This window comes from Arachis ipaensis, chromosome B1 (genome assembly GCF_059453495.1).
Source record: "Arachis ipaensis isolate K30076 ecotype BB chromosome B1, ASM5945349v1, whole genome shotgun sequence".
Lineage (NCBI taxonomy): Eukaryota > Viridiplantae > Streptophyta > Magnoliopsida > Fabales > Fabaceae > Arachis > Arachis ipaensis.
Window position 1 is genome coordinate 13,357,072 of NC_142436.1, and position 72,089 is coordinate 13,429,160.

Consider the following 72,089-nt stretch of genomic DNA (forward strand, 5'->3'; position numbering starts at 1 on the left):
AAAATTTTTTTGTGACTAAACAGAAAAGAAAGAGAAAATAGAGACAAAACTAAATTAATTTGCTAGATTCATATCTAAATCTATTAGATGTTGAAACTTACTCCATAGTTGACTCCAATTCGAATAAATGTCCGTGCCAGACACTACTAGAAAACTTTTTCTTTTCGCTGATCGTAACTCCTTAGCAAGTGATAGCTGTTTCTGTCACAGTGGTATTGAAATTTTTATCAAAACTGTATGTTTCTAGGGGACACATTCCATTGTAAAATATTTTGGTGGGCAAGTTTCATCTAGCTCATCATTTAATCAACCACTAGGCAATGCATTTGATGAAGTTGTACCATCATCTCCGTCAGGTTTTTCATCATCCAGTTGTATTAATTATGAATTATTTGTTCTCCTATATTGATTCTACTCTATTTGATGGGTGTTATATGCTTAGCAGGTAGTGAAAATTGTTCAGGATTAATTTCCTATGAATTACAGCAAAATTATCCTGAAGGAGATACGAATATTAAGAATTTAGAGGCTTGTTTGTATGAACAGGTTTGTCAAAACAAGCATACATCATAATCTTGTTTAGTTCTCATTTTAGTCAGTTTCCTTAATGGAGTAACCTAGTAATGCTATGTTTATGTATTAAGTTGGCACCATCCTGTCCAAAAAAAAAAAGATAGTATTGTGTAACACCACCTATAATGGATTTCATAGACAAACATGGTAGAAAGGATTTCCCTCGAATGAGTTCATGACCTAATTTAGCACATGTTTTTCCACTCGAATAATATAATATACATAACTGACTAAGTTAATCGGTAATCTCTAACTCACTATTTTGTACTGTTATTCTGAAATTTATAGCTTTTGAACATAGGACATTAGGAATTGACTCAAGGTTTAAATCTTGCTTTTTGAGCAGCAAGAGGGTTGGTTTCTAGGGATCAATTATTGTCTAGTATAAACAAATCTGATCATGCTCTATATAAACATATTAAGTTAGCGAAAAGCTTTAACTTGCTCTGTTGGCATTTGATGAATTGATCGCAAATTTGATTATGGGTTTAAAGGCTATTGAAGTGAGCATGGAAGTTAATTCTTGGGCTGAAAAGGAGACAAATGGCCTCATTAAGGAGGTCCTTCCAGCCGAGTCAGTTGACGGCTCAACCAGGCTCATCTTTGCAAATGCAATATACTTCAAAGGTGCATGGAATGAGAAGTTTGATGCACAAATGTCAAAGGACCACGACTTTCACCTTCTGGATGGAAGCTCGGTTAAAGCCCTCTTCATGGTCAGCTATAAGAGACAGTTAATTAGTGCTTTTGATGGTTTCAAAGTGCTTGGCCTTCCTTACAAGTAGGGAGAAGATAAGCGCCATTTCTCCATGTACATGGTCCTTCCTGATGCAATGGATGGGGTGTCAGCTTTGCTTGAGAAGGTGAGTTTTGAAAGCGGTTTCTTGGAACGCAAGCTTCCTCATCAAAAAGTGTTAGTAGGTGACTTCAGGATCCCAAAAGTCCATATTTCTTTTGAGTTAGAAGCTTCGAATGTATTGAAGGAGCTAGGAGTGGTGTTGCCTTTCAAAGGTGGAGATTTGACAGAAATGGTGAATTCTTTTGTGAGTCAAAATCTGTATGTTTTCAGCATATATCACAAGTCATTTGTTGAAGTAAATGAGGACGGAACTGAAGCTGCTGCAGCTAGTGTCGTGACCATGAAATTGACTGGTAGTGTCCGATTTCCAACCAGGATAGACTTTGTAGCTGATCACCCATTCTTGTTCCTCATCAGAGAAGATCTGACTGGAACTGTCCTCTTTATTGGGTAGGTGCTCAATCCTCTTACGAACTGATGTTAGTAGTCTCACGTGAGACAAAGATATTACTACATACTAGTGATTAGAGGGTGTTTCGCCCTTGTTCTGCTCTCATGTTTCTATTATGATCCAAGATTTGTGACTCTTTGACATGTATTAGTAATTAGATATACAAACGGGTGGTATAATTGTTTCAGATTTCATTTTTATGTTTGACCTCTAATACTTGAGTGCCGTTAAAGTGTGTTTAAAAGAAACTTGTTTATATTTTCTATCAGAGGCCTTTTCCTTAGTATCTTTATCTTTTGTAACTTAATGATTTCTTGGATCATGGTCTAAATCAGTTACTTTGAATTGCAGATCCTTAAATTCCAACAGCTTCATTGGGAGGATTCCACATTCTATTGGTAATCTATCGAACCTATATTGGTTAGATTTAGCTGACAATGAGCTTCAACGACCTATACCAATTTCTAATGGCAGTGTACCTAGTCTTGATAATTTGCACCATGCCAAACATTTGTGAGTCAACTCTTTTATTTTCTGCAATAAATGGCTTACTACTTTTATGTAGAAAAATCCATCTAATACATGTTACATGCAGTCATCTTGGGAAGAATAATCTCTCAGGCAATATTCCTCCTCAACTTTTTAGCTCGGAAATGGCTCTGATTCATCTGTAAGAATTCTTCTAATTTTTTTTCATATAGTGTCTGCCTTTGGGATCCAATTCTTCAGTGATTAATTTTAGGTGTTGCCAAAATTATTTAGCCACCATAGCCGCTGTAGGCATAGGCACCATAGGCTCTCATATAAATTCAAAATTTTCAGGTATCATGATGTGTAACAACATAATTGTGCCTTCTTTCCTTTTTCCCCCCTTTTTTTGGGGTGTGCGATTTGTAAATTATTGGATTTAAAGTTTTTCTTGGTGACAGTTGCTATTTTTTGGCAGTCTCAATACATCAAAGAGAGAATATGATTATTATCCCACTATTGGAAAGAATTGAATGATGATGTTGACTCCATTTCTGTCACATGCAACAACAATTCTTGGTCGTAAAATTCAGCAGCCTACCATTCCACACTTCCTAACAGATCTTATTATATACCTTGAACTACTTCTTTCTCTCATTGTCTTCTGTGTTTGTTTCTCTAAACAGCAAAACAATGTTACTAAGAAGCTCCTCCGCACCAATACCAACCTCGTTCATACCCCCATTCTAGGGAACCATCCTCCCCTGAAGCAGAAAGGGTTCTTCAATTTTCTAGAACAAGATCGTTTGCCAGTCCAAGACAAAACTTGCCTGACTCATCAAATCATCGAAGCCCAACAAAGCACGACAACAAGAGTCGCTGATAGGGTGATAGATGCTCTAAACAAAAACAGTGAAATGGTATGTATATTGAATAGAGTAATTACGCCAGAAATACAAGTTTAGAGTTCAAAATTAATTAAGAACAATCAGAAGAAAATCAAGCTCATTAGTGACTTGAGCTCTAAGAACAGAAACAAGATAGAGTTCTTTAGTGTAACAGTAATTACGCAAAAATTGAAGAAAATAGGAAAATCAGAATCCGCCGAATCAGGTTGCAACAGTGGGAAGAATCCATAACCTGAGAGATGAAAATGGGAATCAGCACAGGAAATGGAAGATAACTGAATAGGAAATTAGAAGGGAAATTTCTATGTAGCAGCTGAATGAGAGTGACCAAGCAAAGAAAGAGGGTTGAGAGAGAAGAAAGAAGAAAATACCACAATACGCCTAGTGCCTGAAATCCCTCAACAGCCTGCTATTTGACCTCTTTCTCACGCTTCTTCTGAGGCCCTGAATTTGAGGATCTGCTGCCATCTGTCCCGAGTTAGTTGCAACCTCTTTTGCTGACGTTGCAAGCCTCTCATTTCCTTCCTTGCATTTAGCTATACTCGTATCATTACTCTCCCCATCAAGACCAACCTTGTCCTCAAGGTTGAATTCTGGAAATAACTTGATGAATTGGGCAGTATCCTCCCAAGAGTTATCTGTCAAACCATCCTAGCCCCATTGTACCAAGATTTGAGACACAACTTGATCACCCCTTTTAATTGAACGAGTCTGCAGTATTTTGCAAGGTTCTAAAACCGGTCCTGCATCTGTAGTAGTTAACGATAGAGAAAAATATGGTGAGGTTCCTTCACCCCGAAATGGTTTTAAGGCTGAGATATGAAACACATTATGAATACGTGCTTCCAGTGACAACTCCAAATGGTATGCCACATCACTCAACTTCTTTACTATAGGGAATGGTCCAAAATATCTTAATCCAATCTTCTGATGCTTTCTCAAAGCCACTGACTGCTGGCGATAGGGCTGCAGCTTAACCAGCACTAAATCGCCTTCACTAAATTCATAATGTCTTCTACTCTTGTCAGCAACCTGCTTCATATACTGCTGTGATCTTTCTAAATTAAACTTTAATGTGTCTAGCAGTTGATCACGGTCCTCCAATAGCTCTTGTAGGGAGGAATCATCTTGAGCTGAAAACTCATAGCGAGCTAACGTAGGAGGTTCTCAGCCATACAATGCCTTAAATGGAGTCATTTTAATGCTGTTGTGCCAAGAAGTATTATACAAATATTCTGCCCATGGAAGAAGAGTAACCCAACGCTTTGGATTATCAGAACAAAAGCAACGTAGATACATCTCCAATGTCCTATTACATACCTCACTCTGCCCATCCGTTTGTGAATGATAAGCGGAACTCATTGCTAATGTGGTTCCTTGACTTCGAAATAGGTGCTGCCAGAATTTGCTGATGAAAACCCGATCTCGATCAGAAACAATAGAACTTGGAAAACCATGAAGCTTAACCACATTGTTGATAAATATATCTGCCACTGATTTGTTATTGAAATCATGTTTTAAAGGAATAAAATGAGCGTATTTGGTTAATTCTAGCATGTCATATATGTGAAAAAAGAAATTCAGAATCAGGGGGTTCGTAGCAAAAGCAAAGAGATGTGGTATTGCAGTATTTGTCCTATATGTGCAAATAAGAATCAGGCAGATCTTTACTCAGAGTAGAATAGAAACCTAAAGCCCGAAGATTGGCATTCCATTGCTGTCATCTTATATGTATATGGTTACAATTATCTACGTTCCCAATGTGCCTATGATGTAGCACCAGGAGGACTATTAGCTTACTCGGATAGATAGATAGATAGATAGATAAAAATATCGAAAAAGTAAATAGAAAAAATATTAGAAATTTCTCTTTCTCTTACCGTGATCTACAAAAAAGTAGACTTTGGAGTTCTTTTTAACTGAAAGAAAGGAAAATAGAACAAAAACGACACTAAAAGAAAAAATCTTGAAATAAGATTCAAATAGCCCCTAATAACCAACGAATGGCAAGTGCTTTTCCTTGTGTGGATCCTATTTCAATGGGAACTTAATGAGTAGATCCGCCTACACATAAAATTGAAGGTACCAAAAATTCCTAGAGGCATACCATCCGAAAAGCTTCTTTGACCAAAAACAAATACAAGTCAGTCCATAGGAGTCACAATTTAATTGATCTTCGGTTTGTAATCCGAAGTTAAAGCCTTGTTCTTTGGAAGATCTATCTCGTGTCTGGTACTGCATGGTTCCACCCTGCAAGAACTCCGAATCATTCTCTTGAAGCTCATAAAAGATAGGGTAGAGGTATGACAGTTATTATATGAGGTCTACCCACACCACCATTGCGTATTGTTATTTATTGGATATAGAATAAAATAGATCCACTTCTTTTTGTTCCTACTGAATAGAATTGTTCCATTTTTCCTAAAAACATCCAATTTCTACTCCATCCGACTAGTTCCGGGTTCGAGTCTCGGGCAACCCATATAATATATGGAATACATATATATATATATATATATATATATATATATATATATATATATATATATATATATATATATATATATAATCTATAAGAAAATATGTCGAACTATCAACTACCATCATAATTACTAAATTTCCTGCTGCCAGTGGTAATGCTGTGATAAAATCCATTGCAATATCCTCCCAAACCTGTGAGGGAACTGGTAATGGTTTGAGTAACCCCGCCGGGGCCTTGGTGTCCACCTTAGCTTGCTGACAAACACAACAGTTTAGAACATAACGCCTAATGTCTTGCTGCATGTTGGGCCAATAGAAGATTGAACAAATTCGCTCCACGGTCTTTGCTATGCTAGCATGACCTCCAATAACACTATCATGGTACTCATGCAAAATTTTAGGTATCAAAAAGCTATTTGTAGGTATCACTAATTTGTTCCTCCACAAAATAAGGTCATTATGGACTGAGTAATTTAAATCCCCCAAAGTATGATTACTACACTTTTCTATCAGTACTTGAAGATCAGGATTTTGAGCTAAATCCTTCTTCAACTGCCTCAGCCAATCAACTCGTGGTGTGGACCAAGCCCCAAGGAAACTCTTCGAAAGGGCATCTGCAGCCACATTCTCAGCACCAGATTTGTAGTGAATCTCGAAGTCATATCCCAATAGCTTGTGCATCCATTTGTGTTGTTCTGGAGTGTGTAGGTCCTGTTCAAGCAGCGCCTTAAGGCTCTGATGATCTGTACGCAATACAAATTTCTTTCCTAGTAAATAATGTCGAAATTTCACCAACGCTTCAGTGATGGCATAAAATTCCCAAACATAAGCTGATTGTTTCTGCAGAGTTGGGAGAAGCTTCTTGGAAAAGAATGCTATTGGATGTTTTTGCTGCAATAGAACTGCACCTATTCCCGAACCCAAGGCATCAGTTTCAACCACAAATGGTAGATCAAAATTTGGCAATTGCAGCACAGGTTTTGAGCATATAGCCTTTTGAAGTTGAGCGAAAGCCTTAGAAGCTTCTGTACTCCATACAAAAGCATGCTTCTTTAGCAGATCTGTTAAAGGGGAAGCCAAGGAAGCGTATCCTTTAATGAATCTTCTGTAGTATCCAGTAAGGCCAAGGAACCCTCTAAGATGTTTAACATTGGTGGGCTGTGGCCAATCCATAACAGCCTGCACTTTAGCCATTTCCATATGTACTCCACCTCCCCTTATCGTATGTCCCAAGTAATCCACTTCGAATGAGCCAAAAATACACTTGGATAGTTTGGCAAAGAGAGACTCCTGTTGCAACAGCTTTAAGACCACTTCCAAATGCTCAAGATGCTTAGTAAAGCCATCACTATAGATTAGTATATCATCAAAGAAGACAAGCACGAATTTTCGAAGGTAAGGCTTAAACACCTCGTTCATTAAGCTCTGAAATGTAGTAGGAGCATTGGTGAGGCCGAATGGCATAACCAACCATTCATATAATCCTTGATGAGTCTGAAAAGCAGTCTTGAATCTATCATCAGGGTTGACTAGTATTTGGTGATAGCCAGAATGTAAATCCAATTTGGAAAAGATATTAGCCCCAAATAATTCATCTAAGAGTTCATCTACAGTAGGAATTGGAAATCCATCCTTTACAGTGATGGCATTTAAAGCTCTATAGTCTGTGCAAAATCTCCACGTGCCATCATTTTTCTTAACCAAGATAATTGGTGAAGAGAACGGACTCTTACTAGGCAGTATTATACCCTCCTGCAGCATCTCATTCACCATTGATTCTATCTGAGACTTCAAATGATGAGGGTAACGGTAAGGGCAAGCCTTCACTAGTTCAGCACCCTTAATTAAAGGAATTGCATGATCTTGTGACCTCTGAGGGGGTAAACCCGAAGGCACATTGAATACACCCGCATATTGCTGAAGTAATTTGCCCAAAGCTGGGTTAAGCGAATCGGGTAATTGCAATAGTGGAGTTGCAGGCACCGTCGAATGCTGGACCTCCAAGGTAAACATCTCAGCTAGTGTATCAGTAGAGAGCATTCGCCTAATATGATGGAACTGAGCCTGTGACGAAGGAGCTGATTTGTACCCTTGAATTGTGATAAATTTTCCATCATGCATAAACCTCAAAAAAAAAAAAAGAATCATAGTCAGCAATGTGAGCTTTAAGAGATTCTAACCAATTGGATCCAATGACCAACTCACCCCCTGCAACATGAAGAACAAAGACCTCAGGGATGCTGATAGTATTGCCCAATATAGTGATGTCCAAACTGGAAATCACGCCTTTCACCGGCAGAATTTGAAAATTACTAACCATGACCTTAATACCAGGAGTAGGTTCAATTGGTAAGTTCAGAAACTTGGCAATACGGGGTTGGATAAAGCAATCCGAACTCCCCCCATCCAATAACGTGTGCACCTCATGTCCATTAATAACAGCAGTGAATCTGATCATAGCAGGTCCCCTAGTGCCATGCATGGCATTGTAAGAGAGATGATGGACAGCAACCTCCTGTTCTAGAGCCTCCAAAGTAAGATCAACATTAGTGTCATCTATAGTTTCAGGGTCAGCATCAATAGAATCATCCAATTCAAGGTGAAGTTACAGGTATTGTTTATTGGCGCAGCGATGAGTAGCTGAAAATTTCTCATCACACCAATAACACAAACCCTTATCCCTCTTATTCTGTATCTCGGCAGGGGAAAGCCTCCGAACCGAATTCTTCGATGGTGGTAAAGCTGAGCAAGGCGCAGGAGTAGGAAGAAGAGGTGGAAGAGGACTCTTCGGTAGACTGCGATTTTGCTGGGAACTCGAGTAAGAAGGATTCACCGAGCGAGGTTGGGACGTAAGGTGGTTCTTGGAATCGAAGCAAACTTCTCCTCCTGCATTCTAGCCAAAGTCAAGGCACGCATCAACGAAGGAGGGCACTGAGCCTTCACCTCTCTGCGAATATCAGCTCGTAACCCACCAATAAAACAATCCTTCAAAGCCTCAGGAGATTCAATATGAGATCGATTAGCCAAGGCAACAAAAGCAGCGTAATATTCACCCACAATACCTTGCTGCTGCAATTTGAAAAGGAGTTCTCTAGGCAATTCGAAAAGAGAAGGGCCAAACTCCAATTCAATTTCTCTCTTCAACTATGTCCAAGAACGAAATTGGGCCGATCGTTGAGACATTTGAAACCACGGAATCGTAGGCCCGACCATGTGTATTGCAGCGATCCCAATTTATTCATCATCTGGCACTTTGAAAAACTCAAAGTATTGATCCATGGAGAATATCCACCCCAGAGCATCTGTGCCATCAAACTTGGGCAAATCAAACTTTACTCGGCTATGCTGAGCCAATCGATTCACATTATCCACCCCATGACCAGAGTTCGAACCATGGGAGAAACCCCTCGATGGAGAGCGAGATCAAGATTGTTCCTGCATGATTTGCGTCAACGAGGATTGAATGGCGTCAAACTTCAAGCTCGTAGTCTCTGTGGCTCTCGCGCGTTCAGCGCGAGTCTCATCTAAGACCTCCTCGATGCGCTGACCCAAGCGTTTCAGCTCTACCTCCAAAGTTTTGAGCCTCGTGTTTTCTGCCATGGCACGATGAAAGCACCAAATGATAGGGTGATAAATGCTCTAAACAAAAACAGTGAAATGGTATGTATATTGAATAGAGTAATTACGCCAGAAATACAAGTTTAGAGTTCAAAATTAATTAAGAACAATCAGAAGGAAATCAAGCTCATCAGTGACTTGAGCTCTAAGAACAGAAATAAGATAGAGTTCTTTAGTGTAACAGTAATTGCACAAAAATTGAAGAAAATAGGGAAATCAGAATCCGCCGAATCAGGTTGCAGCAGTGGGAAGAATCCATAACCTGAGAGATGAAAATAGGAATCAGCACAGGAAAGGAAAGATAACTGAATAGGAAATTAGAAGGGAAATTTCCATGTAGCAGCTGAATGAGAGTGACCAAAGAAAGAGGGTTGAGAGAGAAGAAAGAAGAAAATACCACAATACGCCTAGTGCCTGAAATCTCTCAACAGCCTGCTATTTGACCTCTTTCTCACGCTTCTTCTGAGGCCCTGAATTTGAGGATCTGCTGCCATCTGTCCCGAGTTAGTTGCAACCTCTTTTGTTGACGTTGCAAACCTCTCACTTCCTTCCTTGCATTTAGTTATACTCGTATCAGTCGCATACCACGTAGTAACGTGCTCAAGAGTCAGCATGGTACCAAGATCAAAGAAAGTGACCAAGTGATTCACACAATAAAAGGGAAACCTTCAATCAGAGAACTCTTCTCAATCTCAGGTTTAGATAGGTAAGTCATAGTAGAATATGATGAAGATGGTGGTGAAGAGAAGAAGAGAGGTAATAGGGGAGTGATGGTGGCAAGATATGTGGTGGCAGTGGAAGAGTCCCAGATGGAGGTGGCTTGAAATCAGATAAGACTGATGCTTATTACCAAACCATGATTCAAGCTAACCCCAACAATACGCTTCTGCTTGGAAATTATGCCAAGTTCTTAAAAGAGGTAAAGCTTGTTTTTGAAACTTATCAATACATGGAAGATCTAAGAAAACTATTGTGCTCTGTCTATGAATGGTTCACTGATATTCAATTTGCAAATATAGGTTCGTAGAGATTATCCTAAAGCCGAGGAGTATCTTGAAAGAGCCATTTTGGCTAATCCTGGTGATGCAACTGTTTTGTCACTCTGCCGATTTAATTTGGCAAATAGAGAAGGATGCTGATCGTGCTGAGGGCTATTTTGATCAAGCTGTTAAAAGCGCCCCTGATGATTGGTAAGATATATACCACTATTTCAGCACATGGATGATCTGGTCTTAAAGAACATTTGTGACCGTGTGAGGAAAGCTGGGATGATGAAAAAGAAGCAGTAGCAGCAGAAAATTGTTCAAATGAGTTAGGAAATTGAATAGGAGTTGCTTGTAACATAGTTCTTTTAATTTACTAGTATGAGAAAAATTATTTAGAGCCCTTTGGATACCCATTAACTTTTAATTTACTCAATACACTTTGTTGATGTATGGTTGTTATTTATTATTATAGTTGATGTATCAATACACTTTGTTTATGTTTTGAATTATATTGACTTGTTTGTTTATAGTATTTTCCTTTTAGTTTGATAATACGATGAATTTGTTTATTTTTTGAAATATTATAAATATTCGAATATAAATTAGATAAAAAATTGTATTAAATTTATATTTATTTTGTATGAAAACAAGCTTATTTTGTAATTAGAAAAATAAAAAAAATTATTTTACCTTATTGATGGATTTACAGACAGATTTTCTGTCTGTAATCAGAGTGGGAGATGATTTTCCAAAGTTCAAAAATCTGTCGGAAAATCCGTCTGTAATTACAGACGAAAAATCCGTCTGAAAATCTGTCTGTAATTACAGACGGAAAATCCGTCTGAAAATTCGTCTGTAATTACAGACAGAAAATTCGTCAGAAAGTTCGTCGCCTTCGGGAAATCGATGGAGAATTTACAGAGGAAAAATCCGTCGGTAACTAGTAAAAATCCGTCGGTATTTCGTCGGTAACCAAAAATCCGTCTATAATAAAGACTAAATCTGTCTGTATTAAGCCATTTTCTAGTTGTAAGAAGCAACTGCTTTAGCCATACAATCTGCAACACTATTCGCATTCCTCTGAATTAAAAGAATAGAGACTCTCTAATTCCAATTCATAACCTCCTGTATATGCTTTGTCAAATCCCATTCCGGAATATCATTACCAAGCATTCTTTGGTTTACCAAGAAAAGGGCTTCTAAACAGTCTGTTTCACAAATAACCTCACGAAATCTACTATTCCAAACTAGAAGTAAACCTCTCCAAATCGCATACAATTCAGCAAAAAGAACACTGCACATTTCAACTTTCCAGTGCAACCTTTTAACCAGCCAACATCCATCAGAATTGCGAATAATACAACCAAAACTAGCATAGCCAAAAGGAACAAAACAACTAGCATTACAAGTCAATTTAACATAATGAATGGGAGGTTGAACCCAATGCAAACAAATTGAACGAGGAGACAAAGATTGATTCATAGTAAAAATGGTGTAGAACTCCCTTACTGAACTACGAATCAAACTCACTACTTTACTAGAACTCCAAGAGTCATCTGTATTAAATAAGTCATGATTCTTGCTTCTCCAAATCCACCAGATGGTCGAGAAGAAAAGAAAAACATCTCCACTCTTGCACCTCTGTAGAGCCAATCATGTAAATCCGAGTTATCTGAGTACAGGCCTAAAAGGTTCCAGACCTCCTTAGCACTGGGACACTCTCGAAGACAATGAAGTATGGATTTAGAACCACTCTGACACTGATGACAAGTGCTAAATAAAACTAAGCCACGATCCAATCGAAACTCCGCTGTAGGAATAGCATTATGAAGACTGAGCCAAATCAAGAACTTGTACTTCTTAGGAATATGCAATCACCATACCCACGACCAATTATCACGCTCATTCCAGTCAAACTTTCTTTTGGCTAACCAATTGTATCCACTCCTAACTGAGTAGAGTCTAAAAGATGCCACACTCCACGCCCAACCCGAACTCTTCCCAGCATTTAAATCCAGATTATAAGCATTCAAACACTGTCTGACATCTTCTGGAATGTTAGAAAAAACATCATGGAGATTCCATTTGCCATCTTTCCAAACATCTCTAATAGTTAAATCAGAGTTAGATATATGAATAAAAGAGACATCTTGAGCAATTGGGCCCTCAATACTCCACTTGTCAAACCAAAAAGATTAATCAAGTGACCCAACGCACCAAGAGAAGGTATCCTTAAGTGTATCAAAAGCCTTTGAGATATTCTTCCAAACATGAGAAACGTTGTAAGGAACAGGGCCATCTAAAACTCCCTCATTCTTCAGATATTTCGCCCTCAATAGAGCAACCCAAGACTTGTCCTGACAATAAAAAAATTGCCAAACCAGTTTACCAAGTAAAGATATATTAGTATATGCAGGATCTCTAACACACAGGCTACCAAATTTCTTTGGAGTGACCACCATTCCTCCAATTAACAAGAGAAAGACCTCCGCCATCAACTTGACCCTTCCAAAGGAACTGTCTCATCATAGAAGACAATTTATCGCAAACCCAATTTAGAAAATAAGATACCTGCATATGATAGAAAGGAATGGATGCTGCAACAGAATTGATTAAGAAAAGTCTCCCTATTTTATTTAGAAATCATACCAGAATTAAATATGTATGTATGTATATAACCACTAGTTGTTAGTTCACTAGTCTGCTTAAGTAAGTGTCAATGATTCGAATCATAACTTGTGCATAGAATCAACGGCAAACACTTAGATGGAACTAGGGATGGCAATGAGTCTCCATAGGAGCGAAGACCCCCCGTCCTCCATCCCTGCCCATCCCACTACAGGTCCCCGTTTATTTCTTTCTGTGGCCCGCAGATATCTATGGATAATTGGATATTATTAAATTTTAATTTTTTTAAAAATAATTAACACAACTATAATAAAATCTTATATAATTCAACTAAATATATCAAATCAAACATAATTTTAACATAATAATATAGACATAAAATTTTCAACATATAAATTAAAATAAAATGAATTAGAGTTACTTACATAACTTATATATATAAAAACATGTAAGTAACTTTTTTTTCATGAAATTTTTGCAGATTTTCGTGAGGCAAGTATCTCAATCTCCACTCCTGTTCTTATTTATTTGTGAGAGCAGGTCTCCATTCCCATAGAAATTTCGCAGGTCCTGTTAACCTCTTGCCATTTCTAAATAAAACTAAATCCGCGATGAATTAATACTTGTTTCGTTTGGTTGGAGTTCATTTTTCTCTTTTCAATTGTTATATATTAATTTTCTAATAATAAATGAATTATAAAATATTTTTTTATAAAAATCCTGATATAATATTGTAATATCAATTTATCTTTTTTCTATCGCAGATCTGAACTCCATTTAAAGATTTACTATTACTGCATCCACATCCACATGTTGAGATTTAAATCCCTAATAAGTTGCTTATAAGACCACCTTTTCTTATTTATATAATTATATCAAACAAACCAAGTATAACTAGTCTTAAAATGCACATTAAATATAATGCATCACCCTACTAGTTGAGACTTTCTCTCTTGAATACGAGGTCGATCCGTTAGGTGATTGCATCAACAATGTCATTTATGAGGCCAGCCCCACCAAAAGAAATTCTCGGTTGCCGTTGAGAGGAAGAAAATAAATAAAAAAATGAAAAGAAAAGAAAAGAGAAACATAAATAGAAAGGAAGTGAAGAAAAGAAGTAAGAGTTAGTTCTAGTGGTTGTTTGTCATATTGAGGAGAGTGGCTAAGTGGCAATAATGGAAATTAACGGGGAATTTTTAGAAGAAAGCGTGAGAGAGTTGAGGCAATATTTCAGAAGTGGAAGCACAAGAAGCGTTACATGGAGGAAGAACCAGCTCACAGCTCTTCTTGATCTTGTTCACAAGAATGAAGATGCCATATCTGAATCTCTTTACCAAGATCTTGGGAAGCATCCTGTTGAAGCTTTCCGCGATGAGGTTAATTAATAAATTGATGAATTTATTATCAAGTTTTACGGCTTATTTTTGCTATTTAAGTTTAACGTTTTTGAGTTCGATAACTACTTTTAAAAACAAGAGGAAAAAAAATATAAAAGACAGGGTAGTTAGTCAAATGTTTTTTATATTTTTTGAAATTTTATATTAAAAAAAATTCAGTAAAAGATTTTTATCGTAAAACAGTTCAATGAACCAATGTTTCAGGTATATAATTGAAATTAGTAATTAAAATCACTGAAAGTCTAAAACACTTAAAAATGTTTCTAAGTATTTTTATATATTCACTTTACAGCAGATAATGATTCGTTTGTGATTGCAGTAGTAGTTATGGATTCTTTCCGTTCCTTTGTTTTAATTTCTATTGGTCATTGATTATTATTCCTTCTGTAGATTGGTGCGATTGGGAAATCAGCCACCTATTCCTTGAGCTGCGTTGAGAAATGGATGGCCCCTAAAAAGGCAGGTTCTTATTATATTTATTTCTTAATAATGCTATCTGAGTGCTATGCTAGCAAGCTCTATAACTTTATAAGATATATTTTTTGTTTTTAAAATTTATTAAAAAATTTTAAAATATTTTTAAGTTTATTTTATTTTAATTGTTTCTAAAAAATTTTATCTATATCAAATATATTTTATAATTAAATTTTTAAGAAGTTTAAAATCAATTTAGCATTAATATATGACAATTAAGAACTAGTGACAATTTTATATTTGACTTGTGTTAAAGGTTGTGAAATTATAATTGAATTTATTCTAAATTTTTTAAAAAATTAATTATCAGAAGTATATTTTGTGTAAATAAAAAATATTTAGAATAAATTAAAATAAAATAAAATTTAAAAATATTTTTAAATTTTTTAACAAATTTTAAACAAAGGAGAGAGTACACTTTAGCGATGAAAATAAGTTGTAAATTACCGACGACGATCCAGAAGAGAAATATAGTGGTTTATAAAGAAGTATATGATGTATATAAAGGGACGAACTATATATATATTGGCCAATTTTATGGTGCTTACGAATTTTTGTCTAAATTTTGTCTAATTTATTTTTTGTAGTAAGTTTTAATTTTTTTTAAAATTATTTATTCTTATATCTTTTAAATTAAATAATAATTTTTAGCTCTTTTTAGTAAATAAGTACCACTTTTTAGACATCATGGCATTCACCATATATATTTGATGCATTTATGAGGTATTAATATTTGTGTGTGTTGGTTGGAGGTTGCAGAGTGATATACCTTTGCTTTTCTTCCCAGCAAAAGGAGAAGTATTGGCAGAACCACTAGGTGTGGTTCTCATATTTTCTTCTTGGAACTTCCCAATCAGTGAGTGTCAAAATTTCAGATTCTATCTAATATAACTTTCCAACTTTTAATCTAATATTGGCACCATGCATATTTTTTTTCTTCATTCGTTCTCTCTCTGTCTCTCCTGTTAGTTTTATTTTTAGGAATTAGCTAATAAATAGTATTTTTAAGGTCAAAAAATTTATATTTTCTATTCGATTTTTTTAAAGATTTTTTTTAATAATTATCTCTTTTATTTTAGAATTTTATTTAGATTGTGTTTGCTAATTTTGACACTGAAAATATGACAAAAAAATAAAAAAATATATTTTTATATTTTATTTAATAATAAATTGAATATAAGATAGAATAAATAATAAAAAGCTCAACTTATCTTTATTTTTTTTCACACAATTTAGAAAGAAAAATAGAATTATAAAAAATGTAATTACAAAAAATTGATAGTGACAATAAAAAAATAAAAAAATAAAGTGTGTCTTCGTCTATTATCTTTATTTTATTTTGATAAAAAATACACAAAATATATTAATTCGTGTCCCAAAATAATTTATATATCATTTTTCAAATATAATTTTGTATTTCTGTATCTATATCTAAATTAAATGTCATGTGTTTGTAAATAAACGTAGGTTTAGGAAAAAATATATTTTGACAAAAATATGCACGCACTTACAGTAAGACTTATTTAAAAATAAAAGGATTAAATTTTTTTAAAAATTATCTAAATTGATTTTTTTTTTTTTTTTGTATATTTGATATACTATTGTTAGTTTTCACTCACTTTTCGAATTAAAATGATAGATTATCATTAAGTGTTTATCATTTTTAATTTGTGTGTGTGAAGCGTGAACCGAAACAATTGGTAATTTATTGTTTCAAAAAAAAAAAATTAAAACCATAACCCTTCCTTTGTTTGCAAATTCTCTTAGCATGCATTTAGGTTTTATATTTGAGATAGAATACAGAGATAATAAATATAAATTACTTGTTTATTTGACTCTGAACACGAAAAAAAAAATTACTGAGTTACCAAATTTTTATGTTGTAGATATCAAACAAGAACTTTTATTTTTCTTTTATAATCTAAAAATAGAGACGAAAACATTCATTTTGCATCTTTTTATGTGCTTTTATATCTCTATCTCTCTAATTTAAAGATAAAATTTAAACTCAAACATAGATCTAGTAATATTTTGTAAGAGTTAAATAACATACATTTTAATTCATTTAATTAAAATATTCTTTAATAATCATTATTATAATTATATATATTAGTAATAATAATATAAAATTTATATTTATTATTATAATAAATTTAATTTATTTTAATATTTTAACTTGTTGCAAAATATTTAATTTAAGTTTTTATATATTTTATAATTAATGATAAAATATTAAAAATAAATAAAAGTTATTACTTTAGCCATAAATATATTATTATTACTATTACATAATATAAAATATTTTAACTTTTTACAAAAATATTTAATCTAAATTTTTTTATATATTTCATAATTAATGATAAAAAATTAAAAATAAATAAAATACATTATAATAAATATATTTTATATTATTATTTTTACTACTATAATAATGTTAATAATATAAAATATATTACTATTAATGTAATGAGTTTTAATTATGTTTAATATTTTCACTAATCATGAAATATATAAAAATTTAAATTAAATATTTTTATAACAAGTTAAAATACCAAAAATAAATAAAAACTATTACAATAGTAATAAGTATATATTTTATATTATTATATTTATTTTTGAAACAATAAAATAATTATTTCTCCCTTTTTATATTGAGTTTTATTGTTTTTTTTTATATAATCTTTTACTTTTTGTAGTTTTATTTTAGAATTTAACTTTTTTTTTTTACCCAAAGTTTGCGTCGAAAATTCGTGCAATATATATTTTAGATAAATATTTATACATAAAAATAATTATTATTAATTTATATAAAAATAATTATTAAAGAGCATTTTAGTCAAACAAATCAAATTGTATGTTATTTAACTCTTACAAAAAAGAGGAGTATATATTTTAAAAATAGAAGATAGAAAAATATTATTTAGATATTTTGTAAAACAGGAAAGTGTTATTTTCTTATATATTATACATATTAATTATTAAAGGTCAACTAGACTATACTATAAAATCAGTATAAGAAATTAAAAGTTTTCAATGACCTAGAGAAAGTGTTGAATCTAGTGTTGCATTTTTTAGATTTTTAAATTTTGATGCCAAATAAAATTTGAAAAGGAGCTGCAGTTGAGTCTAGTTTATCAATTATGCATGAGACAAAATGATTTTGTCTGATAACAAACAGAATAAAATAGAATAGAGAAGAAAAGTTTGCACTACTATATATTCTGATTCAGTCATTATGTGTAATGTGAGTATGTGACTTATATTAAGTCTTCATCATAATTATGGTAAAATTTTTACTATCTTTAATTTTTTAAATATTACAAACACCAATTTTTTAAGATTCTTTTTAATCCTATCAAAGAATCACAAACTTAGACTCTCTAACTTAGACTCTAAACAATAAATACTCACCCAACTTAACAAGGAAAACCTCTCAAGATCATGACATAAAATAGAAAATACATAAAAAAATATTGACATATTTAATAGTTTTTTCTCCAAGTTTAACTTTCTTTGCTTTTTCTCTCATAATTTTTTCAAATGTCTCACTTAATGCCTTTTATTATGAAAAATAAAGAAAGATAAACTGAGAAGAAAATTGTTAGAGATAAGATAGAGTCGGAGCGAAAATGAATCAAATAATTTTATGTAGAGAGTAACGGAATTAATATGCCAATAAAATAGGTCAAGGAACAGAGAGAGTAATACTAATATTTTAACGTAAAAAAATCCCCTTAATAAATAGGGTAAAAATCATGGGCCAACATTTCAAAAATATCTACTGTATTAAAAGATAGTTATAATATAGTGTATCACTATGAGATACTCTTTTACTCCTATTAATAGTATCTAGTGAGTACTAGAAGAGTATTATCAAACTTTAATATATATCACTCACAACATTCAAAATTTTATCATATACTCTCTATAATATTATGCTCACTATTTTACAAGAGAATTCACTTACAAAACCAAAAACACACATGAAGCTTTTGAAGAGATGCTTCTTAGCTTATTGCTTTGTGTTTTCTTGGTGTGTATTAAGCTTCCAATTCTACTCTATTTATAGGCAAAGCAAACTTCTCTAAACCACATATAATAGAGTAACATTCGAAGACAAGAATGTTGGAGTGGTTGGCAAGTGATGCAAGCTATGACAGCACAATTTTTCACCTTGGCTTGCATTTATAATAATCAATTTTTGCAAATATTGATCAAATTCAAGCAATGCTTAAATTTGTCAATCGACAACGGTTAGATCATCATGTTGGCTAGATTGTCAGTTGTGGCTATCTTCGGAATTGTAACAATACTACTGTCAATACTTTCTCTAACAAAGTGAAGTCGACCATCAATTTACTTAGTACTTTTATGATAAACCGGATTCTTAGCCAAGTGAATATATAGCACTTTGACTATCATAATGTACAGTTGGTACATTTGAATTCAACCCAAGGCTATCCAAAAGACCTCGCAACCAAATACTTTCTTTAACAACCTCAGTCAATGCCATATATTCGGCTTCAGTTGTCGATAATGCAATCGTAGATTGTAGTATCGTCTTCCAGCTAATAGTACATGCAAAGACTGTAAAGATATAGCCTGTCAACGACCTCCTTTTATCCAGGTCACCATCATAATCAGAATCAACATAGCTAACAACTCCTTATTTTTCACCTTCAAACATCAAACACACATCAATAAAACCTTTCAAGTACTGCATAATCCATTTCACAGCTTTCCAGTGCACCTTTTCAGGATTGCTCATAAACCTACTTACTACACTTATAACTTGTGAAAATTTGGTCTAGTGCATACTATAGCATACATGAGACTGCCAACAGTACTAGAGTATGGTATATGAGACATGTGCTCCAGGTCCTTCTCAGTTTTCAGACAATCCTTTGAAGATAGCTTAAAGTTATTAGCTAATAGAGTACCGACTGGTTTAGCCTAATCCATATTGAAGCATTGTAGCACTAACATAATTTTATTGCTTCAACCATAGTCTGCTATGATGCCTCTCCCTATGAATTTTCATTCCCAAAATTTTTCTTACTGTGCCTAAGTCCTTCATCTCAAATTCCTTTTCAAATTGAGTTTTCAACATGCTAATTTTAGTTTTACTGTTAGCTGCTATTAGCATATTATCGACATATATTAACAGATAAATTCTTAAACCATCTGAAAGCTCCTTAAAGTATATGCAATTATCATATTTGTTGTTGTAACCAATACTGATTATAAACCTCTTATTTCATTGCCTTGGGGACTGCTTCATGCCATACAATAACTTCTTCAGCAAACAAACATGGTCTTTCTTCTCAGGATCAGTAAATCCTTCTGGTTGACTCATGTAAATCGTTTCCTCTAGCTCACCATATAAGAACACAGTTTTTACATCAAGTTGCTCTGGCTCTAAGTCAAACGTACTTACAGTCGCTAATAGGACTCGAATAGAGCTATTCTTTGCAACAGGGGAGAATACTTCGTTGAAGTCGATACCCTCCTTTTGAGTAAAGACCTTTGCTACCAGTCTTGCCTTGAATCTTGGGGGTTCAACTCCAAGAATTCCTTCCTTTCTTTTGAAGACCCATTTGTATTCAATTACTCTTTTTCCCTCCAAAAGTTCTACTACCTCCCATGTCTAATTTTTATGAAGAGACACAATCTCCTCTTTCATTGCAGCTAGCCACTATTTTGACTCCATGCTATGAATTGCTTTACGATAGGAGTTTGGTTTATTTCCTACCACATCATCTGCCATAGCCAATGCAAAAGCTATAGGATGTGCCTCCACTGAGTCAAATGCACAAGAAGATTAATCTTGATATCTTTTTGGCTTCTGAACTTGTCGCTTCTCTCTGCCAATAGCAATACTATATGGTTCTACTTCTCTGGTTTCTTCATCAGTAACTCTATCATTGGATTCATCTACTCTTTCTTCTTCAGGTTGAGTAGTGCCTAAAGTGTTGGGATGAATTCCTTCTTTTTACTTTATCTTACCATTGTTAACTTCTAGCTCCACCTGCTTCTAGACACCATGATTTGTTTTTGCTTCATCTATTTTAAATTTTAGCTTCTGATTTATCATTGTTATTTCGTCAAAAAGTGACATCTCTGCTAATAATGATTTTGGGTGAACCTATCTTTTCTGTACAGCACAGTCTATAGCCTTTCACCCCTTATGCATACTCTAGAAATATGCACATTTTTGCTCTCGCCTCAAGATTACTATCACTCACATGGGCATATGCAGGGCACCCAGAATAATTAACGGGTCGACCAGACCATATCTCTTGTCAAATTTATAGATCAATTACAGTTGATGGAGATCAATTAATCAGGTTTGCAACTGTATTGACCACCTCAACCTAAAATGATTTAAGATACCTAGTATTGATTCACATGCATTGTGTACGCTCTAGAAGTGTTCTATTCATTCGTTCTGCAACTCCGTTTTGCTGTGGTGTTCCTAGTACAGTATGATGCCTCACTATACCATTATCTCTGCAGAACTCTACCATGACTTTCCATTGCTTGAATCTTTCAAACACTTTATATTTTTTATTCAGGAAATAGACCCAGACTTTTCTAGAATAATCATCAATTAGAGTGAGAAAATAGCGAGCTCCATCTAGAGAGTTGACAGGAGCAGGACCCACACATCTGAGTGGATGTACTCTAATATCCCTTTGCTATTGTGCTTTCTCGTGCTAAACTTTATTTGTTTCTATTTTCTAAAGACACAGTTTTCACATAAACCAAGTTTGTAATTCTTCAAGCCTTTTAACAAGTCTCTGTTCGCAAGTATGGACATTTCTTTTTTACTCATGTGACCAAGCCTCATGTGCCACAATCGTGTAGCATCATTATCATTTTTTTTAGAGGATAGCACAACATCACTTCTGCTTACTGTGCTTTTCTGCAATATGTAGATCCCTTCGTGTAACTTTCCTTCCATCACTACCATCAAACCTTTGAATACCTTCAAAAAGTCTCCCTCGCCTATAAATTTGTAACCATTTTTAAATTTGGTGCTCAATGAAATCATATTTTTGCCCAGTTCTAGTACGTGCCATGCATGGAGCAATATACTGGTACCGTCATTTGATTTGATTCTGGCTTGTCCTTCACCTACCACTGAAATTAATTTATTGTCTCCTAGTCAGACACTTCTGTCCCTATTTTCGTAAGAAATGAAAATATCTTAGCTAGGTGTCATATGAGATGATGCACCAGAATCCAAGATCCACTCGTCTCCATAGTTATTAGTGAATATGGTTAGAGTAGAACCAATATCACTATCTTCAGAACCATCAATTATTATGCTGGCAGAATTTTCTTATTTCTCTTTTTTTTTGTGGACAATTTCTTCTAATGTGTCCTAATTGGTGACAATGGAAGCACTTTATAGATTTTTGCTTTCGAGACTTTGACTTCGATCTACTCTTGCTTGAACTTGTGAACCCTCTTTCTTGACTGCGACCTCTCATCATGAACAACCCATCAGCAGGATTGTCTACAGTGGATCCAGATACTAACTTCTGATGCTCTTTTGTCAATAGTGCATCTTTAACATTTTGCACTGTGATTTCAAATCTACCATATAACATGATATCATAGAAATGATCATATGATGGAGTAAGTGACATCAACAAGGTCATAGCTTGATCAACATCTTCGACATTTATTCTAGCTGCAGCAACACCGGATATCATTCGATTAAAGTCATCTATGTGAACTCTCGCAGATTTATCTCCTGAATAATTAAATGTGATGGTAATCAGTGGCTAAGAGAAGGGGGGTTGAATCTTAGCCCCTTTTTCTGAGTATCACTTTCTGCCTTTAAAAATAGCTTCAAGAGATTTTTCTGCGTTTTGACTCATAACCAGATAAGAGACAATTTCTTTTTGTCTCGTAACCAGTCAGGAGATATTTTTCAATTTTGTCTCCTTTGAAATAGAAACAGAAATAGAGTAGAAGAGAGAGAGAGAATCACACCAAGAAGTATCCTAGTTCAGCTGCTAAGTGCAATGCAGCCTACGTCCAGTCTCCATCACAATAATGATGGAATTTCACTATAATCAACTGATTACAGAGACCAATTCTTCCCTAGGAATTACTCTTTCCTATCCGAGACAAGTCCAGAATCTATACCCAACACTGAACTTGACTTGGTCACCTACCAAGCTTTCAACTGCTAAGTGCTAACCCAACTTGTAAGGGGATTCCCACAGAATCATGATACACAACACATAGATGTACAACGGACCACTAGGACACCTATGGCTTTTTCTTTAATTTTGTACACTCTATCTTTTTCCTCTCATTGGCTTTTTCTTACAAACCTCACACTGTTTGCCTTTTTTACCATGAGACTCAGACAGACAAAACTAAAGAAAAGAGTTACAAAATAAAATACATTGAAGGAGAAAAACTTTTGTAAGCTTGGGTAGCTATGAGAACTCTGTGCTTACTCTCCTTGTCTCAAGCCTTGGCCGTTCACCCTTATTATAGAAGAGAAGCTTCCAAAGTTGAAACCGGTTGAACCAAGCCACCTTCTTCTTCTTCAATACCAAAACCGGTTCGGACAGAGAGAAAAGAGAGAGAAACCGAAAGCAAAACCAACATGCAATTACCTATCTCTCATCCCTTCTCATCAAGCTTCAACAATCTGAGCCTTCCATCTTGACTTGGTCTCCAAGAAGGATTTCTGATCCTTGATGAACTCTTGATCCTTGACAGCTCCTTCTGTTTCATTTTTGCTTCTACCTCCACGTAGCTACAGTAGCTACCTTCTGTAATGGATGAACAAAAGTGGAAACGAGCTTCACCTTAGAGATCTTCTTCTCTGACCGAATCGGATTGCTACTACTTTAGGCATGGAGATCTTGAAACTTCTTCACCACATCTTGCCTTAAGTAGAAAAGATCTCAGCCACACCATGCCTTGGATCTTCTTTTTACTAAGGCCATCATCACCTTAGCCTCTTGCTTGTTCATAGCTTCTCTGCTTCTTCTTCTGATAGCTTGCTTCAATCCTCTTTTCCTTCTAGACATGACCGATTGAGAAGAGAGAGGAGAGAGAAGAGAGAAAAGCTATCAATGGAAATAATGAATGGATTTAAAATGAATTAATTTTCCACTCCCATTCTCCTATGCATAGTAACGTGTGAAAGCTTTAATTTTTATCAAATCAATTTTGAATTTTCTCTTTTCTGTTACCAATGCATTCATTTAATTTAATTAAAATTTGTATTCCACCAAATCAAATGGTTAACTGAACCATGCTTCAACAAAGTTGAACCCCTTTATTTTGTGATCAACGTATGGCACCCTTGGGCCACTTTCTTCAACAATTTATTTCAACAAGAATGGGCCTGAGGTTTTGGGCTTTTCTTTAATTCAAAACTCAGAGACCTAAATGATCCAAATTGTCACCAAACAAATTAAATCATACATCAATTTAGGCTTATGTGACTTTGGTCCAACAAAAATCTGCACACCAACAAAATTATTAAACAGCCAATTTGAATAAAAAATCAAATTAATAATTTTGTAATTAATATTTTTAATAATGTTTGATCATCATAACAATTTGAAGTTTTCCAAACTCAACAATCTCCCCCTTGATGACAAACATTATTAAAAATGAAAAGAGGTTAAGGATTAAAAGTACTCCCTTGAATGTTTTGAATCCTCCCCCTTTGCATTTGTCATATACCTCCCCCTTAATGCGTACAATTTTTCCAGTGGAAGCATTACCTGAAACATGCTCAAAACATGCTTTAAAAACAGTTCCAAAAAAATATTTAATATATTCAACATATGGAACATTTTGAGCATGTTGATCAATTTGATTTTTGAGCAACTATATAATGATAATCAAAACTTGATTTGTTATCTGTCAGACAACTTGTTGCTCACAAAATAAAACAAAATATGCCTGAGTACTTTTCAGAGTTCATTGCAATAAATAACCAAGACTCAACATACTTATATCAACATGTTAAAAAACAATCTCTTGCCAAACAAAACTATAATTCAGGCTCAATGAAGCATTTTTTCATATTCAGTTATAAAAAACAAAGCTTCATAAAAAATTGGCAATAAGTATCAGAGCAAGAATTTGCAATAGGTATCAGAGCATACACAAAAAACAGAGCAGGATAACGTCGAAATCAGATCACATAACCTCCTTTTAACCTTAGAGCATGAACCAATAATCATTAGAAACAAAAACACAGGTTTCAACTAATTTCAGCTCAACAGATAAAAACACAAGTTTCAACAGATTTCAGCTCAATAGATTTCAACCATATTTTTTCTTTTTAATTCCTCCTCCTTTTGTCATCAATGGGGACCTGCAAAATAGATGAAAAACAACATGCTAAAATGCAGAATATTTGATTAAACAAAACAAAAGAGTTCAAAGTAGCCGAGTATAGTTATCCAACAGTTCACAAGACACTAAAACAAAAGAACAATTAAAAGGACAGAGTTCAAAAGTGTGAGTAGCAAAGAGCACATCAAGCATCGAAAAGATTGATATCTGAGCCAAGGGAATCATCTTCTTCATCCGAATCAGCCATGTCTTTTTCCAGGCTTTTGAGCAGCAAATTGATTCTCTCATTACACTTAGTCCAAGTTTTCTCGTTTTCACATGCTTGTTTCCTGGCCTCCTTGGAAGATTTGATCATCAAATTGGACATATGAGAGAACTCATTCAACACATCTTTGACAGATTCGGATATTTTGGAAGATTTAGAGGGGTGATATTCACTTTCATTATCAGATTCCATTGAGCTTTTTTCCTTTTTTCCTTTCATTGACTCAAGAATCTCGCCTCCCTTTATGGTAGAAACCTTATTTTCTACAGGCTCATTGATTAAATCAACATTAAAGTATTCAAAAATGCAGGTCATAAAAATACCATAAAACAAATTAGCCTTCTTATCACTGCGAACACAATCCCACATGTGTCGCACCATGAGATAAGCAAAAGAGATAGAAGCAGAATTAAGAATAGCAAAAAAATCAAAGTATCACAGACAGTTACTCTTTGATAGGAACCGCTCTGGGGCATCAGAATGTGGTTGATGATGCGGTGAAGTAGCGCTCTCACAGGGTTGAGAGCCTTGTGTGTTAGAGTAGTTCCATCAAAAGCTGAAAAATTCTCACAAACCCGAGACAAAGCAGTCTGAAGAGAAATCCCAACCTGAGAGTCTCATTTGCTGGACATATATGCTCTTGCACCTTCATCTTCATACCCTAAGGCAGCACTAACAGTCTCTCTGTTCAAAGTTAGATGCACCTTTTTGACATAAGAATGTAAGGCTCCATCATGGTACATCATATTCATATAAAACTCGCAAACCAGATTTGGGTAGACCGGCTTGTGAATCTTAAACAGAGGAGTCCATTTGAGTTTATCAAAGAGTGTAGAAAAATCAATATCCTTATCAGACAGTTTCTCCAGATTGACAATATATGAGGCACACAAATGGCGGTTCACTAAAACTTGAGAATGGAACTCAAATGCAGCACAGGATGAGAACCGAGTAGGATCAAAGTGAGAATGATTCTTACTAAACTTATTTTTAAAGTCTAGTGAGTCCAAGTTTGGTGGCTCCCGAGTGTTGTGGAGGATGTAGCGCTTCGGACGTTGAGAGGAAGCAGTTCGGCCAGAAGGATGGGGAGTTGAGCGCTGTGGAGGTGAAGGTGGTGGAGAGGACAGAGATGCATCTTCTTCTTCGGCCATAGGTTCCTTTTCTTTTCCAGTCTTCTTGCGTGAAGAGGTTCTTTGAGCAATTACCTTCCTTCTCATAGAGCCGGTTGAGTGAGAAGAGGGAGAAGAGGATGAGTGTATATGAATATGGGTGTGAGTTTGAGGAGCAGATGAAGGATTTTTGGCAGAGGGGGTTCGGTTGCTTCTTCTAAGAGCCAACTTCTTTTTCATGATGAGAGAATATGAAGAAGGGAAGATGAAGAGATGGCCGAATTGATTGGAAGGTGGAGAGATGTTATAACCGCATTAAATGCAGAGTGGAGAGAGGATCATTTAAAATAATGGGCATTAATGAAGCGGTTATCAATCAAGGAAAATTTGAAATTAAAAAGTAACTGAAAGATCTTTTTCTTGAATGGGAGAGAGTAAGTGAGAAGATATTGATTTGACATGAACTCCCTCTCCAAAGATATGATGTGATAACCTCATAATATTTTAATAAAAAATGAATATGGGTCAGAGTCATGAAGTGGGTCCAAAAAAGTTAGGTTGGGCTTAAGTTCAACGACATCATTATTCAGTCTACCCCTATTTCATGGCTGGTTCATCATGTCCCAGTTTTGTCTCACTGTTACCTACGAGACAAAAACCAACAGAAGCATTAAAATCACAATTCTTCAACAAAAGTCAACTCTAACATTCCCAAACTGTTCCTTAACGAACAGAACCTATCTTCACACAAAGGTTTAGTGAATATGTCAGCCAGTTGTTCTTCGGATTTCACAAATTGAATATCAATAGTACATTTTTGCACATGTTCTCTAATAAAATGATATCTAACCTCTATGTGCTTAGTTCTAGAGTGAAGAACAAGATTTTTAAAAATATTTATTGCACTCATATTATCACAAAATAAAGGAATATTATTGATTTTCAATTTATAATCCTCCAATTGAGTTTTTAACCAAATTAATTGAGAACAACACGCTGCAACAGATATGTATTCAACTTCAGCCGTGGATAGTGCAACAGTGGCTTACTTCTTACTTGACCACATGTTGAGTGAGATGCCAAGGAAGCAACACATTCCGGATATGCTTCTTCTATCCACTCAATCACCCGCATAATCTGCATCACAAAACCCTATTGCACAAAACTCATCAGATTTAGAATATCATAAGCCAAAATCACATGTTCCCTTAATGTATCTAATGATTCTCTTAACAGCTGAAAGATGAGATTCTTTTGGATGAGACTGAAATCTTGAACATACACACACACTTTGGACAATATCTGGTCTAGAGGATGTAAGATACATAAGTGAGCCAATCATTCTTCTATATCGTGTTTCATCCACATTTTTTCCACTTTCATCCTTATCAAGTTTAGTGTTTGGATGCATAGGTGTTCCCATAGGTTTGGAAATTTTAAGGCCAAATTTCTTGATTAATTATTTTGCATATTTACCTTGGTGAATAAAAATACCACTAGGAGTTTGTTTGATTTGAAGACCAAGAAAAAAGGTTAATTCACCCATCAAACTCATTTCAAACTCACTAGTCATAAGTTTTCCAAACTCTTCACACAAGGTTTTATTGGCCGAACCAAACACTATGTCATCCACATAAACTTGAACAAGTAGAATATCATCATTAGATGCTTTTATAAATAAAGTTGTATCAGTGGTTCCCCTTTGAAAATGATTTTCCAACAAGAAGGCACTAAGCCTATCATACCAAGCTCTTGGAGCTTACCTTAGACCATAAAGAGCCTTTGAAAGTTTAAAAACATGATTTGAAAATTCTTTTCTTTCAAAACCAGGGGGTTGAGCCACAAATACTTCTCTATCTATAAAGCCATTAAGGAAAGCACATTTGACATCCATTTGGAACATCTTAAAACCTTTATGGGCAGCATAGGCAAGAAGCAATCTAATTGCCTTCATTCTTGCTACCGGAGCAAAAGACTCATCAAAATCAATCCCTTCCTCTTGATCGTAACCTTGAGCCACTAATCTAGCCTTGTTACGAACAACACTACCATCCTCACCCAATTTATTTTTGAAAATCCACTTTGTACCGGTTACCTTCTTACCATTAGGATTGGGTACAAGTGTCCAAACCTCATTCTTTTCAAATTGAGCAAGCTTCTCTTCCATGACTTTAACCCATGAGGAGTCTTCAAGGGCTTGTTTCACATTGAGAGGCTCCAATTGGGACAAGAAAGCAACATTGCTTTGGTCGACTTACTTCTTGTTGAGGATCTAGTGGTCACGCCTTGGGAAGGATCACCAATGATAAAATCGTGAGGGTAACCCTTCAGAAACTTCTATTCTCGTGGCCTTTGAGGGATGGTTTTGCCTTGATGAATTTCAGTTGACTGCACTGTTCTGGGTTCTCTGGCTTGTTCAGGAGACAAAACAGAAATGTCTCCTTCATTCTGACGAGACGTTTCTGGACAGTCTGGTTCAGCAGCTGAAACGGTCTTGGGATCAACTTGATTAGCTTCTTGGTTTACATCAGCATCACAACCTGCATCATCTTCTATCACAGCACTAGGAATGGAGTGAGAATCACAAAAGGATACATGTATGGATTTTTCTATGGTTCTATGTTCCTTGAGGTAAATTCTATACGCTTTGCTAGTGGTGGAGTATCCAACAAACATTCCTTTATAGGATTTTGGATCAAATTTTCCAAGATTTTCTTTATTGTTAAGAACAAAACATTTGCATCCAAAAACATGGAAATACTTAATATTAGGAGGGGTTCCTTTCCAAAGCTCATATGGAGTTTTCTTTAAACCTTTTCGAATGATGGTTCTATTCAAAATATAACAAGCTGTATTTACAGCTTCAGCCCACAAAAATTTTGGTACATCATTTTCACAAAAGCATTGTCCTAGTCAGTTCTTGAAGGCTTCTATTCCTTCTTTCAACTACCCCATTTTGTTGAGGAGTTCTAGGACATGAGAAGTTATGTGCAATACCAAAATCATTATAGAATTTTTTAAAATCTTCATTTTCAAATTCTTTTCCGTGATCACTTCTCAAATGGGCTATTTTCAAATCCTTTTCATTTTGAATCTTTTTGCAAAGAGTGGAAAAAGCATGAAAAGCATCATTCTTATGAGCTAGGAAGAGAACCCAACTGAATCTAGAGTAGTCATCTACCACCACCAAATCATAGTATTTACCTCCCAAACTTTGAGTCCTTATTGGACCAAAAAGATCAATATGCAACATTTCTAATGGTCTCTTAGTGAAAATTCCATCTTTTAGAAGATTTTACTTGTTTGCCTAATTGACAAGCATCACAAGTAATATCTTTATCAAATTTAATGTTGGGAATTCCTCTAACCAAGTTTTTCTTTACAAGTTTAGAAATTTGGTACATGCTTGCATGACCCAATTTCTTATGCCAAAGCCATTTTTCAGATTCAAGAGAAGTGAAACATGTTTCTTTTTTATCTTTTAGATCCTCAAGAGTCAATTCATACACATTATTACATCTTTTTGCTTCAAACAAGATATCACCGGATTTTTCACAAACAACTAAGCAATCCAATTTTCTAAAGATAACCTCATAACCAAGATCACATAATTAGCTAATGCTTAGAAGGTTGTGTTTCAAACCATCAACAAGTAAAACATCATTTATAAAAGAAGAAAAACTCTTACCCACTTTACATATGGCTACTATTTTTCCTTTTTCATTATCACCGAAAGTGACAAACCCTCCATCATACTCATCAAGCTTGATGAAGAACGTTGCCTTTTCGGTCATATGCATAGAGTACCCACTGTCCATATACCACATGTTGTCTTTTCTCTTGGATGCTAGGCAAACCTGCTCTACGTGATCTGCCATGAGGCAAGTTTGAGACTTGGTTTCTGATTCTTCATATTCATCTGAGTCGTTTTCCAAGTCTTCCCAAGAGGCCATCAGTCCTTTCTTCTTTCCCTTCTTTGGCTTATCCTCCTTCTTTAATTTAGGGCAATCGAATTTGAAGTGCCCAACCTCTTTGCAGTTGTAGCAGATCATTTTACTGAGATCCTTCTTTGGTTTCCTTGAGCTGCTTCCTCGGTTTCTTTCCTTCAGCTTCACCATTTTCTTGAATTTCTTAGCAAACAAAACAAAATCATTTTCAGATGAGTTATCACTGGATTCATCATTCAGAGGTTCAGAAACGGATTTGAGAGCAATTCCTTTCTTTTTTGTGTCTTTTTTTAAATAAGTGTTTTCAAAAGCAAGCAAATTTCCTCTCAAATCATCATATGTAATATTATCAATATTGCTACTTTCAGCTATCACGTTGCTTTTTTTTCCCACTCTTTCGTGAGACATCTCAAAATTCTCCTCACAAGCATAGATTCAGGATATGTAATTCCCATAGCATCCAAGCCAGTGATGATAAAATTGAATCTTTCGAACAACTCATCTATCGTTTCTCCTTCCTTCATTGAGAACATTTCATATTCTCTGTTCAGCATGTCTATTCTGGTCTTCTTCACTAGGGTTGTGCCTTCATGAGTGATTTGTAGTTTGTCCTAGATTTTCTTTGCTGTTGTGCATCTTGATACCCGTCGGTATTTCTCGAAGCTGACTGCACAATTTAGCAAGTTGACAACTTTAGCGTTGAGCTCTACTTTCTTTCTGTCTTCCTCATTCCAATCGGCTTCGCCTTTGAGTGAAACCACACCTTTTGCACTCGTAACTGCTGGAAACTATGGACCTTCCAAGATTATCTTCCAGAGTCTGTAATCTACAGACTGAACAAATATCTTCATCCTTTCTTTCCAGTAACTGTAGTTCTTTCCATTGAAGTATGGTGGTTTGTTGCTTGACTGCCCTTCTGTCAGAGTATAGGCAACCAAATTTGAGCCACTGTTATCTGCTATTAGGATCTTTTCTCCAAGCTGCAAAGCTTGATCTCTTTGAGACCAAGCTCTGATACCAATTGATGGTAATTAGTGGCTAAGAGAAAGGAGGGTTGAATCTTAGCCCCTTTTCTGAGTATCACTTTCTGCCTTTCAAATTAGCTTCAGGAGATTTTTCTGCATTTTGTCTCATAACCAGACAAGAGATATTTTCTTTTTGTCTCGTAACCAGTCAGGAGATATTCTTCAATTTTGTCTCCTTTGCAACAGAAATAGAAATGGAGTAGAGAGAGAGAGAGAGAATCACACCAAGAAGTATCCTGGTTCATCTGCTAAGTGCAATGCAGCCTACGTCCAGTCTCCATCACAACAATGATAGAATTTCACTATAATCAACTGATTACAGACACCAATTCTTCCCTAGGAACTACCCTTTCCTATCCGGGACAAGTCCAGAATCTATACCCAACACTGAACTTGACTTGGTCACCTACCAAGCTTTCAACTGCTAAGTGCTAACCCAACTTGCAAGGGGATTCCCACAGAATCATGATACACAACACATAGATGTACAAAGGACCTCTAGGACACCTATGGATTTTTCTTTAATTTTGTACACTCTGACTTTTTTCTCTCACTGGCTTTTTCTTACAAACCTTACATTGTTTACTTTTTTTACCATGAGACTTAGACAGACAAAACTAAAGAAAAGAATTACAAAATAAAATACATTGAAGGAGAAGAACTTCTGTAAGCTTGGGTAGCTATGAGAACTCTGTGCTTACTCTCCTTGTCTCAAGCCTTGGCCGTTCACCCTTATTATAGAAGGGGAAGCTTCCAAAGTTAAACCGGTTGAACCAAGCCACCTTCTTCTTCTTCAACACCAAAATCGGTTCGGACAGAGAGAAGAGAGAGAGAAACCGAAAGCAAAACCAACATGCAATTACCTCTCTCTCATCCCTTCTCATCAAGCTTCATCAATCTGAGCCTTCCATCTTGACTTGGTCTCCAAGAAGGATTTCTGACCCATGATGAACTCTTGATCCTTGACAGCTCCTTCTGTTCCATTTTTTGCTTCTACCTCCACGTAGCTACAGTAGCTACCTTCTGTAATGGATGAACAAAAGTGGAAACGAGCTTCACCTTAGAGATCTTCTTCTCTAACCGAATCGGATTGCTACTACTTTAGGCATAGAGATCTTGAAGCTTCTTCACCACATCTTGCCTTAAGTGGAAAAGATCTCAGCCACACCATCCCTTGGATATTCTTTTTGCTAAGGCCATCATCACTTTAGCCTCTTGCTTGTTCATAGCTTCTCTGCTTCTTTTTCTGATAGCTTGCTTCAATCCTCTTTTCCTGCTAGACATGACCGATTGAGAAGAGAGAGGAGAGAGATGAGAGAAAAGCTATCAATGGAAATAATGAATGGATTTAAAATGAATTAATTTTCCACTCCCATTCTCCTCTGCATAGTAACGTGTGAAAGCTTTAATTTCCATCAAATCAATTTTGAATTTTCTCTTTCTTGTTACCAATGCATTTATTTAATTTAATTAAAATTTAGATTCCACCAAATCAAATGGTTAACCGAACCATGCTTCAACAAAATTGAACCCTTTGTTTTGTGATCAATGTATGGCACCCTTGGGCCACTTTCTTCAACAATTTATTTCAACAAGAATAGGCCTAAGGTTTTGGGCTTTTCTTTAATTCAAAACTCAGAGACCTGAATGATCCAAATTGTCACCAAACAAATTAAATCATATATCAATTTAGGCTTATGTGACTTTGGTCCAACAAAAATCTACACACCAACAAAATTATTAAACAGCCAATTTGAATCAAAAATCAAATTAATAATTTTGTAATTATAATGTTTGATCATCATAACAATTTGAAGTTTTTCAAACTCAACAAAATGTATACAACATCTTCCTTTAGTACAACTTGTTGGATAAGGTCTTGACAGAATATTTTTTATCTAAAGCCTTCCACAATAAATGAGCAATTTTTTCATTCATTACCTCTTGCAACACGTTGTCTGTCATGCATAAATAGATTGTACTTCTTGCTTTTGTCATTGTATCTGCCTTTTTATCATCAAACAATATTTTCAACAGTTTTGTTATTTCATCAAACGCCTTCGTTATACCTTGCTGATCTAGCAAAACTTGCACCTTTAGTTTTTATAACTGGAAATCATTGGAACTGTCAAATTTCTCCACTTTAAATTTTTTGACTGACATTTTATATCAAGTTCAAATTATTTTTTTGATGTAAAAGTTCAGACAAAGCTACAACCACAAAGCATACGAAGAATTAAACCTTCCCCTTAAAACCAAGTGGCTCCACTTGTTAGGAATAAAACAGAGTCAGAGCAAAAAACAAGCCAAATAATTTTATGTAAAAAGTGACGGGATTAATATGCCAACAAAATAGGTTAAGGAATAGAGAGAGTAACATCAATATTTTAACAAAAAAAAAAATTTCCTTAATGAACAGGGCAAAAACTATGGGCCAACACTCCGAAAATATCCACTATATTAAAAGATAATTACAATATAGTGTATCAAAGTGAGACAATCTTTTACTATTATTAGTAGTATCTAGTGAGTACCAATAGAGTATTATCAAATTCTAATGTGTATCACTCACAATACTCAAAATTTTATTACACTCTCTAAAATATTACACTCACTATTTTACAAGAGAGCTCACTCACAAAACAAAACAAAAAAACACACACACACACGCACGAAAGCTTTTGGAGAGATGCTTTGTAGCTTATTGCTTTGTGTTTTTTTGGTGTGTATTAAGCTTCCAATTTTACTCTATTTATAGGCAAAGCAACTTTCTCTAAGCCACGCATGCATAATAAAACAATATCCGAAGACAAGAATGGTGGAGTGGTTGGCAAGTGATGCAAGCCATGATATCACAAAAAATATTCAAAGTAATAATATGAAGGAGGAAATGAAAGTAGTTTAAAAGTTATGAAAAACTCAGAAATTCGGTTCTCACTCCTTAGCTTTAACTATTGGCCAATTACTTCCTTTTGTATAAGGGTAATACTTCTAAAACTCGAAGTGGCGCGGTGTTACAAAAGCAGGATCATGGATACTTGAGTTGTTCTTGCTGTCCTTACTGGTGGTCTTTGGAGTTGATGATGTCTTCTAAGTACTTGCAAGATCAGCACCCTTGATCTTAAACTTTGGCTTCAAGTTTTTCATCCTTTTACCCTTCATTTTGATTTGAATAAAAATAACTTTTTTTCTTCTCCTTTTTTGAATTGTTGCAACAGTTCATAGTAATTTCAAAGAACTATTTTGTTTACACATTTTGATAATCATAACTTTAACACTTTTCTTTTAAACCAAATCAACGTTTTGATTTTGTTTTTAGTTTCATTTTTTGACTTTTTCCTTCTATGCTTATTTGATGAAAGGTTTTCGTACCAACAAAAAGTGAATTACCTTTAACTTTGATTTGCTTCACTCGGATCGGTAAATCTCCAGCAGCAGCAGCAACAAGCTTTGTTCTTTTTTTTTTTTTTTTGGTCATACAAGCACACTCACACACACCCCTAGTCATAAAATTTCTATCAAATTAAACTAACTTTTAGAATTTAACCCAACTAAATACATATATATTTGTCATCATCAATAATTATTATTTCTAAACTCAACAGATATCTATAGAGGCACTTAATGTGCCCATGAGTTATTTATTTCTTACAATTGGTATTTACAAAATTTAAAAAAGAATATCATAGATCATAATTAAAGATATCTAGTGAAAGTTTTAATTTTGTGCCATATATTCTTCAAGCAAGTGGTTATTAATTTGAGTATGCGTGAATGCAGTGCTGGCATTGGATCCACTAATCGGTGCCATAGCTGCTGGAAACGTTGTTGTAATAAAACCTTCAGAGCAAGCTCCAGCATGCTCTTCATTTCTTGCAAACACGATTCCTCGCTACTTGGACTCTAATGCTATCAGGGTCATTGAGGGAGGTGCAGCCGTTTCTCAACAACTTCTGCTACAGAAATGGGACAAAATATTCTTCACTGGTACCTTATTCTTTTCGGTAACACTCAACTTCGTTTAATTATTACGCATAGAGATATTTAATCATGTATGTTGAGTAATATAATGCCTTTTGCTTGGTGCTTTTCTTATATTAAATTGTGTCAATATATAAGATTGGCTAGCTGATAAAGTTCAAGAATGTTATTTGCACATCAAAATCAGTTATTAAAATCAGTTACCATATATTTATGTATAATTACATAATTTAACTTATTTTTAATATATATTTTATACTAGTGGCTAATTTTAATGTATACCTAACATAGTTGAATAAAATTTTATACGGCAGCATGAATATATACCTATAACAGAATTCCGTTGGACTTGTTAACTAAAAATATTTGGCCCTACAACATTTCTAAAAGATTTATTTAAACTTATTTTTAAAGTTAAATTTCAAACAGAATTTAATTTAAATACAAAAAATACCTGTTAATTTGTTAATTTATTTTTTTGGATTGAAATTTCCTATTGAAGAGAATCTTGCGTATACAAATATATGATTGAATGCCACTGACAACTATTCTCATTCTAATTAACCATGAAAGTGTAATAATTTTGCCTTCATTGGCAGGATGGCAGCAGTGTAGAACTGTAAATAAATTGTTAGTTAACAATATCGTCCGCAATCACATACACTTTAATTAAACTGTAATTGATCAGAGCATGTCCAAGAGTAATTTAATTTCTTACATTATACATATTCATGTTTAAAAATAATATGTGCATATCAAAAATAGCCACCAAATCAACCATTATATGTGTGTTTGGATTGACTTTTGTTAAACTGAAGTATGAATAAGTGATTTTATAAAATTAATTTTGGATATAAGTGAGTTTGTGGCAACATGATTTATGTTTGACAACTCTATACAAAATTGATTTTGGTGGCCACCTAACATAGTTGACTCATCTTTCGCTTTCGACGTATCCAGGAAGTCCACGGGTAGCAAGGTTTGTGATGTCGGCCGCAGCAAAGAACTTGACTCCGGTTACTTTAGAGCTGGGTGGAAAATGCCCAGCTATTCTTGATTCACTGACTAATCCTTCAGATTTTAAGGTACTTCCTTTCATCTCATTGTTATGCAAGTTGTGTATATAGATTAACATGGCTTTTGTTTACATTTTTTAATTTGTGGGAATGGCATCGATCAAGTTGGCGGTGAAAAGAATCGTAGGAGGGAAATGGGGACCTTGCAGCGGACAGGCATGCATTGGGATAGACTATGTGCTTGTTGAGGAGAAAGTCTCTTCTCATTTGGTAACTGCCATTTATTCTGAAATAACTTCTTACTGCTTTAAAGATGTATTGCATTTCATAAAATATACGTTGAAATATAAAATACACATTTAAAATAAGTTAAATAAATATATTTATATACAAAAAATTTGTTGAAGTTTTTATTTACATTAATATATATGAATGGTTATATTTCTACCAGAAATATAATAACAATGTTTTTGTTAAATTCTAGGTAGAATTGTTAAAGAAGATAGTTAGAAGATTTTATGGGGACAACCCATTAGAGTCAAAGGTGATTTCCAGAATAGTAAACAAGCAGAACTTCACGAGACTCTGCAATCTTCTTAAAGATCCTCTTGTTGCAGCTTCCATTGTTCATGGTGGCTCGGTAGAAGAAAAACACCTGTAATAGCAGTCTCCTCCTCTGTTCCAATCTATGTAGTAGTTCCATGAATAGATTAGGTAAGTTGGTTCAATTCATTAGTTTCTTTCTACCTTTTCAGGTTCATTGAGCCCACAATCTTACTTGATCCTCCGTTAGATGCTGACGTAATGACTGAAGAAATTTTTGGTCCATTGCTTCCCATAATCACGGTGAGAACTAAGAGTAACTTCAGTAGTGTTTGGAAGACACAACAGATACATAAGTATATTTGGTATAACTAAAATGCAGAGAAAAATATGTTCAAAAATATGATAATAATTTATGATAATATCATATGGACAGGTGAATAAAATTGGGGAAAGTATCGAGTTTATCAATTCGAGGCCAAAACCGCTTGCCATTTATGCCTTCACCAAAGATGAGACTTTAAAGAGAAGGATTCTTACAGAAACTTCCTCAGGGAGTGTCACATTTAATGACACAATGGTTCAAGTAATTCTCTATCTTAATTTGCATTTTTCGGTTACGTAGTAGGGTTCATTTCAATTTTAGGTCATGTGTGTGCACCTTAGTTTTTAAGTTTAAAATGGTGCTAATCGATCTCATAAATTTTTCTAAATTAAATGTTTAGACAAACTCATAAACGTATATTTAGTTATTTACATGTATGTGCAGTTTTTATGTGATACACTACCATTTGGAGGTGTTGGGCAAAGTGGTTTTGGAAGGTACCATGGGAAGTATTCTTTTGACACATTCAGCCATGAAAAAGCAGTAATGCATAGAAGCCTATGCCTTGAAATTGAGCCAAGATACCCTCCTTGGAGCAAGTTCAAGCTAGAATTTCTCAGATTGGCATACAAACTTAACTATTTTGGACTCTTACTCCACATCCTGGGTTTGAAAAGATACAAGTAGATGAAGTTGATTTCATGAGTACACAAGTGATATGTGAAGATATACTTAAGTGTAGTCGTACCAAATTGACATTCTTATCTGGGTATAATCAACTTATTTTTATAACCTACATTTGTGTGTTTGGACTACGACGGCAAACGGGTCGAACTCGCCGGGTCAGCTCGCGTAACTCGGGAAAAAAAAGGCGGGTTAGACTAAAAATTTGAAACCACTATAATAAAAAAGACAGTCTAATTGGCACCGCCTAATTGACGGATTTTGGCGCGTTTCGGTAGGACAGAGCAAGTTTTTGCCTTTAAAATGATAATTGAATTGGAATGTTATTTTTATATTTGTATTTGAAATATTTGTTCGTTTTACTTTAAGTTATAATTTAGTGTTTGGACTATATTTGATTGATTAAAAATTTGAACAATATTTAATTATATATTTTAAACAATGTTTATTTTACTTTAGACAATGTTAATTTTATTATTTTATTTTTAAAAATTTAGTTAATGATTATACTTATTAAATATTTAAAATTATAAAAATTTTAGTATTTATAAATTTAAAAATTATAATTTTTTTATGTCTTTAAAAATTATAAATTTATTGAAATGTTTATGAAATTATATATTTTTTAATATTTAATAATTTAAAAAAAATAGAATTGACGGACTTGATTTGCCAACTCGTTTACAGAACGCATAAAAAATTTAAGATCACCTCAATAGCAAGAGTGGAGTGGACATGCTCTTTTGCCCCCCTTAGTTTGGACTAATGTAATATTTATATTAACAAATCACTTATTTGCAAATCAGTTGATACAATTTACTGCCAAACCCTCTTCCACGTCAATGGTGGAATCATAATAGGAAGTTAGAAATAAAATAAGATGCGTCTAAATTATATTTACTAATGGGTGCAAATTATAGTTACTGTGTGACTCTGTGTGGAAATTGTTGATTCAAGGATGCAAAATATGGTGATGTTTTGTAAACATTTTGGCGAAAAATTCATGAAACAATTCTTGCTAATATAAAAGTATCTTAAATATAGGAACAATTAGCCATGAAACAATCTATAATAAGTTCTTTTCACAATTTCTATTTGGACAAAGTTCAGTTCAAGTTCACAAAATATAAAACTCTGCTCTGCATGCAAGGATTATTACAAAGTAACCCCAACATCATAATACATAATAAATCATGCTTTGCTAAGAATAATGTCAGTGAGCTTTCTAAATAATTATAACTGATTTATATCACAGTATGTAATGTCATTACTATCTATATCATTTACAACCCCAAAATATATGTAATGATTACTATTAATTGGGAGTAAAAATTAAAGTGTTATGTACCACATGCATGTAAGCTAGCTCTTTTCGTAAACAACTGAATTCAAAATCAATGACACGCTTAGACACTATAAAATATTTTAATCAAATTTATCAGTAAAGTAATTAAAATATCTACCTTATCTGTTCAAAAATATTTTTGTTGTTTTAACCAAATTAAATTAATACACCTTATATTTGGATACATGGATCTAATAATATATAAATATTCATTATTTCTTCACATTTTTTACCATTGTATGAATTCCAATTGTGTCCTGATTGAATTTTAAAAAGTCTACTGTTTATTATCACTTCCAAAGTGTAAATTCTATACAAAAGCTAAGACGCAATATTTAAAAGGTAAACAAAAATCTCACAAAAGCAACAAATTTGTCATTAAATTAGTTATTACATATTATATATATTTATACGTATTATTTCACATATTTTTCAATGAAAAATTATATTTGCATTACTCATTGGCATACTATTAAATGTATACTTGCATTTTATGGTATATATAAAAAATTTTGGTGACTAATTTTTTTATTCATGAAATATCGTTGAAAATGTGAATTAGCATTTACCACTATGCTGTTGTCTGTATTTTAATTTGTATTCTCCTTCCAATTACAGTGTGTTTTAATTTTAGTTTAGATTATAACGAAGCGGTATTTTTGTATTTACCTTCCAAGTCAAGAAAGAAGCTAAGGTCGAATCTTAAGTGTTAATCACGAAGTTCTGTATCATAAAACTAACTACAGCTTCATATGATTCTAGAGAAAACACAACAAAGAATGCGAAGAAAAACAATGTTATATATATTAGCCGGCTAGCTAGCTGTAAATGCATGGTCAAAATAATAATAGCATTGTTTCCTCTCGCTTGTTTCTTTTGATTTACAAAATTGCATGAGACTCATGTTTTTTTTTCTAAAAAAAATTGGAGACCGAATATTTTATTAAATGAGAGATATTCGGGAAAATAAATATTTTGTTTTTTAATGCATTAAATGACTAACTCGTATAAAAAGTTAGAGACATCTGAAAATTTATATTAAATTTACAAGTATAATGACAAGACCCTAAAATTTCAAAAAAAAAAAAAAAGTGTAGTTCTAAAGTTTCTGAAAAATAAATATCGAATAAATCGATTTGGCTAAAAAATTAGTAAATTAAATTTTGAACCAATTTAAAATAATATTTTTTTATAAAAAATAACTACAATATTTTTATTATAGAAGATGACTAAAATAATATATATATATTTTTTTTTGAGAACTGTATATTCTAACCCTTCTTTTCTTTTTATGTTGTCATAGAGTTATCAAAATTAATATATATAACAGAGGTATTTTAGTTATTTTTTATAATAAGAAGATTGTAGTCATTTTTTATAAAAAAAATATTAATTTAGATCAGTTTAAAATTTTATTTACTGATTTTTCGATTAAATCGATTTGTTTAGTCTAATATTAAAAAATTAATATTTTGTATTAATATTAGTCAATATTTTAAACTAATACTGTTTTTTATACTATTAAAATTTAAGATTTAGAATTTTTTTAATTTAAGATTTAAGATAATCAACAATATATTTTTTTGACATTGCGATTAAAATTATGTTTGTTGGGCAAGTGTTGGTAGTATAGTATTGTTAGTTGGTTAATTAATTAGATAAAAGAGGTTCGTTTTCAAATTTTTAATTCTCTCCTTCAGCCCATAACCTTTTTTTTCTGTCTTTCTTTTTTTCTTCTCCCTTGTTTCTTTCACAAGGTTACAAGCATAACATTTGCCAATGGACATTGGTAGTGCTGTCACTTTGATCTATAAATATCCAAACACAATTCAACACAAAAATAACCACACAGCCAACTAAGTTGTTTGTTGTGAACAAGATGAAGAACACTTTTGCTCTTTGTTCTTATTTACTCCTCCTTGTTACCCTTTTGGGTCTAGTATTCTCAAATTGCAAAGCCAACCAAGTTGATAACCTTGATGAGTTGATTAATTCAAGAAGCTCAGAGAATCCTCCTAAGACTCTTTCTTGGACAAAAGAAGATGCATACATACCAAAATATTATTATACTTCTTCTATTGATCCATCTCCATCACAAGAGGAGCAAAAGTTGGCTGATAAAATAACTGCATTGCCAGGTCAACCATATTATGGGTCAAATTTTGACCAATATGCAGGGTATGTTACTGTTGATCCAAATGCTGGGAGAGATCTTTTCTATTATTTTGTGGAGTCTCCAGCTAATTTCTCTCAGTACAACCCTTTGGTTTTGTGGCTCAATGGAGGTATTTTAAAATAGGATGAAATATTCTCTCTAAATTGTTTGTTGATAACCTCTCTGTTTTTCTTATGTCTTTTTGTTTTTTTTTTTTTTTTTTTTTTTGATTTAGTAATGCTTTGTTAACAACTCAAATAGACAACTATTGCTAACAACTTAGTTATAAATACTAGAAATAAGTGATCAACTTAGTTATTTTCTGTGTATATTTATGCATGTTTTACATATATTTTCAAGAGAATAATAAAACTTTTCACAATTGAGTAATTAAATTTTTTATAACATAAAAAATTAATTATCAATTAATTTTTATAATTTTCTTTGTATTTTATTTAAGTAGGATAATTTAGTCATAATTTTTTTTATTTTTTAATTTTTTTAGTGTAGCTCTAATACTAGTTTTAATTTCAATTTCGTTGTGGATATCGTAAAATACTATATCAATATTTGTGAGACCGTTCGTCATAAATAATAATTTAAAATTAAATATAAAATTTGTCATTCTAATGCTCAGTTTTAATTAAATTTAAATTATTTATCAAAGTATTTATATAAATAATAAAGTTTGATTAATTTTCTCTGAAAATAATACTATTTTTTTAAAAATAAGACTAATTTTATTTTATCTTTCAATTTTAATATAAATCGATTTACATCTCATAAGTATTAAGTAATACCCAAAAATATTTGATTGAAGATACTATTAGAAATGATCAGTCATGTAATACGGCACACATAAAAAAAAGTAACTACTCCAATGAAAATGCTAAAAACATCTTCTCAAGATGATTTTTATTTAAAAAATGTGACTTATTTATTTAGTAGCATTTTAAATAAAGGTAACACTTTTATTTCAAAAAAAATTAAACTTTATAACTTATCATTCAATGGTCAAAATAAAATATTTTCACATGATAACAATCATAAAATCACCTAAAAAAAAACTCTTGAAAATTGAAATTGCAACTGACATGCAGGACCTGGTTGCTCCTCACTGGGTTTCGGTGCATTTGAGGAGTTGGGACCCTTCAGAGTCAACCCTGATGGTCAAACCCTATACCGCAACCAATTTTCCTGGAACGAAGGTATATATATATAACACAATCATCACTCTAAGTTTATTCACCTAATTCCTATAGAACTAATAACTCAAATGATACTATTTTCTAATTAACAAATTACTGATCATTGTTTTTACATAAAATGATCTAATTGCAGTGGCTAATGTTCTGTTCTTGGAATCCCCTGCTGGAGTGGGATTCTCGTACGCACAAAATGATTCACAAACATTTTTCCATACTTCCGGTGACAAGGCTGCTGCAAAGGATGCCTACGTGTTCCTGGTTAACTGGCTAGACCGGTTTCCAGAGTACAAAGACCGTGAAATTTACATCACTGGCGAGAGCTATGCCGGTCACTATGTGCCTCAGCTTGCATATACTATTGTTGTCAACAATCTTTTCAGACAAATTGCCAACCAATCTGCTATCAACCTTCAAGGCATTGCTGTAAGTTCAAACACTTCTTACCAAGGACATATTTGTCATTTTAATTGAAAAAAGAAAGAGGGGTTGATGATTTTGACTTGAAATTTCAGATAGGGAACCCATGGGTTGATGATTTTACTGGTGTAAAGGGGTTATTTGATTACCTCTGGACTCATGCTTTGAACTCAGACCAAACTCATGAGCTCATTGAGAGATACTGTGACTTCAAATCCCAATCCGTTTCCTCTATTTGTATCAATGCAACAAGAAATGCCTTCGCTGAGAAAGGACCCATTGACTCCTATAATATATACGCACCACTGTGTCACGACACCTCTCTCAAATCTTCTCAAACTGGTTCTGTAAGTTATCTATTTTGCCTAATTTTATTTATTAATTAATACATGCTTTTATTTATTTATAATCTATACTTTTTATCTATATTTTTGTTTGCTTTTATTCAAAAATACTCCCATTTCGTTCAATTTTATTTTTAATATTTTTTATTTGTGTCAAAATTATTCTTAGATGTCAGCTCCATCTAAAATATTAACGATAAAATTAAAAACGTTTAAAAATAATTTTGACACAAATAAAAAATGTTAAGAATAAAATTGAATAAATTAAAGGATACTAAAGATAAATCGCAAACTAATAAAGATAAAAAATTTATTTTATTCTTATTAAATTTAATAATAAATACTATACCAAATTAGTTGAGATATGATGAATTCATTTATTTATTAATACCTTCATTTTTGTGGATGATATACCACGTATTAAACGATTTTATATTGCAAGGTATACAATTACGACCCATGCTCTAATGTGTACGTGCAAGCCTATCTAAATAGGCCAGAGGTCCAACAAGCTCTTCATGCAAAACCCACACAATGGAGCCACTGCAGGTAAACTACAATATTTTATGAAAGGGCATAATAGTAACTTTGAATCCTTTATTACATTATTCTGACCCAGTTCTGTCTTGTTATAGTTTGTTTCAGTGGAAGGACAGCCCAGTTACAGTCCTACCCCTCATCAAGAAGCTCATCGACCACAATATTAATGTCTGGATATACAGGCAAGTTCAATGTCATTCTAATTCTTACAACCACTAAACAGTTCCAAACTAAATTTGAACCCACAAAATCTTTTTTATTTTGATATACAGACAAGTTTATCATTCTCAAATTTTTTGAGTCTGTCCAAAAATCATGTACCAAACTTGTTTTGTATTAAGAATTTCTCGTGAACCATAAATGTTAGAGTGAAACAAAAATGCAATAGCGCACAAAACATCAGCTATCAAAGTAGTTACCCTTTATTTGTGTATACATAGCTCATTTTCAAAGGTATTTTATATTTTAATATGTATTTTTTATGAGTAATTATTTCCATATGACAAGAACAAACTGATGAATTGTGAAAGTTATCATTTTTTTTTTCTTTTTTTTTTTTTGGAAAATCCTAAATTTAAATGGTCTGTTTTTTTTTTTTTTTACAGTGGTGATGTAGATTCAAGAGTGTCAGTCACAGCTACCAGATATGCACTCAACGTCCTCAAGCTCCCTATTGTGACCCCTTGGTATCCATGGTATTCTGAAAACGAGGTATGCAATCATTACATTTTTCTCACTCCTAAGTTTTACATGTAATTTCCTGACCCATTAATTAACAAAAAGAAAAGAATGACATGGTTTTAAATTACAGTTTACAAACACCAATTATAGTTGCCATATTGTTGTTGTAATACCCTCTACGGTCTACAGTTGCATTGCAATAACTGCGAGCAACTGCATCATTTTGCAAGCTGAATATTTGTTTACCAACCATACATATTCGATTCTAGAAACAGATCAAGTCTAATTTAGGTAACAAATTGATGGTAAATGCTATGGTACTTATTACATGATGCTTAATTTATTAAAAAAAACAAATAAATAATATTTAATAAATTTTAAATATTTTATTTTTATTTTAAATATTTTTTTTTTAAAAAGAAGTTATGCAATTTACACACTATAATAAAAAGCACTATAGAATTTACCCAAATTTATAACCTGACATCTTAGTTTGAGTAATCACAATTGGAATATAGATTGATCCAACAATCTTATTACTACTATAGAAAAAAGTTCGAGTGACATGCAACTCAGTGAAGTGCCACAAAGGGAAACTCTTAAAAAAATGTTATGAGTTTGGACTAACACTTAAAAAAAGTCCTACCAAAAAAAGAATCTTCTGGCAGCGTTTTTTTAGAGATTCAAAGATTGTTTCTAAAATTTTAATTCAGAGATATAAAATTTTGATCTTTTCAATATCTTAAGAAAATGAGGATATAGAAGATTGGAATTTTTGAGAATAAAGACTAAAATTTTAATAATATTCTTTTTAAAAATATTTTTATTTAATTTTTTAAATTTTAAATTTATCATTCAATTTCTAAAATTTCAATTCAGAGATATAAAATTTTGATCTTTTCAGTATCTTAAGAAAATGAGGATATAGAAGATTGGAATTTTTTGGAATAAAGACTAAAACTTTAATAATATTCTTTTTAAAAATATTTTTATTTAATTTTTTAAATTTTAAATCTACCTTTCAATTTTTATATTTATCTTAAATTAAACATAATACTGAAATAATTATTATATTACACAAAAAATAATACAAAACTTAATTTAATTTTTATCTCTCTGTTTTAATATCTTAGTCTGAAGCTTCCTTCCAAACGCAGCTTCTAAGACCTTAGACTTTCTACCATATGAGTTACCTTTTGTGATAATGGTTCTGGTAAGGTCTTGTAGTTAAATGACCTGCTGCGTATTATAGATGGTTGATTAACGGTTGAAATTGGACGGGCATGGTATAGTATTTTTTTTTTTTTCTAGTTTATATTTTTATTTACCTATCTACCCTCTAAATTGAAGGAATGTACACAAAATAAAATTAGTTTGGAGCAAAATGACCAAGATTGTAATATATAAATTATAATAGATTGGAGGATATGCGGTGCAATACAAAGGATTGGCATTTGCGACAGTGAGAGGAGCAGGGCATATGGTTCCAAGCTGGCAGCCAGAACGGGCTTTCAACTTGATCTTAGCATTCCTCAGTGGATATCCCTCCCCTCCTAGTTCACCAAAATGATGACTCTACTTCACAATTTTAGGCCAAAGCCAAACACTACTTGCTTCTCATATTGAGTGAAATAAAGGGTTAAAGATAACCTGTTGGATTTTATTCTTTGTAACTTTCATTAGCTGACTCATCATATGCCGTATCACGTACTTCGTTATGTATATGGCATAAAAAGATCTTTTACTTTGTATGTTGAATTTTGAAATAAAATTTCATGTATTCCTCTCTTTTAGTTATAATTTTATTTTTGGTTTAGCTCAGAAAAATTTAAAAGTAAGAAAGAGGCTGATTTTTTTTCCTTATGGAAAACACATTAGAGTTGTGCAATGAAATAGATATATGGACAAAATTTCTACTGTTATAATGTCAGCCCAAAACATAGGTTACCTTTTGTTCTTGTCTCCTTTTTTGTTTTTTGTTTTTTTTTTATTTTAGGAAAATAAAGAAATGCAACTTGCGTTTTGAATATTTGGAAGCTTTTCAATTTTTTTATTTTCTTTTAGCCCAAACGCAACCTGCCTTTTGTGATGGGCAGTGTTTTTTTTTCAGAATAACAAAATGTAGCTTGTGTTTTGCTTTTTATGTCAGTTTTTTTTTTGGGAGATGCAAAAGGAAGGCTACGTTTTTTGAGGTGTCAGATTATTTTTTTGAAAAACAAAAAACGCAGGTTGCGTTGTGTGCAAAAAAAAATATTTTAATCAGGAGGCCTGCTTATAAATACGAAGTAAGACTGGCTCAACTGCCTCACTCCACTTCTACTCATCCTATTCTTCTTTCTTGCACATATGTTGTAGTTCTTAGTTTTTTGGCAGTTAGGTGTGTCAAAAAAAATCGGATTAGGTGGGGTTGAAGTTATGGAAAATATTACAAATTTGCGAGTGTATTATAACGGTGAGGTTATACCAAACACACATGAAGGAGCGATTTTTGTTTGTGAATGTCCGTTGTCATTAGCTATTCCATGTACCATGAGTTTTGTCAAGTTACAAAATGGGCTTTGTAATAACATTCAAAGCCACATTTTGAAAAGGGTGAGCAACCTTTTATATAGGAATCCTGTGCAAGTATTTGGTGGGCTGATACAATTTCAAATAATACCCATCATTGACGATGTCAGTATGCAACAGATGTGTATTTATCAACAAACCCGATTTCACATGCCGATGATAGAGTTGTACGTTGATTTTGAACAGCAGTCAGGGCTAGGCGCGGTCGGCGAGGAGGTCAATGTTGATGAGTTCGGGGATATAGATTGGGAAGAAGATAATAATGACAGTAAAGAGGAGTTCGAAGCCAACTATGAAGTCGATGACGAAAACGATGGCAGAGACTTGGCAGGCAATCCGGCGGTGCAATTGTAAGCCAGCACCCATTTGGTGTTCCGTCTTTTATGCAGACTCTAGATTTCAAAGCCATGCATGCCCCGGAATTTCTTGAGTATGCGAATATGGGTATGTTATGATTATTAACTCAAGTTTTCTATAGTGTTTATTTTATTTGCCTTGTCTGACTGATGGTGGTTTGCATGTCGTAGGTGAAGGCAACGCTGCGGCAGAAGATGGCGAATTTAGTGTCGGAATAAATTTGGTTCGAGAGATCGGTGATATCTACAATCAAAAGCTACACTATCTCTAGAGGAGTTGATCACACTGTGTATGAGTCTAAGCCGCAAACATTCTATGTGAAATGCAAGGGGTATGGTGCTGGGTGCAATTGGTTTATCCGAGCTAGCTTGATTCGAAAAAAAGCTTGTTGGGAGATCAGAAGATACAATGGCAAGCACACGTGCACCATGGGCACAATTTCACAAGATCATGCCAAGTTAGACTCGGACACAATTGCAGAGGCCATTAGGCCGTTGGTCGAAACAGACCCGTCAATAAAGGTGAAGTCTGTTATTACAGAAGTTCAATCCACGTTCAACTACACTGTAAGTTACCGCAAGGCTTGGTTGGCAAAGCAGAAAGCTGCCACAAAGGTTTTCGGTTATTGGAAAGTTTCTTACCAGACTCTGCCTGTATGGTTGAAAGCAATGACTGTGAAGATGCCAAAGTCTCGTGTTCAAATAAAAACGCTCCCTGTTTACCGTGAGAGTGAGGAGGTTCAAGGTGTAAGAGTTCTGCACCGCATTTTTTGGAGCTTCTATCCGTGTATTGTAGCATTCAGACACCGCAAGTCACTGGTGCAGGTTGATGGCATGCACCTGTACGGAAAATATAAGGTGCACTTATGGTTGCGGTTGCACAAGATGGGAACCAAAACATTGTGCCCATTGCCTTTGCGATAGTCGAGGGCGAGACGACAGACGCATGGGAGTTTTTCCTAACCAAATTGCGGAGATATGTTGTTACCATTGATGGCGTGGGTATTATTTCTGACCACCATACCTCCATCGACGCTGCAATAGCTCGCAGTAACGGTGCATGGTCACCACCAAGAGTGTAGCATATATACTGCATCAGGCACATCGGGTCTAACTTCTTAAGGAGGTTTAAGGCTCCGTATTTGCATAAACTCGTGGTGAACACAGGTATTTCATTTTGTTGTTATGGTTCTATTCATAGTAATTTTGAGGCATCTGCTTATGATTAAAAGGTTTCTTCAACAAGCTATTCTAGGACGGAACAGGAGTACAACAAAAACTACCAAAGGCTTAAAGAGTGGGGTGAGGCATATACTTAATGGGAGAAATGATAGTCTATAATCTCCTCGCCTAACGGCAATGTGTTATAGCGGTCAGATCTCCACCTCTTAACCCATTGACTGTAAATCTCTCCCCAGTCATGATTCTGTGCTCCTGTCAACCGCTTGCAATGATCACGACCAAAGTTGAATGCCGGGCCTGATGGAAGCTGTTGCATCCCGAACTGTCGTCTAACTCGGTCAGTCGGGTGCCACTCTATACACTCGAATGACACTAGCGGCAACTGCGTGGAGCATATAAACAACTGGGCAGCGAGGTCATCCAGAACCCCCACTCCCATATACGGCCGCTATATAAACTGCACATTAGTTACCAAGAGACCGATTAGAAAAATTATTCTTCTGAATAAAAACTTTAGACATTAATGGTTAAAACTTACATCGTCAACTCCCATGTCATCGAGTCCTCACCTAAAATGCACGGTAGGCCTCCGTATATATCTTGTATGTCAGCGCCAATGACTCCACCTAAACAAAAACAGAATGATTGCAATAAGAACAACAACAATAATAATAATAATAACAATAACAAAAAGTACAGTAAAAAATAATACTGCCGCACAAGTGGAATACCAACATCGCCGAGCTGATCACGGGGTATATGTGCCAGGAGCGGCATACGCTCCCACGCCCAAACAAAAAGCAGTACAAGTGGTCCATCCATCTCTTTACAGTTGTATCGTGACGCACGACACAACGATGTATAGGTGTGCCAGACTGGCTGCCCCCCCCCCCAACTGTAAGTTAGAATTCGGTAAAAATCGCGAAGCAGGGGCAGAAATTTCGTGTTCAATGAAGTGGTGGACTTATCCAGAAACACAACCATTCCAAGCATGCAGAAAATGTGAGCCCGAACGTATCGCTCAATGGACTCCTGCATGTCACATGGTTCGGTGTCTCTGCACCGCCGAACCCATGCAAGATTCACCTTGCCCAAGACGTGATCTTGCGGACCTGGCTCCCGACCAAAACAAGCAATGCAGTTCTCCACCAAAAACTGGTGACTACTGTATGTTAAACCCGTGACGGGCTCCCTATTAACCGGGAGGCCAAGTATATATGTAATGTCTTCCAACGTCACCGTCACTTCCCCAACTGAAAGGTGGAACGTGCACTACAACAAAAACGCCATTTAGCGGCGGTTCCTGTAGCCGTTTAGCGGCGGTTTTGAACCGCCGGAAGATAGGGCGTGGCAAAACGGATTGCGGCGATTTTAGTCAACCGCTGGAATAACCGCCGCAAAATGCCATTTAGGTTTGGCGGCGGTTAATGCAGTATGTAAAGGAAAATTACTATTACCCAATTTGCGGCGGTTACAAACCGCCGCTAAATGTCGGACAGGGAAAAAAATTTATAATTCTGCGGCGGTACCGTCGCCAAATTCAAATTTTCCATTTAAATTTTAGATTTTCTATTATTTTGCCTATTTTGACAAAGAATGTTTATTAAACTTTAATTTTTTTACTTTTTAACTAATTTAAACAAATTTAAACCAAGTAAAACAGCTCAATTAACATAACAAACCAAATTAAAGTTATGACATATATAACGAAATTGTCATAATATCATCCAAAATAAAGTAAGAATGCTCAAGTTGGATAAAATAAGCCTAACGTACTAAACCAACTTAAATGTAAAAGGTATCCAAAACCATTAATTGAAATTCAAAATTTTTGTTGCGGGTCATGATTTCCAGATGAAGATGGCCCTGCGCATGACGAGTCCGGTGTACCGCCTACAAAAGCCAGCTCTTCAGCAATCTCAACTGGCAAATTACCTCCTAACTGTTGGACTACATATCCCAAGACCTTATGTATTGACTGTCTCTTCGCCCATTCTTCTTCTAACTTAGCCGTCAATTCTGCAATCATCCTCTTATCCTCTGCATTGGACTCTGTAGAACCTGACGGTTGTCCAGCAGCGTTACCAAAGACTTGGGTGGGACATGGTCCAGCACCTAGGGCACGAACTCGTCCTGGGTGCTCCTTTCCGAGAACTTGTGCTAGCGAGTCATTCTGTGAAAGGTGCTTAGAGGATCCATCCTGCCTCTCAACATTCACTATTACTTCCTACAAATATACAACATTGGAAAGGAAGAAGTTAACAGTAGCACGATATATACAGTAAGCTATATATTGCTTCAAATTTTCAAACATGACTTACACTAACAACACGCGCATCGGGGTGGATATACGAGCCATCTCTTTTCTTATGAGTCATGATAAACAACTCTCCTCTACCAACGGGCCTTCCTTGCTCTCTCTCCTATATCGTTGATATTGACAAAATTTAGTAAACAACAACATTTTTCAAGAAGCTTAATCAAAATCTTAATGCAAATGATGACTTATTACCACTTCGTCTTTTTTTCTTGCCAAGGTTTTGGAGCCCCCAGTATGTGTGTACAGTTGCTTGCTCCGATTTAAAGTGTTATGTTTACACTTTTTCTATGAACAAATAACAAAACAAATGCAGATGAGAAAGATATGATGAATATCAATTGTAAGGGAATTACTATGTATACACATTTTTTATGTGGAAATAATAAAATATAGCAAGACTTACCTACGTTTCTTCATTCAGGCGATAGTCAACGAATTTTTTCCAATCATTTTTGTCTATTTCTTTCGGGTGATGCTGAAGATTTTCCTCATAAGTCCTTATTTGTTTGTAACACCTATGAAACAAGTGGTGTCTTGAATCCTTCCAGTTCTTTTCTATCCTCTTCAAAATATCACGCTTTATTATTCCTCCGGCATCGTCCTCATAGTAAAAGTAGTGGTGCCTTGAAACAATGTGATTGCAGATTTGTCGTCATTTTTCCGGGAACTTTGTGGGAAAGCCATAAACCCTATGCAGCTTGCTGAGTTTCAGAATCATGTTGTGCAACCCTTGTGTCAGATGGAAATGATTTTTCCTCCATCCTTCTTCACCGTCATGGTTCACCTCACCGTGCATCTCGTTGATGAGGTTACTCTTGGTGGACCAGTACATTATAGGTGGATGTATCCAATAGAAAGGTTAGCTATTTGATAAATCCCTTTAGTACATTTAGTTCAATTAATTATGTATATACTAAGCATTTCATTGTATTTATATAAAAGGTATTTAGGACATCTGAAGCAATATGTTCGTAATAGGGCACAACCGGAAGGTTCAATTGCAGAAGGATATTTATCTGAGGAAATCCTGACTTTCTGTTCTAGGTATTTGGTAATATTGAGACTAGAATCAACCGACCAGGGCGAGTTGATGATGAGCCCGTTGACGTTCTTCATAATTCAAGGGAAGGTATGTTCCCAGCTATTGGAAAGGCATTAGGGGCTGTATTGCATTTCGAACTCAGTCTAATGGAAAAACATCAAGCTCATCGTCATGTGCTAGTCAACTGCGATGCTGTGGCTCCGTTCCTTGAGTAAGTATACGCATGTATTTCTAAAACACCAATATAACTCTTTTCTCCCAGTGACTAGTTAGATTAATTTTATTCTCTCCAATAAAGTACATTTAGGGAAAACACAAAGCGAAGCTTGCGTCATCAGACAAGGTCACAAGCTAAGATAGATAGTGTCGTCCATGCAGAATTTCTTCAGTGGTTTAAGCATAAGGTTGACAAAATATTAACCTGACCAATGTTTTTTTAGCCTGGAATTAGTACTATATGAAAACCGATTTTAATATAAAGCATGAATGTTATGTGGTTCCAGGTTCTTACGGAAAGTACGCTTCTTTCGAAAGACCTACAGTTGCTTGCGTGCGGTCCCATGATTCAGGCCAGACGTTTTGGGGCATACAATGTTAACGGGTACAAGTTTAGAACTATCTCAAAGGAAAACGGGATGAAAACACAAAATAGTAGAGTATATGTATCATCTAATACAAGAAGTTATGCAAGCATGAGTGATAATAGAGTGGCTGTTGGTGGTGTTTCGTATTACGGAAAAATTGTAGACATAATTGAATTAAATTATAGATGTTCCTTCACAGTGGTATTGTTTAAATGTGTTTGGGCTGATACCACTACCAGTAGAGGCATCAAACAAGACTATTTGGGGCTTACCAGCGTTAATTTCTCTCGTCCAATACACACTGGTAATCGTGAAGAAGATGAACCGTACATATTCGCATCAGAGGCTCAGCTTGTATACTATGTGGATGATGAAGTAGCTAAAGAATGGAATGTTGTGGTTCATGTGAAACCAAGGGATTTGTATGACATGGGAGAAGAGAATGAAGAAGCTGAAGTTGGTTTTTCTCCACAACCAGGGTTGAACATGTCAGCGGAAGGTGACATTGGAGATTTACTGTTGACAAGGGAGGAAGATATAGAAGACCTCATAGAAAATGCCTCAGAGAATTTCGATGATGTCGCGTAATGCATTGTATGAAGCATTTTAATGTAATTTAAAAATGATATTTCTGTCATAAACTAAGTTAAATAATCTCAGCATTGTACGTTATTTTCTTTGGTTACTTTATACTTGTGTAGTTTTTTTTTGCAGTTAAATATTTATGTTATTGTGAATTCTCATGAGTAAAAGCAGATTTTTTGGTTCTTTCAACGATTTTAATACGAAAAAGTTAGTTTACATTAAATCTTTATTCCTTCTACAGTTGTTGTTTTTCTTAGGGTTTCATTTTACATAATCTTGCTATGTATTAAGCAATATAATTTCACTAGTGTTACGTTTTGAAAACAATAGTGAACATAACATGACGGTGGAACAGGATCGATGAAAAATGAGGACTTTTCGTCATCCTCTGCAAGCACAACAATTGCTATAGAGCTTCTGTTTAAGAAAATTGCCCAAACTACTAACAAGGGTGATGGTAATTGTCGAAAATATTGCGTTTAGTTTTAAAATTGTCTTAGCATCTTGTAGTTTGATTTTTTTTTTCTAAGTCAGTATTTAATGACTCCAGAGTTCTCAATTTCTTCTATGTATACTCATTGTATTATGTGCATGTTGATATTTTCAGTCTTACCTGAATATTCCGGAGAAATAGTTTCTGACAGTCTAGATGGAGAAGAGTCTGATTCAGAAGACATTTTAGATGATGTATCCTCTGTCGCAATCGATAGATCTATGCAGTTTGATCTGAATAAGGTTCTGGATGAAGAGGAAGAAACTTTAGAAGACCAACAAGATAAACAAGATGATATACATGTTAAGAAAAGGTGCTTTGATCTGAATAAAATGCCATGGTATGGAGATGAAATATCAGATCCTCTGAAACGTGAAGCCCATAGATTCATAACAGAATATTTTTCGCCGGGTCAATTCGATGTTGGAGAGAAATTTTGATCTTTTAATATAACAGTTACGCTGATTTCCTTAGTTTAATGATTTGGGTCGCAGTTGTACGTGTTTATTCTTGATTTAGGTTTAGTAACGCATAACTTCAAAGATGAGTAACTTTGATTTATGCTCTCTATAACTTTGTTTTAACTTCATAAATATTAGAGTTTGATTTTATTTTCTTCTTTTACATCTATGATTGAATGCAGTTTTTAAATGCTAATAACGTCATCAAGAAAATCTTATTCGTAAATTTGTTCACATGAGTTATCATATATAGTTTACAAGTAACTTGTGAATATTTTTAACGTAAAACAAATGTAGAGAAAGTGTTACGAGTTTAAGTAACAATGATTTAAACATAAGTATCCTCAGATAGTAATCGTTACTTAAATAGATTATACCTAGATGATTATTACTAAAGAGAACAATGGAATCTGTGGTAATACGCATTTTGCGGCGGTTTAAACGTAACCGCCGCAAAATGCCTAACAAGAAGTCACCGACGGACATATCGCGGCGGTTTTCGAAAAGACGCCACGAAATGCTAACCGGACTGGCAATATAGCGGCGGTTTAAAAAAACCGCCGCTATATGTCAACATGGCAGCAATATATCAAACCGCCGCTAAATGTCGGCCTAATTGCAGCCCCAACATTTAACTGCCGCTATATGTGTCGCGGTTTGTCTTTTTGCGGCGCATTTACAAAACCGCCGCAAAAAAACCGTCGCTATCTTAAAGAATTGTTGTAGTTGTGTGAGTTTCCGGCCTCCGCCAATGCACTCAGCAGTGCATAATGGCCTCTCATTTCGCTTACTCGTAAAATGTATTAAAACCCAGTAAACACCAATAACGCTGTAACTACCTCGTTAAAGGTATCTGACAGATCAAATTTTTTGGATAACAAATTTCTAATAGCCTACAAAAAAAACAATAATAATTTAAATTCTATATAATATCAGTTAATAATTTATTCAAAAAATATATTAACCATTAATTTTGTATTATTAGAAAATAAATAACAATTTATTATTATTATTATTATTATTATTATTATTATTATTATTATTATTATTATTATTATTATTATTATTATTATCCAAAACGGTATTTTATTATTATATTACTAAAAAAATATTAATAAATTATTAAAAAATAATAAATATTTATTTAATTAACAGTATGATTTATTTATTATTAAAAAATAATAATAATTTATTATTATTATCCTAAACAATATTCTACTATTATACTAACCATCATAACCTTTTTTTTTTTCGAAACCTAAACACTATTCTATTATATATATACTAACCATCGTAACAAACATTTTTTTCTCCGAGACTTAAGCATAATAATGGCTAACAATAATATTGTACAACAACAATAATAATAATAATAATAATAATAAACATTTATTTATTAAATAATATTATTTATTTATTATTAGAGAATAATACTAATTTATTATTATTATTTTAAACAGTATTCTATTATACTAACATGATAACCATTTTTTTGGCCCTAAATAGAATTCTATTATATTATATACTAACCATGATAACATTTTTTTTTCTGAGACTTAAGCATAATAATGGCTAACAATAATAACAATGTCAATAATAATAATAATAATAATAATAATAATAATAATAATAATAATAATTAAAACACAAGTACATAAAATATAAATAAATATATTTATCTATTGATCAGAAAATAAAAAAAATTTACCCATTGAAGATGATCCAAGTATTCAATGAAGTGTTTCTCACGTCAAGTAAAATCACGCACCATATTTTTTCTTCTTTCCTCAGTTGAACCTAAATTCCTTCCCGATTTTTTTCTTCCTTCACAGCAGCACAATGTTCACTTACCCTCTCTTTCACTCTCACGGCACAATGTCTCACTCTTTCTCAGCACATTGTTTTTCTTTCCTGCGTTTTGGCCTTAAAAACACCAGTTTCACCTCTCATTGTCAACACGTGTCGCGCATGCAAGGCTGGAAGCTGCCAATCGCAATCTGCGACTTGTTTTTATGCCGGCCAAAGGCAACCTGCGTTTTGTGAACTCCAGATTGGTCAAAGGTTGCTCTTGTCTGCATGCAAGGAGCCACAGGACACGTTTTGCTTTTTGAACTCCCTTCCCTATCAAATGCAGCCTGCGTTTTGCAGCAGGTGGCAGAATTTTTATACTTCGTCCCAAGTGAAGCATTACCTGTGTTTTGCAGGTAACTGAACAATGCAGATCTACATTTGTGGATAACACACCATGGATCCATATTGATGATTATCACCATCCATAACTAAATTAATTTCTGTAAGAAAGAAAATGAAACATATGTAATAATGGAGACAAGAATCACATGTCTTAAAGGACACTGAATAATCTTGCAATTAAAGAGAGATTCGCAATTGGAAACATAGAAACTTTATGATGGAAAAAATATATTATAGTTCTTGAAGAATCAGGATTTTTTTTTAATTTAAAAAAAATTGGGATCCATTTGAGATATAGTAATTATGCATTAATCTTTACTTTTTAATGACGCGACGATAAAATTGCAACACTAAACCAATTTAGTGTTAAGGTCCAGAGATAACATTGAAACTAATGGAATTTGGTGGAGAGGGAGTAAAGACAAAGTCGAATATCCCTTTTTGCCCGCAACAAGACTCAAGAGTCTCTAAATTACATCACTTGCCAAGCAATAATTACATTTTTTTGTTAAAATTATAAATTATTGTTGTAATACATTTTTTAAAAATGATATTATTTTAATTTGTTTATTATTCAAAAACGAGCGCTAACATTTTTTTATGTTATATACACGAAACTTAATTGAATTGTAAGAGCGGAAAAAAATGTATATATTGAAAAAAAAATCGTTTAATATTATTAATTACCCTAAAATTAAAATATAGCTCAGATAAAAAAAATAAAAAAATAGTAAACTGTTTCATTGTTAAAATATTATTTACTATATTTAATTTATCAAAAAAAATTTTAAATTTTATATTTCAACTTAAAATATTTTGATTAAATTATAAATAATTTATTATCCTAACTAATTTTACATTTAAAAGTATGTTTATATCAAATAAATAATAGAAACTTAATTTAAAAAGTTTATTCTTTCTTTTTAATAATTCAGTTATTTATATATTTTTAAAATAAATTTTAACACAGATTCAGAAATAAAATTTTATGCATATATTTAATTATGTATTATACAAAAAATATTTTTTCATTACTAGTTCTAATAATGAAAAATTTATTCTAAATCAGTACATTTATCAATTCACTTTAAAAATATAATAGAATGAAAGTTTAAAAAATTAAATAATAAAGATCACTAAATTGATAGAAGTAAATTTGTAATCAATAACCATAAAAAAAATAGATAATAAAATTAAAAGATACATAATGTCATAAAGAACTGTATAAAAAAAAAATATAAAACTTATAATTGATCTTTTGATTTTGAGAAGATGATCATTATTGTGCCATACACATACAGTTAGTCATCTGTTCACTCTAAACCCGAAGAAATTAAATTTTAAATTAGATTTTATTCTTTAAATTCTTGTGTTAGTGTTTAATTTTTTATGGAGTTTGGCCCGACCTGCTCTTCTCATTAGCTAACTAACAATGTGTTAAAAAAATACAACAAAAAAATGAACAAAGAATGGACTCCCATACTGGGCTCCAATATATAAGACCTCTTCAACCCATCTAAAGTTTTCGGTCCAAAAAAAATAAAAACTACTTCGCAGTTTGCTAAGGACGGGAAGAAAACAAGCGAAGGAACATAAAATGAGAAGACACTACATTTAACTCAAAATCTTAAGATAATAAATTAATGGATCTCTAATCTTATAAACTCTTCAATCTTCCTTACTTTCTTTGATATGTGACTAATTTCATACACTCTTCACACTTACAATATTAACAAAAGAATAATACCCCAAATAGGTCTCCAAGAAATTTACTATCCGACAGTTTTGTTCCCCACAAAATTTAACTAAGATTTCGACCCTGAGGTTTTCAGATATCCACCAGATACGTTCCCAAAACCATTTGATCCGGTTAAAGTGGTGACATGTCAGGTTAACTGCGACATGTCACCTCCAGGACATTTTGGTCCCCATCCACGCTAGACAAAACGACGTCGTATTGAAACCACGGACAAAACGACGTCGTTTCGGGGAGGACAAATTCGTCCCCACTTAGACAGAGAATGCAAACGATGCCGTTTTCATGTGGGGGACCTATTTGACCTATAATTCGTGATGTTAAAAGAAGCTATATTTACTTCAACGCAAACCTTAAAAACACATTGACATTGGTCTGTTTATTTATCAAAATGGTAACATAAACCTCAGAACCCAAACATGTTAACCAAACAAATATTTGGCCTCAATAGCAACACAAACCAAATCAAGTCAAAAGAAGGTTTATTTTCTTCAACATAAACTAAACGAAACCATTCTAAACAACATAAAGTCTTCTTCCTTCAACATAATAAAAGGTGGTAACATAACTAAGACAACAACTTTTACACTAATTCTTAGAAGCGTCATTTTTTAAAAGACTAGTTCAATCCTAGCGTTGGAATGAATTTGAACAACTTAGATATTGTGCCACTAGTTGCACCTATATGATAACTAGAATCTTCAGACTTCGCAACATTAACAAAATTTGGATTCATATGCACTATATGGTAACTAGAGTCTTAGTTATATATACTTTGTTGTGTCGGGTATCCCTTCCAAATTCTATACTTCCTTTCCTGAGTCTCCATTTTGTTTGGATATGAGGTCAAGCAAATCTGTGTAATATGTCTTGTTCTTCATTAAACAAGCTACCAAGCTAGCATATTCTCTTGCATTATTCTTGTGTTATGATGTCACTTGTTTTTAAAAGTTTAAATTAATAAGAGAAAGTAACATAAATAATCATGTCATGATATCAATTTTTTAATAATAGATTTTTTGAACATAAAAATCTAAATTTCTGATATTATGTTATGATATTATTTCTCTCAAAAATTTAAATTAATAAAAAAATAACATAAAATATATATAATACGTTAGGAACATTTAATTTTAACATTCAGTTACAATTCAACCATATTTTCAAAACTTTTAGAAACCTATTTGAGCTGCAATGTTTAAGAAATTAAGTAGTATAACCAAGTACATTTTGAATGTGTCAAGGAATTGCATATGGTATATTTATATCTAGTACTATTTATTCCTGAAAAGTGAGAGGGACACCAAATATCAGAATACACCAATTTTAAGAAGCTTGTGATACATAATAGAGGATATAGAAAAGGGTAAACTGTGTGATTTTCTTCGACAAAAGAAAATACAAATAGTTTTGACTATATCAAATTTCATATTATAATTCTGCATTATTTTCTATTACAACAGTTAAGGGATGTCCTAACCTATTGTGTCAAACTCCAGCTTTATTTGTTAAGGAGCTAGTAGCAACCATTGCGTTTGGTGCTTCTGCAGCTAGAATGAAGTGGAACCTTATAGAGAAATTATTTTTTCTAAACCTGGCATACCAATATTTTTAATGTGAAAAAAAAATTGGTTAATATTGACTAAATATAAAATAAATTTAAGGAAAAATATTAAATACATAATATTTCTGATCTCTTTTCTAATTCTATATATTATTATATTATTTTAATTTTTTTAATACATTTATTACTATTAGTATGTTATAATAACAATTACAAGAGATAAATAAAATTTTTTTTCTCGATTAAAATCTTAGTGGTCTCTATTACGAATTTTTCTTAAGAAATTTATATATTTATTATAAATTTAAAAGCATAATTAACTATAAATGGTTTAATTACTAATAACTTTTCAGATGAATTTTATTAACATATACCTTAAAAATTCATGTTAAAAGCATTATAAAAAGAAATATTTGACTAAATTTTTGAAAAATTAACTTTTTTTACGTTTTTAATATATTTGAATACAATAAAAACTAGAAAAAATTTTATATTATACTCTTAATTAATATGTTTTTGGAGTACAACCAACTTGAATTTGTCTAATAATTGATTTATTAGTTCGTTTAAACAAGTGTCAGGAGTTTAAACCCTGCTTTATGTATGCAGCAACACGCTGACTAACGACAAACTTTTAAATAGAGCTCAATTTCGCGATGAATTAGTTATTAATTTACCGTGATGGAGAATACTATGAGAAACCAAGTTAGATAGCTAAATCCTAAAATAAAATAAAAGTTTTTTAACAATTCCTCCCTGTAATTGAAAAGAGGAATATTCCATAAACACAACATAATTTTATTTTTGTTATGTGCTATGAAGCACGGACACAATTTAGATACGATACTCACTTACACTTGTCCGACATACGTGTCAGTTGTGTTCAACCGTGTCTTAATAAAAAATAAAAAATTCTTCTCCGAACACGCCTGAACACACCTAAATATCATCACGTATCAACGTGTCCACTGTCCAGTTTTATTCTTAACATATATTCTTAAAATAAATTTAGATATAGCATATATTATTATTTATTAAAATAAGATATTAAAAATAATTAAAAATTTTAATTTATATTTTAATATCAATAAAATATTAAAATATCATTACGATTAATCTAAAAAATACTTTATACTTTATATGTATGCGTGTCTCCGTGTCATGTAAGATTTTAAAATTTGCGTATCGACATGTCTCGTGTTGTGTCGTGTCCAGTGTCCGTGCGGTTATGTGAGATTTATCAGATACATCAATCTAAATAAATTTGATAAGAAATGTCATTTATTGAGTTATAAATGCAAAAGGATGAAATGGCTACTCATTACGTCACATGAATTGCGTCTAACAAGGTTAGCTCAGCATAAAACTTTGATCAATAATTGCCTCTATTATTTGTTTATGTAACATGCTTCCATTTTCCTATGCTTAATTTATTCCGTGGATCCAATATAAATGGGTTATGTGGTCATAAAAACTTGCAACAAAATATTATTGTTATCTATAATCTTGAAAGTTCAAAGTTGAAACAGTATCCAACTGTTTTAAGCAAAAACATGCCTTATGTGGATACATCAAAACAGATCACACGAAAAGAACATATGTTATTTTCACAACAACATTTGATTATGTCACTTCTACATCGTGTATCGCATGTAGAGCTTGCAAATCAAACAAATTAATTAGCTTCTTAATAAATTATTCATAACAAGTTATTATCCAAATGACTCTTCGTTTGGATTGTTTTATACTTCTATACCACTGTTTTCGTAGGCTATTCTTGTGTGTTTTAAAATTAATCTAAGTCAAGTCAAATTTACATGGCACCCTTTATTCTGGTTAGTTAGTTAGTGAGTTGAATAAGTATTTATCTGAAAGAATAAATTAATATTTTGGCAATTGAAACCAAAATAGTCAATGAGTACATAAATGGCTTAATTTAGATACGATTACAAACATCTATCTATAGTTATATCTTAAATTCAGTCTTTAACGGCTGATTTGGCAGCTTTTTCATTTTTCTTGAATTTTTTTATGCTTTTTTTTTAGCTGATTTTTTTTAATATGGAATAAATATTGGTATTTTTTTTGGAAAATGGGATTATTTGATGTAATTACACATAGGTGGATTTTGTAAGTGAACAGTCAATACGTGGGGGGCATAGTGCAACACGTGGGGGCGTGTTGGACACGTGGTAGCATCCTGGCCAACACGTGGGGGGCGTGTTGAATGAGTTCCACAATACTGTAATACACTTCAAATATCAATATTCAACTAAAACACCATCTCCATTTCTATATTAAAAATAATTTCTGTTTTTTTTTTTGTGTTTTCAATTTTTTTTATTTTATTCTGTCCATATTTTTAATAGGAAAAGTCTAGCAGACCAGCAACTTTTGTGTTTTCTGGTCAGCACTTAACCATCAAAACTAAAATGAGTAATTTCTCACCATTAGATGTAATCTCACACCATTAAAAATACTATTGATGGCCAATTGATAGTTACAAAATATCAAAATTACTGGTCCCCTAACATTCCGATACATTTTGCTAAAAATTAATGTTTTCAGTCTTTCTACTTTTATATAATATATCTAAGCAGATTGAGTTTGCTAAGATATATGTTATTAATTATTATTGTTTATAAATAATGGGCTGCACTCTCGGTCTATAGAAAGATAAAAAAAAAAGTTCATCATAAATTATCTTTTTAAAAATTCTACTTTCACCTTCTACATTTAATCATCTATTTTCTAACTCTTTTACTGCTGTATACCTTTTTCCAAATTCTTATTGTGCCGTCTGTCCCTCCTTCACCAGCCAGTCTCACCGCCATCAAGCTTCTTCTCGCAGTTTAGAATGAAAATAACCATTCACATACTTAATAAAATGAACATTTAATAAATTTTATTGTATCTACGTAAATTCAATCCAAATTAAATAAACATACACCTTAAAATAAAAATAACCATGCACATACCAAGTAAAATAAACATCTAACAAATTTTATTGTATCTATTTAAATCCAATCTAAATGTTTATTTTTTCTGTGAATAAAATGTTTATTTTTCATGTAAATAGAATATTTGTTTTTAATGCCAATCACATCTGAAGAAGAAGAGGAGGAAGAGAAAAACTACAGCAGTGAAGTGAAAGAAAGGTGGCAACAAGACAACAACGCCGTCCAAGAATTGTGGGGCAGCGATGCTCGTAGAATGCGAAATAATCGCAATGGCGCATGAAATTAAAAATGGGCGCAATGGCATCACTCGCACGATAACAGCCGACAACGACAATTTAAATGACAACAATGAGCGAGACTGGCGGTCGACTTAGCGAGTATATCAATTAGGTGAAAAATTATACGGTACAGATCTAAATCTGTACAGATATACAGATATTTTATTTCTATCACAAAGATAGTGACACGTGGTATGAAATGCAATTGGAAGAGAGCTTGACAATAAATCTTAAAAGTGGCTCAAAATACTTGCTCAAGAGCCAAGGAAATGGATCCTCTCTAATTTTTTTAACACTTAAGATAATAAAGTGTGATCTTTTACCTATAATTCTACAAGTGAGACCAAAATTAAAGAGAAAAGAGAACAATAAAAAGTGAGATTAAACACTGAATACCATTCAATTTTTATTCCACCGGAAAGGATCGACTCCCATGAACAATGAATTTGGACGTTCCTTGGTAAATGTATATAATGAGAGTCAGGCTGAACGGTAGAATAATAATGGTGAAATTTGAATATAATCAAAAATAAAAAAATGCAGTTCTAAGTCTATGAAAAACATTGAATTAAACTTCTTGTACTAAAATCAAGTTATCTTGATATTGTATATTAGGTAGTTAATTCGAATATATTTTTTAAAAAAGTTTTACTTGAAAGATGATAGAAAAAATATTAATTTTTATTTTTAAAATTAAAAAAAATTTAATTTTAATATTTTTCGGTGAAATATACATGACACATTTTCTTTGTTATAATACTAAATTTATATTATTGTAATAAAAATAAAATTTACAATAAAAAAGATTTTACAAATAATAACAGTAAAAAAAATTAAAATTATAATATATATCTACATATGACAACACAAAAATTAATATTTTAAGTGGTATTTGAATACATAATTTTATTTATTTGGCATTGAATTACTAGTTAAATATTTATTATAAAAATAATAAAATTTTTTGGGATAATTTGACTTCATTTTAGAATGATGAATTACAATTTTATTTTTAAATAATTAAATTGTTATTTTAGTATTAATCATTATTGAAGGTGGAAAATATTTATAAATATTTTTCGCATACAAGTCATTTACATATACAAGTCTATACAAGTCTCTTTAACCTAATTGATTTTACGCGTCACCATCCAACCAATTTTTCAATAAACACGCGAATATATAACTGCCTTTTTTGAAAGGATTTCGTTTTTTTGTTCGAATTTTCTCAACTTTTTTATATTTACGTTCTCTTCCATATTTGTGTTTCTCTTCGTTCATTTTCTGCGTTTTTTTCTTTATTTTTCGCAATTTCCTTTGTTCTCTACATTTTTGAAATCAAGCTCTGAAATCAATTTTGAATAGTTATCTCGTTGTTAAAGATAATGAACTATTCAAGTTCAGATTATCAATTGAACCAGAGTAAAGTGGATTATTGTTTTGAATTCAATCAAGTAGTTGAGGTGTGGTTTGATTTTAGTTAATGTTTTCGTTAGTAGTTTATGATTCGGTTGGTGAATAATGTTATTTTTGTTTGTGAAAATTGTTATTCATCGTTAATGGTTTGAATTGAATGTAATATAGGAGTTCTGCATCAAAGAAAATATTCTTTTGTATTTACAGCAAATTTTGGTATAAAACTAAGACATTTATGTGTATTGTTTAAGAATTTTCGATTGATTTGTACTAATAAATTCTGCATAATTCAAAACTCTTCTTCTTCCTTCTCATCTTCTGCTGCTTCTTCTTCTTCTTTTCATCATCATCATCATCATCATCATCATCATCATCATCATCATCATCATCATCATCATCATCATCATCATCATCATCATCATCATCATCATCATCATCATCATCATCATCACTATCTTCTTCTTTTTTTTTTCTTATTCATCTTTCCTTTATTGTTTTTACCTTCTAGAATTTCTTCTTATTTTACACTCTTAACAAGAATAAAAAAAATTAAATAAAGAAGAAGAATAAACACATAATGCTGCTAAATAACTTGGAAGAAGATGAACTTATATTCATTCAACTAAAAGAAAGAAATAAAGAAAAATAGAAGAAAAATATAGCATTAGAGAAAATATTTTTTCTGTAGTTGTAGGAAATTTTGATGTAAAACTAATATATTTATGTGTATTTTTAAGAATTTTTGGTGGATTTGTACTGATAAATTTTGCATAATTTAAAACTCTTCATTTTCATTCTCCTCATCTTCTGCTGCTTCTTATTCATTTTTTTCCTTTTTATTTTACTTTCTAAAAAAAATACATAATGTTACAAAATCAATAGAAAGAGGAGGAGGAAAAAAGTGCAGCAACAATCGCAACAATAAAAAGAACGACAAAGAGAATGATATGTGCTTCAAATGTTCGTGATATGAAGAGTTCAAGTGTTATTTAGAAGATATTAGTTTACAATTTTAGAATATTTTTGTTTAATTTGATATATTTTGATTTTGTTTATTTAATTACTAGATTGGGCCTTATGTTTATGGGCTTTAGGGTTTTCTTTGTTTTAACCTAATAATAGGTTATAAATACCTCCTTAACTATTGTAGTCGTAATACAGAATGATTTAGAGATTTGAAAACCCTTTTTTCTGATTTTGTGATGAATCCATGATGTGTACAATTGAGGTTGAGGAGTCTCTCTCTTGTTACATCGGGGAATTGAGTAGAAGGTTAAGGAATCCATTCAATTTAATTCCCAAACTATGGCGTTGACAAGTTAGGTTGAGGAGTCCCTTTCTTGTTACGTCAAGAAATTAGGTAGAAAGTAAAGTGATTCTCTTTGTACTCAATTTCAATCTATCATTTTTTGTTTCTATTTCAATTTCAATGTATTTTTTTATTCAGTTTGAATTATTATCTTATTGTTTATCTTTTATTTCTTTATCAATGATAAAACACACAAAGAAGAAGAAGGAACACGTGAAGAAAAAGGAGGAAGAACACAAAGAAAGAGAAAAAAGAGGAAGAGGAGGAGCATAATTTTACGCGCGCGTTGTGAAAGTGGGTTTTGTTGGGTTAGGGTTAACTTGTATAAATTTGTATGACAAAAAGACTTGTATGTGTAGTTGATCTGAAATATTTATGGTTAAAAATTATAGCTAATATAGTGCATTGTGAATGATATTTTTTATAATTGGTAAAAAGTTCAAAGTAATTAAAAAAAAGTTAAATAAAATTGAATAGTTAATTTTTTTATTTGAAATCTTTTATTAATCATATAAATGTTAGGTATAAAAATCACAAAAAAAAATGAAATAAATTTAAAATCTATTACTCAATAAGTACAAAATACTTAAGAAGAGGTAAATTGATAAGGATGAACAATTTAATAAGTTTTTGTAATATTAAAACAAGACAAATAAAATAAATTAAATATGACACAATTAAATAAGAGATAAAAATAGAAGGAGTTGAAATAAATCAAATATGATACAAATAAGTTAAAAAGGTTATCAAACTTATGAGTTTGTGAACAATAAAAAATATTAATTTAGCTTTTAAAGCACATAGAATTTCCACTAACAAAATAATCCTCATTTAAAGAAATGTTATATAATAATTATTGATGATTAGTAAAAAATTTTAAATCACAATCATCATTATAATTACTTATTTCATTCAAACGGCCAAATGGGTTCATAAATTGTCTTTCTAGTAATTATTTATGTGATTTAGTGATTTTAAAAAGGAGCATAAATTGTCAAAACGTTTTTATTATTTTAAAAATGTTTTATACACAATTTATAACTCAATCAAAAGCAAATATAAATTACGTTATAGTGTATATCCCAAACAAAGTAAATTGGACATCCCAACCTATAAATCACACTGTAAAAAAAAATGAAAATCATCAGTGTATGTTTTAGACTTTTAGCCAAACCAGCTTTTTCATAAGCCATGATCATGATCACAAGCTCTAATCGTTACAGAAAGAACAGAGGCACGTGTCTTTAAACAAAAACACTAAAAAGAATATCTGTACTTAGCATCTGTACCGTAATATTCTCCCAATTAGGAATATTGATTTATGAAATTGAAGAGAGGCTGATTTTTTTTGTATATAAAAAAAATATTGGTGTTTTTTTAAAAAATAGGATTATTTGGTGTAATTATAGATTGGTGAATTTTATAAGTGAACAGTTAATATGTGAGGGACGTGGTGCAACACGTGGGGGGCGTGTTGGACATGTGACAGCATCTTGGCCAACACGTGAGGGACGTGTTAGACACGTGGCAGCATATTGGCCAAGATGTGGGAAGCGTGGTGTAACATGTAGGGCATATTAAATGAATTTCATAATACTGTAATATACTTCAAATAGCAATATTCAACTAAAATACCATCTCGATTTCCATATTAAAAATAATTTCTGCTGAAGAGAGAGTATATTGATTTTTGCTTCTGAATTTCCTCTAGATTAGGAATCTCGGGATTGTGAAAATGGGAGGTACAAAACTACAAAAGTCATGGACCAGAAAAAGACTCCAGGATATGGACAATAATCGGTTAGTTGAAGAAAATTTTCAGTTAAATTATTAGATCTATTGTCATGTTCGATAATATTTTAGAAAATGGTTGGTACGGGCAGTATGGGTTAATTCAATTATGTAACTGATATTGAAAATATTTTTTTCCTATAAGAAATGTAAAATGTCAAATGTGTGGTTGGTACGGGTAATATGTGTTAATTCAAAACTATATGTATTAATTTAATTATGTAACTGTTATATTGGATTTCTCTAAATTTTTTCTACAGGAAATATAAACTGTATGTGTTGATATTGATGTCAAATAAAATAAGGTTTAATTATTTTATTAATTCGATAGTTTTATTGAATTTTTAATTAAGTTTTTATATATCTTTTAATTAAGATATTATATTATTTTTAATTTTATAATTAAATTTTTTTAGTGTAAAAAATATTAGAATTAATTAAATATTTTTTTATAAATTAAAGGTATTTATAATTAAAAACTTAGTTAAATTTTTTATTACATTTTTTTAGAAATAATATTATGTTAGTTTTATATATATATATATATATATATATATATATATATATATATATATATATATATATATATATAAGTCTAATTACAAAATTAAAAATAGTATAAAAAAATTAATTAAAAAAAATATAAGTAGCTAATTGTAAATTTAGTAAAATTATAAAAATTAAGGGAATAATTAAATCATAAAATAATTATGAGCACAGATAGATTCTTGTTGGAATCTTGAATTTTTTAATTCTAAAAATTTCAATGTTAAATAATTAAGAAAGAGAGTTGAGAGTGTAAAAATATATCTAAATTCGTGAATATAATTAAAAGAATTTGATTACATGTGATTCTTTAATTTTTCTCAACTAAAATCTACCTCATCTTTATTTTGGGTCGAATAGCAACTCTTTTATGAGACAACCGCTGCAAAGTGATTTTAGTATGTTAGAGATCAAAATTCTGAAACTCTATTTATATGTGGCTATTGATTCTCTTAAACTTGTAAAATAAAATATTTGATTTTATTCTTATTTAAGTCAAAATTAAAAGTAATAATGATTTATTTTATTTAATATTTATAATAATAAATGAAATCACCTATATATATAAGTCATATAATATAAAAGAGCTAATGTGATTATAATCAATTATACATATTGCACATAATAAATAGATTAAAAAATTATCTTTTTTAATATTTTCTATTTTCTTTGTTTATGCAAACATAAAAAGATAAAGTATTGTTTTAGTTTCCAACGTTTAAGATGAATCCTATTTTAGTTTTTAATATTTTAATTGTCCTATTTTTATTTCAAAACGTTTAAAATGACATCAATGTTCTCCCACGGTTAACCATTAATCCTTCACTGACACTTAACGAAATTGATGTATTGTTAATAATGCTTTTATTAAATCTACACTTACTCAATCCCTCTCTTTCACCTTTATCCTTTCAACAAACCCAAACTTCATTCTCCTATTCCTTTTTTCTTTCTCCTCAATTTTTTTTTGGAGAATTAATAGTATAAAAACAAAAAACTAAAAAAATAAAATTTAGATTTGTTGAGAGAGTGAAAATAAAAAAAGAAGTTAAATAAATCTAGCTTTAATAAAAGCATTATTAATAGTATATCAATTTTATTAATTATTAATAAAAAATTTAACAGTAAAATAATATTGATGTTATTTTAAATATTTTAAATTAAAAATAAAACGATAAAAATATTAGAAATCAAAATAAAATTCTCTCAAACATTATAAACTAAAATAATACCTTACCTAATATAAAATTTCACTTGTTTGAAGGGAGATTGTTTCTGCCATCATATTGTTGTGCAATGATGACCCTTCTTCTCTCTTTTTCACCTTTTTTTTTTTTTTCTGTTTTCTTCTTTCTTTTTCGTACTCTCTCTCTTTCTCTTGGTCATTTTTTCTTTTCCTTTTTTCTACACTCTTTTTTTTTTCATATTTTTTCTTTAATTTTTTCACTTCTCGTTTTATTTTACCTTTTTAGTTTACTGTAATTTTTATTTATTTAGTTGTTTGGTCTTACTGCTATTCAATAATAATTCTTCTGTAATATTTTTTTTGTAGTGTTTTTTTTTATGAGTAATTTAGGTACAGTGACACGAATTTCTTAGATATGAAAAAAAGATATATTGAAGTTTGTTTTTTGTTCATGGACATATTTTCATATTAGAAGATAATTTATATTTAAGTTGAAAAAAATAACAAATTTTTTACATGCTGCATTATTATTTATGTGAGTATAAAAATTATAAAAACTCAAATTTATCTCTATTTTTACTTATTAAAATTTTTTGAATCAAATATTAGGAGTTTAGTTTCATATTATAGTTCAGCATAGAAAATATATTACCTTTTTCTTTAATCTTATATCTAATTTGTCTCTACTATCTATAAGCATCGTATGACTATTTTTATGAAAAAATATTTTTAAAAAAATAAAATAAAATAAATAAAGATTTTAAAACGTTAGATTTGTTGTCTTGCTAATAGAATCATAGCACACATATAAATAGCCATTTGAAACTTTAACAAATTACCATTTTAATAAAATAGATTCTAAAAGATATGTTTTGTTTGATGAAATGAACCAAATATTTTAGTCAATAGTTAAATGTTTTTTCTGTCATGGCAGTAGTGTATCGATACATAGATAGAATTTTGATCTAGGTGATAGAAAAAGAAATCGATCAATGGTAAAAATAGAAGGGTTTAGAGATGGTAACAATGAAGATGACAAATATTAATTAGTAATTTTATAAAATATTAACGGTTTATTCTCTAAATTAATCATTGAATAAAAATTAGATTTATTTTGTCAAGTAGATCATATTTTTAAGGGTAAAAAACAAAAATAAGTTATGGGGAGAAAAAAATTACGTGAATCAGCCAAAACAAAATCTGACGAATCAACCAATGCACAAATATATGTAGTTCGAATCAAACCGTTTCGAACTTGGATTGAATGTAATTCGAATTGAGCTACTTCGAATTAAGTACTTATACATTTTTATATAAAGTATTTAAAGTATATAAAAATGTACTCCCATTATAAAAAGAATATTTAAAAAGTCATTAAATTTTTATATGTTATTAAAATTTAATAATACAAGTACATTTTTGTATGTTATTTTTAATTCAATGTACTAATAGGAGTTAAAATTAATTTATATTTAATAATTTTATACTAAAATTAATTTACTATAATCTTGTTTTATACTTCTTTTAGTATATTTTTTTATATTATATAGTATTTTTTCTACTATCTTATTGTACAATGTGTAATTCGAACCAGCTCAATTCGAATTATGTTGAGCTCACGTTTCATAGTAATTCGAATTGCTTCAATTCGAATTATGCTTAGTTCAGGTTTCATAGTAATTCGAATTGCCTCAATTCAAATTATGTATGTTTCAGCTTTGCATGTAATTCGAAGTAGCTCAATTCGAATTACATTCAATCCAAATTCGAAACGGTTTGATTCGAATTACATATATTTGTGCATTGGTTGATTCGTGAATCAGATTTTGTTTTGGCTGATTCACGTAATTTCTTTCTCCCCATGGCTTATTTTTATTTTTTACCCTATTTTTAAGAATCGTTTGTCATTTTTATTTTTTAGAGTTTTTAGTTAAAATTGTAATTTTTTTGGGACTAAAATATCTATTTACTTACATAAATTTTATTTAATAAAGATTGATCGCATGCTTTTAACATAACAATGAAAATAAAATAATGTGTACAATTTGATTCGAAGATTGTGTATGTTTGGTTTAGCGTTTAGAAGTATGAACCTTGTTCAAAAGTCTTGAAAGTTGGACTAAACTTGTTTCGATAATTTTTTTAACATAATTTTTATCCTCAAACTTACATTTACTTGAAGTAACATTTTGTAACTTTTGCTTTTAATTATTATAGTTAAAAATTGATTACAAAATTTATTCTTTCAACTACCCTTTTTTACCTTCTTCTTTCTATACATACATGATTATTTTTCTTTTATTTTTCAACTATCTTTTTTCACCTTCTTCATATTTTGATCATCTTCATTTTATTTCTCAATTATCCTTCATCTTCTATCTTCATTTTATTTTATGCATTTTATTGTTATTTTTATTTAGTTTTATAAATTTATTTGCCTTTTGCCCTTTTATTATTATAGTTTATAATTATTAGACATTATCAATTAGGTGTATATATATTTAATATTATGTGCAATTTATTATAATTTAAAATTTTATAACACAAAAATTATTAAAATAATAATATTAAAAATTTAATCTAATTTTTATTATTTTAGTAATTTTACATTTAAAAATAGTTTTGGTCATTGTTATTCAAACAATATTTAATTAAGTATCCAAACATAAATCACCATGCGTTAAAACAAGCTCAATTTTAATCAAAATCAATCTTAATATAATCAAATTAAACTTAATTTCAGTCTACAAAAGCTAAACCAAAAATAAACTACACTTCAATCAA

General features: G+C 32.2%; 5 protein-coding genes and 3 pseudogenes across 5 annotated transcripts; 5 read left to right on the forward strand and 3 right to left on the reverse strand.

Moving 5' to 3' along the window:
- Window positions 1-1,055: 1,055 nt before the first annotated feature.
- On the forward strand, window positions 1,056-1,850 carry LOC107646589 (serpin-ZX pseudogene; annotated as a pseudogene).
- A 1,730-nt stretch (window positions 1,851-3,580) lies between these two features.
- LOC148575763 (uncharacterized) lies at window positions 3,581-9,280 on the reverse strand (annotated as a pseudogene).
- A 6-nt stretch (window positions 9,281-9,286) lies between these two features.
- LOC107646604 (uncharacterized) lies at window positions 9,287-10,492 on the forward strand (annotated as a pseudogene).
- Window positions 10,493-13,808: 3,316 nt separating this feature from the next.
- Window positions 13,809-38,433, forward strand: ALDH3F1 (aldehyde dehydrogenase 3F1). Its single transcript, XM_088501038.1, has 10 exons — window positions 13,809-14,288; window positions 14,700-14,768; window positions 15,543-15,639; window positions 35,257-35,463; window positions 36,418-36,542; window positions 36,639-36,743; window positions 36,958-37,130; window positions 37,229-37,319; window positions 37,453-37,602; window positions 37,786-38,433. The coding sequence occupies exons 1-10, from the start codon at window positions 14,088-14,090 to the stop codon at window positions 38,026-38,028; spliced, it is 1,461 nt and encodes a 486-aa protein (XP_088357164.1). The 5' UTR covers window positions 13,809-14,087; the 3' UTR covers window positions 38,029-38,433.
- Window positions 38,434-41,249: 2,816 nt separating this feature from the next.
- LOC107616647 (serine carboxypeptidase 1-like) lies at window positions 41,250-46,493 on the forward strand. Its single transcript, XM_016318603.3, has 8 exons — window positions 41,250-41,655; window positions 42,626-42,733; window positions 42,867-43,156; window positions 43,246-43,497; window positions 43,937-44,043; window positions 44,130-44,216; window positions 44,640-44,745; window positions 46,133-46,493. Exons 1-8 carry the CDS (start codon window positions 41,250-41,252, stop codon window positions 46,283-46,285), a joined length of 1,509 nt encoding a protein of 502 aa, XP_016174089.1. The 3' UTR covers window positions 46,286-46,493.
- Window positions 46,494-48,068: 1,575 nt separating this feature from the next.
- On the forward strand, window positions 48,069-48,563 carry LOC148575764 (uncharacterized). Its single transcript, XM_088502537.1, has one exon. It carries the CDS (start codon window positions 48,069-48,071, stop codon window positions 48,561-48,563), a length of 495 nt encoding a protein of 164 aa, XP_088358663.1.
- Window positions 48,564-49,355: 792 nt separating this feature from the next.
- On the reverse strand, window positions 49,356-50,229 carry LOC148575765 (serine/threonine-protein phosphatase 7 long form homolog). Its single transcript, XM_088502539.1, has 3 exons — window positions 50,202-50,229; window positions 49,553-50,074; window positions 49,356-49,447 (listed from the first exon to the last, which is right to left on the reverse strand). The coding sequence occupies exons 1-3, from the start codon at window positions 50,227-50,229 to the stop codon at window positions 49,356-49,358; spliced, it is 642 nt and encodes a 213-aa protein (XP_088358665.1).
- Window positions 50,230-50,643: 414 nt separating this feature from the next.
- Window positions 50,644-51,199, reverse strand: LOC148575766 (uncharacterized). The gene is made up of 2 exons (XM_088501040.1): window positions 51,143-51,199; window positions 50,644-51,048 (listed from the first exon to the last, which is right to left on the reverse strand). The coding sequence occupies exons 1-2, from the start codon at window positions 51,197-51,199 to the stop codon at window positions 50,644-50,646; spliced, it is 462 nt and encodes a 153-aa protein (XP_088357166.1).
- Window positions 51,200-72,089: the final 20,890 nt, after the last annotated feature.

Coding starts and splice junctions, on each gene's coding strand:
- ALDH3F1 (XM_088501038.1), top strand. CDS start 14,088: ATGGAAATTAACGGGGAATTTTTAGAAGAAAGCGTGAGAGAGTTGAGG. Junction 15,640..35,256: donor TTCTTGGAACTTCCCAATCA/GTGAGTGTCAAA, acceptor GCGTGAATGCAG/TGCTGGCATTGGATCCACTA. Junction 36,744..36,957: donor AGAAAGTCTCTTCTCATTTG/GTAACTGCCATT, acceptor GTTAAATTCTAG/GTAGAATTGTTAAAGAAGAT.
- LOC107616647 (XM_016318603.3), top strand. CDS start 41,250: ATGAAGAACACTTTTGCTCTTTGTTCTTATTTACTCCTCCTTGTTACC. Junction 41,656..42,625: donor GGTTTTGTGGCTCAATGGAG/GTATTTTAAAAT, acceptor ACTGACATGCAG/GACCTGGTTGCTCCTCACTG. Junction 44,746..46,132: donor CATGGTATTCTGAAAACGAG/GTATGCAATCAT, acceptor AAATTATAATAG/ATTGGAGGATATGCGGTGCA.
- LOC148575764 (XM_088502537.1), top strand. CDS start 48,069: ATGGGCACAATTTCACAAGATCATGCCAAGTTAGACTCGGACACAATT.
- LOC148575765 (XM_088502539.1), bottom strand. CDS start 50,229: ATGGCATTTTGCGGCGGTTATTCCAGCG. Junction 50,075..50,201: donor TTGCGGCGGTTATTCCAGCG/GTTGACTAAAAT, acceptor TCCACCTTTCAG/TTGGGGAAGTGACGGTGACG. Junction 49,448..49,552: donor TGATCAGCTCGGCGATGTTG/GTATTCCACTTG, acceptor GTTTTTGTTTAG/GTGGAGTCATTGGCGCTGAC.
- LOC148575766 (XM_088501040.1), bottom strand. CDS start 51,199: ATGACTCATAAGAAAAGAGATGGCTCGTATATCCACCCCGATGCGCGT. Junction 51,049..51,142: donor CCGATGCGCGTGTTGTTAGT/GTAAGTCATGTT, acceptor GTATATTTGTAG/GAAGTAATAGTGAATGTTGA.